Source organism: Phalacrocorax aristotelis, chromosome 11 (assembly GCF_949628215.1).
Source record: "Phalacrocorax aristotelis chromosome 11, bGulAri2.1, whole genome shotgun sequence".
NCBI classification, from domain to species: domain Eukaryota; kingdom Metazoa; phylum Chordata; class Aves; order Suliformes; family Phalacrocoracidae; genus Phalacrocorax; species Phalacrocorax aristotelis.
The window spans coordinates 14,150,467-14,222,555 of NC_134286.1; the positions used below are offsets into that span (position 1 = coordinate 14,150,467).

Here is a 72,089-nt window from a genome sequence, read left to right on the forward strand (position 1 = left end):
AAAAACTATGAAAGGTGCTTGAATGTAGTAGGTATGAGTACCTGATTTTGTTTTTATTTACAGTATAATGACTAACTTGTGGCTCTTGGAGCACAAATGGCTCACAGATAGATGAATTGTCTCTCTCCAACTTTGCTTATAAATTTTCCAGGAGTTCATTCATCCTTAAGGTATGTGATATGTATCCAGTGCTTTTTAGCTGTATCAAGCATGGAGTCCACAGTATCAAGATTATTGGATATCTTTGCATTAACTAAGTACTTTGGTCTTGTAATTCCTGTGATGCACTCTCCCATGTAGTAGCCACGTAGCCTGAGTCCAAAGAAACTGTAAAATATGTCAACCTTCCTAAGAATTATATGCAGTATACAAATCTCTGGCTGATAACAGTTTTTACACCTGTCTGTGTCCAATGGACTGGAATTTGTAGGTGATAGGACCAGCTTACACATAGATTCCACTTGAATGCCCCTGAAATGGGAGAATAGTTTTGTTCATGCACATAGAAGCTTTAAGACCAAAGACCTAAATTACTTGTAAATGATTTGTCCAATGAAAATATAATTTAGTTTTGAATGCTAATCTCTGTTGAAAATAAAGAGGCTAATATCTGGATTCAGAGCGGAAAACAGAGATGAGCTGGACCTTGAACCTGATTGCTATGTTCCTTGATTTTAATAATTTTTGTTTTCCAGTAAAACAAATCTGTTAGAAAAGGATTGGACAGGCACCCCACTGCTTGCCTAGAGTGGCTTATAATAACGTAAGGGTTTGCATGAAGATGATCTTTTCTTCAAGAGCTAATCTGCCAGTGGGTCTCAGTGTGATAGATGACATGTGCACTGGCAAGAATGGCTCAGTAGCAAGCCGTTGAGTGTATTACTACATTTATTTCACATGACGAATAAATTTTTATTAGGAACAGGAGCTATAGATTATGCCTAGTACTAGTAGTTCATCATGGAGATGTGTTTCGTGCTGCGTTTCAATGTGGGCATAGCTATGTCCCTGGTGATTTCAAAGGCACTGAATACTGCTCCTTATTTTTAGCAAATGTAACCTGGTTTTTTTTCTGGTTACTTTTTTCTGGGCTGAGGAAGCTGAATACTTCTGTCTTACAGAGCTATTCAAAATATGTGCATTTTACACATTGATACTTTAATTAGTTCCTCATCTACCTTTCTTATAAAAGGTGAATTTTTTAAATAACTGGTTTGGAGGTTTAGGGACCAGGGAATTTGATTAAAGTTTTCTTTTAATTTATGGTTGTCTCCTCTCTGATTACCCCAAAGGATAACCTCATGAAAGACCATCAATTTTATATATGATCCAATTACTTTTATGCAACTGACAGTGTGACGATGACAGTAGCATTTTACTGATTTGGGCAAGATATTAAAACATTGTTACAGGTGTAACAGCATTTGAGCAAGAAAAAGTGGAAGGCCTCTATTTATATTTACACACTTAACCATGGCCTCAGTTCAAGAAAGCACCTCTAGAAGACAGAATATAAGATGTGCTCAGCAATAACCATGTTCCTGAAATCATACAAACACCAGAGCCTTCCACCAGAACAGGCTAATTGCTGCATTTTCAGAAGTGGCAGAGAGTGGAAGTTTCTGCACTCTCTTTTTTATTTTTTTTATTCAAGCCAGCATTAGAACTGTGAATTCAAATATTTGGCTTTAGTCTTTTGACACCAAAGAATGACCATTATGCCTAAAAGAACCTGAAATTGCTCTTTAATATCTGTGCACCCTAGTATGGTGGCAGGGGTTTTACATTGCCTATAATACCAGAACAGGTAACCTCATCAGTGATCTAGGACAATTATATATTGTTTAATTTTCATCCAAAATAGTTAAAAGTAAAATTATATTTGATAATTACTATACCTGGAAGGTGGCTTAATTCGATCTATCATTATAGCAGCTAAGCTATAATGAAATGTGGGGGAAATTGAATTTGCCAATTTTGGTCGCGTGCAACTTACTTATAATTGATTTAGTGCTACTGCTGTATATCTCATGCAGAAAGCTGACTGGGTAAAGGATTTCTTAAAATTCACTAAAGCTCTTTTTCTCCAGTTTTATGTTGCATGTAGTACACTTTTAAATGCAGATACTGTGATTATTGTAGCTCTACCATGAATATTGCCCAAGTACCACATAAAATGTTGTCTTATGTCTACAGATTGCCCTTCCCCCCCCTTCACCAGATCTGACTGTCAAAACTAGCCAAGTAATTGGGACAATTAAGGTGCCCCTGAGATATAATTATCCTTTATAATTTCTCTATATGTTTAAGAAAAATGATGATTGGCTCACAAAAACAGGTTCCCTATGGTACAATGAGAAAGAGGATACTGGAAATGAACAAATCAGCTTTAACCTCTTGCACTTAAACAGTCTCTAAAATAATTTAAGCCCAAACTTTTCCTTCTGTGCCAGTAATCTATACCACAAAGCAACACTTTAAGGATGTGTAGACAAATAAATGAGGATCATCTCTGCTCAAAGTATCCTTTGGTGTACTAGGATCCTGGTAATGACTCCCAGTTGCTAGTGTGAAGAAGATAAATGTGACAGCTGTTTTCCCATGCCCCACTGACTCACTATTCATCTAACTAAGTACACAGACAGTCCTCCGAGTACCCCTCCAGCGTCACAGCTCCTCGATGGCTGAGCAGCCTTATTCCCACTTTCAGAGAGGAAGAACTGATCTAGGCAAACAGAATGTCTTATCCTCATTATTTGGGCAGTTTATGGGGGTGAGGCTGGGTGCCTACCCCCACCATATAACTGCTAGACCAGTACCATTCACAAGGCCACGGGGCAGGACCGTGCCTACCATGAAACCACCATTTGCAACAATTCACAGAACTGGCCATTGATGACAAATGTCCGGGGGCCCTCAGACACGTCATTGTCCAGCCCAGAAATGTTATTCTCCCCCCCCCCCCCGCATTTCCAGTTGGTTATAAATTATAAAATTGAAATAAAAATTTTTACTTCATTTTGTGAAGAAAATTCAGATTAATAATGTGCACCTTTATTATTGCTTTGACTGAATGAAAAGCTGGTTTTAAAATGTTTTTAAACACCAGTGTACTAACACAACACTCTCTTATCTCCAGACCTCAAAGTACAAATAGAATACTAAGGAGTTAATATTTCCCTCAGGAAATTGAAGTGCACCTTTTACTTCAGTTTCCAAAGAATGCATACATTTAAAAGGATAAATATGACACAATGGTACAGGAATAAGTGTATTCATGAGAAGAAATGTTTATGCCACTTCTGTTTCCCTAGGCAAGAACATACAGTTTCCCACCTCCACACCTCGACTGTATGTTTCTACAAAATCCACATTTATACAATTAGATTCCTGAGGAAAAAGGAGCAGTGATTGCTTTAAATTCATCTCCTTTCAGCCTAGAAATAGTTCTTACATTTTCTTTGCAATGGCTATCATATTATTGAAATCCCTGACATGAAATAAATTCTTTTTAAAAACACATAGCCCTACAGAAAAAGTGAGTCTTTAAAGTCAAAATATGGCATTATCCTCTCATAGGGGATAGGTTGGAAAGGATCAGTGAAACAGAAATAGGAATTTGGGGAGATTGTTAATTGCAGTCTCTACCTAGATCTAATTTGCCTTCTATATACCCTAAATACTATATCTGTGCAGATTAAAGATTTCAGGAGGAATTTGCTGTTGCTTAGCACCTTGCATATTCACGTACATTCAGTGAAGTGTATGAATATACAGTTTACACTCTGCCAGCTGAATGAGGTAGTATTTTACTTTTGCTTTGCATTGTCTTTGGCTGACTGACAACATCTATCAGAAGGCGGCTTAAAATCCAGCACCTCAGCACATACGTGCCCATCTTCTAATAAGCAAGCAGAGAAAATAGCAGGTACTCCTTTCATTCCTTTCTCATCTGGAAAATGTGCATGCCAGGGTCTGTTGAGTGAGGTAGAAGACCAATTTACTGTACCAGCAAAAAAGACAAAAGCAGTCTCTTGACAGCAAAAGAAAACAATGTGTTTTAGGTACTGAAGAAGAGTTATGTCCAGATTCAGCCAGTCTGAATTATACCTAAGACTTTGTTCCTCATGCCTCTTGGATACCTAGGTCTAGAATCATCTGATTGAAACCATGAGGCTCAAATTGGCTTACCTGAGCCTTTCCCATCTCTGCTAGGTATTAAGCACATGAAAGGCCAAGAGCTCACCCTCATTTTCTGTGGCAACTTTGACCTTGAAACTCCTTGCACCACCTACATATATCTACTCACTTCCAGAAAGCCTTAGGGGATTTTGAAGTTTGATTCTGGAAGACAAAAAAGAATATGTGTTTCTCCCTTGTATTTTCATTTTCTCTGTGCACTTTCCTGGTTGCTTCTCATTCACTTGCTGCCCCTGGATTGAACTGGCTGCAAATATAAACAGGAAAAGAAGTGCAGCTGCCTATGTTGGCAAGCATGGGTGAGAATGTTAAAGAGGATTGCGTGCGTAGTTAGCAAGGCTCAGATTCTTCAAACTTTGTCATTGTCCCTACATTAAATATATGTCATACAATTCATAGCTGATTTCACCATTTGCTTACCCAGATTAAACATTAAAATATTAAAGGAGGCTCTGAGATGTGTTTACTTCCTCCGGAGAAGCCATTCCCTTAGTTCCCATTTGTTCAACATATTTACCTTGCTCTGAGCCTGTTCCAGCCTTCCTATCACTTTGCCACCATCAGCTCCACTTGGGCAAATTTGACCCATTGTGCTGGTAATACAAAGACCTTTACGTTGTAAAAAATACATTAAGCTGCATCAGAGGGCTGTGCTCATCTTCATATAAAATATTAACTTTCCATTTGCCTGTGGGAAAGGAAATACCTCAGAGCAATTTCTTGGGTGTCATAGTGAAAGAGCAGGAAAAAAAAAAACCAGAATTATATTTCCCCTGAGAAATGCTCCAAATTGCTGAAAGATGTATCCCCCAGTGGCCACCTCCCCAGGATTCATATAGCCACATGAAAAAATTATACTGAGGTATGTGCCCTGTTCACCTGAACTCTGTTTTGGTTTATTTTGCATCATCTTACTGAAGTTTTGTGAGGAGTATTATTCAGAAGGGTTTCTAAAGCCTTTCCTACTAACTGGCTTTTTGTCCCAGGTAATGTCAGTCAGTAAAAGATGTGCGAATGTGTTGGCTGAGCAAACATTTTGAGATGTTTACAGTTTCATTTTTAAAACATATAGAAAGAATTTTACATTGGTATGGACAGGATTTGTTCTATTGCTGTTTTCATTCCCTTGGTGGAGGCTGAAGGTGATCGGAAATAGAAATTGCGGTCAGTTCTCCTAGTTTAAAAGAAATAAACAGCAGCTTGCAGAGTCCTCAGAGCTCATGGAGATGCGGATAGAGAAAAGGCAATGGCAAGAACTGGTGCTACACCCAGCATCAAAACTCATGGAAACCTACAGCATCCCTTCCTCCCTTTAGTGTTTCTCAGTTCTTTTGCTCCCCACTTACAATTACAAAAAAGATGTAGAATCTATTATTAAAAAGTTATTCCTTTCTTACATTTTCATGTAAACTCCTTTTTTTTTAGCCTTTATAAGTGGTTTGCAAAATATACAAGGAATTTTGGTGAAAAAAAATAGAAAATTTTGTTTTTCATTTATTTTCAGTTTTATCACCTTTCTGTTTGTAGGTCTGCTCCTCCTCTCTTCTGATTTCTCTCTCAAAAAGGAATGGGAGCAAGGCAAGGAATGATATGCTTTTCAAAGGCTTATTTTCAAACAGTTTTAATGAAAACTTCAGTCTTAGTAAGAGGTTCAGCTTTAAAGTAATCTTTTAGAATGTCTAGCTATAGAGTCTCAACCAACTGTTCAGACGTATGTGTCAGTAACATAGTTGTCATAGCATATAGGGTAGAGTGGTTGTACCTGGGCCTATTGTTTTTGTTAAATATCTACAATTCCCATCCATTCAGTACAACACAGTTGAAATATTACATTTCTGTTTAGATCTTGAGATATTTTGAATATTATGGTATTTTTGAGTGGTAGGAGTGAAAAGAAAAGACAAAATTACCTTATTGTTATCTATCTTGAACTGAAAGTATTTCCTTAGAACTAGCCTGGTAATTGTCTTCAGCAATTGCAAGGCTGCTCTGTACTTGCTGTATTATTTAAAATCCTGGGTCATCTTTCTGTAATCTTGATCAGCATGGTTTTCACTCTGACATGGTTTTCACATTCTAAGTATTCTAAGTATTACATAGTGCTGCAAAGCGCAAAAGGTAGCACATTGTATTATCTGAGAGCTATTAAAATGTATAATGAAAGAGTCGTGCATTAACAAATCGTATCTTACAAATAAATTTTTAAAGCAACACCCTGTGCTTCAACACTCCACAAATAACGTACAGCAGATTCCCATTCTGCCTTAATTTGGTCTGCACAGGGGAAGAGGAAATATGTGACTTTAATATAAGAATTTTTAGATTTTGTGAGAGCTAATACATGTAACACATGGGTTTCTAGGTATAGGTACAATCATTTTGTATCCTGCTTTACAGCAGGATTTAATTCTGAAATATCAATTATCTACTGAATCAAATGTACAGTACAGGAAACTAGTAAACATAAAATAGCAAATGCGTATCATTGGGGTTTTTTCCCCCTACAGATTTGGCTATTGTGGGAAATCTGGGCTAGTTTTCAAGACATCTATATGAATGTTGATTTTGGTTATTACTAGGAACTACAATTTATTCCATTGTTTACATTGAGTATTATATATGTCATGAATTTCTACACTGATGATGAATAAAAGCAGAGTCTCAAGTATGCATAAAAAACCCCTATATCTGTTGTATAATTCTACCCTAGAAAAAGCCTCTCCAGTTGAAAATAGACTAGTGCCTCACCTCTACTATACAAGCCTGAATGGTCTGTACAATTAGGGATAATCTAAGGTCGTAAAACTTTTAAGCAAGTCTTTGGTTGTACATAGTTTGAGTCTTATGAACTTCGGTAACTAGCACTGTGAAAAGCAAATACAGCCATCTTTGCAGAGCTGAGGAGCAAATACAATGGCCAACAGAGGCATAACAATAAAAGTAGTACTAGTTCAGCAGAAACTACTAGAAACCACCTTAAATATAGGGCTATTTTGTCTTAACTTACTTAGCCTGTTTCACTTGAGGATGACTCCAAGGAACTGGCTTAAGTCTAGACTTTTCATGCTTTTGTATTTGATAGTCCTTGTAACATGGGCTAGGACATTCCTGTCCATTTCTCTGGGATATGTAAATAGTAGCAGGCTGTATCTTCACTTGGCTGCATGAGCTGATTTGAAAACTAATAATGGAAGTGTCTGTGAGGCAGAAATATCCTTCAAGAGTCTGGGAGCTCTTCAACAGATGACTGGGAAGCATGGGATGCCTTCATACTCACTGAAAAGGCCTGCACAGCCTTTAAATGTCCTATATGAATCCTGACTTTCTTGGAAGGTTACTTTATGCATTAACGAAGTCTTTTATCTCTTCTCCCCCACTTGTTCAATAAGTGAACAAATCACTGAAAAGCCTGTAGGTGATAAAAGTATTCCTTGAAATAATCTCAAACAGAATGTAGCCACAAGGTAGAATTCTTCCAAGAGCAAAAATTGGTCATGCATGATTCCTTTCTGACACACAACATAGCTAGATCAGAGTTTATACCATCATTAAATAAATGAGAACTAACAAAAAGTCCTTTTTTCTTTCTCTGTCCTTATTACTGCAGAATATGTTTTGACAATGTTTTCTGAGTCAATTTGGACCCAACTCAACCTTGCTTTCATTCTTTATAATGATTTACAGTAATGCAAAGAGGCTATAAAATGCTGCATTTTGGATTTCGTAGCTTTTTATTCCCACTTTGGTAGACATGTACAGGACAAAGCGATGGGGATTAGAGATAAGTCTCAATGGTTACCAAGAGGTCTTTTGCAATAACATGGAAGGAATGCCACACGCTTACCCTCACTGCTAGATCTGTCACTGATGAACCAGATAAACTTGACACAAATGCCAGACGTGTCTTTATTCCTCATTATTAATAAGAGTAGACCGCCTTCTGATTTACTATGGGCGACATTCTGCTATCATTAACCATATTGAATAATACCTTCCTCTCACTTAAAGCCAGTGAAGCTCCTTTCAGAGTGTTATCTGATAAGCCTGAGGATTTCTGAATGGTCTCCCTTTTAAGAAGCCATTTCTGAGGGCAGGCGACTTGCTTTTTTGCTTACCAGAATGCACACAAAGTCTTTGGAAACAATGGCAGCTAATGACAGTCTGTAGTGCTACTGCTTTTCCTTTCAGTCCTGGCATTGTGATCCATTATATCACTGTGTGAATAAGAGTAAATGGGTGCATGTTAAAAAAAGAAAAATGTCGATAAAGGCACTGCTTTTTACTCATGTTACTCAGGTCATCAGCACAGATTTTCCAAGTGGTTTAGTGAGCATCAGTCCCTCCTTCCTGTTAGCAGCAGTCAGTTCAGCTTTCCTGCCAACATCACACCACAGCCCCATGGCCCTGCTGCTCTCCCTGTCTCCATACCAGCTACATCCCCCCTTCCCCAGACAGTCAATCACTGCTCTCCACAGTCAGTCCCTTTGAAGTTAATTACCCCACTCCTGAAAGAAGATTCTACTGAAAATAAAAAAAAAAGGTACAAAGTTCAAAAAATATAAGCTGTATGACTCAGTGGTCAAAGGGAATGGAGATAAATGCTGAGATCTGTAAACGTTTAACAACCAGAGCATTAATCAAATGATTAAATCATCTTTCTCCTCTAAGATTGACCAGAGACCAATGAATAACAAATACACATGTGAAAACAAAGAAGACTGAAATCCAGATTCTGATTTGACTCCTACCCTTTTGATCAGAGATTAGTAGTCCTACACTTCACTAAAGTCTCTGAAAATGCCAGATGAGCTCTAAAAGGGAAGCAGAGCACTTTAGAGATTAAACGGTTATAAATCCTGCTCTTCTGTGTATTCAGTATTTGAAAAGAGTATCTTCAGTCCCCCAAATAAGAGCAGGTAAACATTCAAATAATAATTATTACAGGCACTTGATATTCACTTTGGATTGTGTTGTTATAACCCGTTTGGCAGAACAGAGAGGTGTTTATGGGACAGAAATTGCCTTTCCTTAGGCTGCTGCTCAGTCATGCTGTCACTGAGCCCATCGGACATACACGGGCTCAGATAGGAGGCAGGTCAAAGAACCGAAGAGTTGGATAATTCCTTCTTTGTATCCTTGACAGGGAGTAAGCTGTTTAACAAGCAGGTGTGAAGTTACTTGCTCCTTGTGGAAGCAAGGAGCAGGGAAAAAACACTGACCAAGTCATGATTTGTACCCTGGTCTGACTGTATTGACTACTTCACCGTGCGCTCGGGATCAAAGCAGCTGGGTGTCAGCCAGCAGCTAGCTTAACTGCATAGGCAGGGGAAATGCTGAAATGTGTCGCATCCACTTTTCCTTCTGACTGTGAGATGAACTGTAATCTTGAGAGTAAGACTAGCGATGAGGCATTGGTTCAAAGTCAAGTTATAAAACGCACTAACATGTTCCATTCCCAGCATGACACTAATGGAATATCGCAGTGGTGAGTGGTTGTTTGAGAGCTAGTATATGAAAGAGCAAAGACATAAGTGATACTTATGTGCTGCAGACTTCAAGAAAAATGACAAATGCACTGCAGTTCCTGTTACAATGATTAGCTATGAGTGGAATGTGCAGGTCAGGTTGGATATTTTTTTGTTTGTTGAAAATATTCATGATATTATGGGATTAGACCCCATCTCTGGTGTGTTTATACAGAACACGGCAGGGATCCTGGGTCTGGGATCATGTCCTCCCAGCCACCACCGAACAAGTAAGTTCATTCCAGGGGCCTGTGGTGCCAGGCATGTGGTTGCCTTATTCTTGTTCAAAGGACTATATGAACTCTCTAAAGGCAACTAGCTCTATTCAAGACAACATCCATAGCAACTCACTAGTTCTTTAAAACTGAAGTCTCTGACTGTTGTGCAAAGCCTTTCTTCTGACCCTTGACTTGTTTTCAGTGTCCTGTCTCTAGATGTAAGACATGGGTAACAGCCCTCCCAGAGGCTGAGCTACCACTCCTGGACCTCCTTACCCTATCTAGGCAGATTCATCTGATATATTAAAACACAGCTGAATTAAAATCAAAGACTTGCATTAATATACTAGAAAGAAAATTGAGGTGAATATATTTTGCACTCTTGCTATGTAGCCACATGGTTTTCTGTACAGAATGCAGTGTTCCAATATACTTTTTTCATAAGGTGATTGACAGTGTCTGTATCCAACTGTGAAAGAAAAATACTGGTAAAGCTTACTAGACTTAAATGTGATCTAAGGTATTCCATGTTATAAAGTTAAAGTGCCTGTGCATTAATTTTGGTAAGTAAATTGGCTATGGGATAAAGGCAATATTTTTTTCTATAGTGAATTATTAAACACCTGATCTTTCACTTCTTTCTCAGAAGATCACCATAGCAGATCAAATAATATACAATCCAGTAAAAACCATTTCTTCTCTCTCTCTCCCCCTCCCCCACTTCCCTTCATCTCTATAACAAAAAGTTTTATGAGAATAATATATACATAATTGTATTCTGCTGTATTTTTCTTCATCTTTGGGTAAAGATGGATATTTTTTTCCCCCAAGGAGGAACCCAGTCACTTCATGACCATGACTTCTATTACCTTCTTGCCTGGAGAGCTTAGATCTATTCAACTGTGAAATAGCTTGTCCCTGTATTATGCAACCTTGATAATTCTCCGGCATTACTTACAGATGATCAGGGTGGAAGTATCACCTCTAGGAAAAGAAGGTAGGAAGCTGAATATACCACCACAACTTTAAAATGGGAAGGAAGAGGAGGAAATAAAAAGAGGTTCATATATCTTAGAAAGGTGCAAAGTAAGAAATCTGAAAAATTATCTTTGAAAACTGATAAAGTGTTTTTGAATACAGCATAGGATATTTTTGAAGAGCAAATCCCAGCTGTTCGTGGAATTTTCCATTATGCAACTGAGCATTTCATGCCAGCAGAGACTTTTTTTTCCACTGTCTAGACTCAGTAAGAAATCTAGTTTGTACATACACTTATACACAACCTCACACATTATGGCGATGACAGAAGTGATGCCACAGTTAAGATGGCTGCTTGAAACGTACATTTAAAGCAGTACTAAAATCTCTTTTCTTCACGCTTCAGTGACTGAATTTGGTGTCCAACTTTGGGATTCTAACTCTGTAGAAGAAAATTTAAATCTGGCTTTGTTTTTGGTAAATAACTTACTGGCTTGCAAAGGAAATCTTCTCTTGTTTTTTCTGTATTTACAGGTTGGTTTAAAACTTTCAAAATGTTTGGGGTTAATTTCATTTCATTAAGGTATTTGTAGGTGATACATGGTCCTTTCCACAGCCAAAGGCAACTACAGGATATCATAAAAATGTCAATATACTGTGTTTCAGAATTTCTTCTGTGTATTGTACTGTTTTGGGAGGGGGTATGTGTGAATATGTCTGTGTGGATGACAGGCTGCTCACATGGAAGAGTGAGGCAGCAGATGTTTTTGCACAGCCTGAGCAACACCTGGGTTTGACCTCGACAACAGATTAAAGAAGCAGGCTTTTGAGGTAATGTAGCAGCTGAACAGAGGTTTGGAGCTGTAAACACAAAAGCCAGCCTCACTTGTTTCTCTGTATGCTCAAGAAGGTGAGATTTTGTACATTTTTATAAAAAAACAGAAATACAACAGTTCCACCATTTTTTCCTGCTTAACCAGGATACTCTCAAAACCATGAAATATTAATTCTGCTGCTTGGGTCAAAAGAGATACTACAGCCCATACAGCCCATATCCTTCCAGGCATTCTCTAGCTAAAATAGTATCTTCTGGTCCTGCTCTCCTGTTGATATAATGCCCACAGTCCAATAATGTATTGAACATAGTCCAGTTCTGACATTTTCAATGTAAACAGATTTAGATTCTGTCTTCAGAACACTTTATAGAACCACACAGAGATTAATCAGTAAGGCTGCGCCAATCTCCAGGCACCTTTTTTTTTACCTTATTTCAAACCAACTTTTTAGGCCAGGACATAGGATAAACAGCAAAGACAGTGTATGTCAGTGCTTAGAGTGACTGGAAGATGAAAAGTAAACATGGTTTTGTATGGGTTGATGAAATTTTGCAGATGAAAAGTTAAATAGCAGAGATTTTAAGATGTGTGTGAAGCAAAGGCAGATTGGTATTTGTGTGCAGCCTGTGTAGATTCCACTTTTTTGAGGAAAAATGGCTATGTAATTCCTTCCCCATGTCCTCCCTGGATGTCATCTGGGCATACCTGAGTGCAAAAATACCAGTGGATGTATCCAGAGCTCCAAGTCCTTTCTGATTTTCATCCTGTTGTTTTTCAAGAGCAATAATATATTATTTAAAATTGTTTAAATGTCAAATGATGTTGACTCAGGTGGTTCTGTAGAAAATAATTTTATTATCTACAGTATTTTTTCATTCCCTCAATAATTCAGTTACAGGTTGTTTTGACTGTCTTTCTGCTAAAATACTGAAAGCATTATAGCAGGTAAAATATAAGTTTGACAGGCAAAAACATTTTAACAGAGTAGAGTTCACCTCTGCTGCATCAGACAACGTTGATGCGTAGAATTATAAACACTAACTCCAAACACACTGAAAGGTTTTCAAATAATTTGATGGTTTAGAAATGTTCATCCACATAGAAGTAACATAATTTTTTTAAATGACTGATTCAGACTGATATGAAAATGCTGGTCATGATTTTTTTTGTCAGTAAACTTTGGTACTCTGACGGATCCACCCGACTCCTTAACCAAACTAGTGATAGTTTGGTACAGGCTCCAAAGGAGATAAAGGCCTAAGCTGTAACTGGGACAAGAACTTCTCTAGTTCCAATCTGTTCTCTGAAAACCCACAAAGGAGCAGAGTGACACGGTGAACATTAATGCATATGAGCTTGGAACATAAATCATGTGATTAACACCTCAATAGCGGTGGCTTTTCCAACACTCATTTATCAAGGAACAAAGAAAGTTATGGGTACAAGGAGTCTCATGCAAAACTTTATCTTTGCATGGAATTTGCCAACAAGCCAGCCACTTTATTCCATAAATACGACAGCCTAAGTGAGCCTTCTTTGAGCTTTTCCTGCTAAGCAGCCTGGCTGCATGGTGGTGATCTCCCCTTGAGCTGGGACACCTCTCAAGGCTGCTCCTCGAGGCAGAGAGACCTTTCACCAATAACAGGTCTGTGGTAAGCGACCAATATCACACATAACCTTGTGTTATGGTAACTGTGATTTTTGTCTTGGTAATTTTGATTTTTGTTTTTGTAACTTTGTAACTTTGACTCTACCTTGGTAGTTTTGAGTCATTGTTCAAATGATTGCCCAGTACAGTAAGAGAGTGAACCCTGCCATTGAACTTTGTTAAGTCACACTTTTACATCATATTAAAACCACTTCTGCTAATAACTTTGACAGTAGTTCTTTAAGTGATCTAAATCACCCATTCGCAACAGGGACCATTGGAAACTTACTTCATCAATTTAGGGCTGTTGAGACCATAGTTCAACAAACTCTCTGCTGTGGGAATCCATCTCCTAAACCATTTGCCTTCCTTGAATCACCCAAGCTGTCTGCTGAGAGCATTTGCATGAATATCTTGCTGAATCATGGCCCATGGGCCACGGTGTAGAGTGGGGGCGGGGGGAGGCTAACTGCATTTACGGTGTTAACTTCGACTGCTTAATCACCAAGGTAACTAAGTGTTGTATGAGTAGATTAGGTTTGCTTTAGAAAAGAATAAACCACAAATGCATATGCTAAATAGCAGTAGTTATATCATACTTGATTATGTCTTAGTTTGGTTTATACCAGAGTGGGGGTGAAAAGAAGCAGTTGTCCTGGGAGAGGGCTTCCATTTCACATGACAAATATTTCTACACCAATCCTCCCCATCATCAGGAAGAAGCTTCTGACCCATCACTTCAACACAAACAACTTTCTCTTAATTTTATTTTACAGCTGAAGTCCTGAGGGAAAAAATAAATGGTGCGTGGAAGTGGTGCAAGGATTGTGACATCTCCCCTCATTACATATTAGGTAGTGAGGTACTTCAACATGGAAAATGAACTTAGTGTCTTCTGCAAAGTCATAATCTTACTCTTAATGCTTTGGTAGTCTAATTAATGTAAATACACAAGCCTGAATAATTGCTTTGGGGTCATCTTAATTAGAACTTCCATCTTTTAATTGGCAGAGAGATTAATTAAGATATACCCTCAACTATCCACTAAATCCCATCCCTTATATTTTATGAAGAATTATTCCATCTCTACTCAAGCGCAGGCTAAGAATACTAATCCTACCTGACCCTTCCATTCTGCCAGCAGTTATGCTACAAAGAAAAAACTTCCTTGCACATATATACTAAAACACATGGAAACCCTGGCATCTGGCTCCCTGCATTGCCCATGTATGGATGAGCTGTGGAAGAAACGGCTGTCACCACTATAACTCATTCCCTGGAAATCCAGAGGAAAAGAAAGGGCAGAGCAGAGGGAGCACTGCCCCGAGCTGGAAGGGCCAAAACAGACCAGTCCTCTCAGAGGACCACTGGACATGTCCAAGCCTTGTCAGCTGCTTGGCAGCCTGGGGAAGAGGATCTGCAGGCCTGTAGCTGTGGTAGGACACCTGGAAATTCCTGGGGCAGGAAGGGATAGGGAAAGACCTTAAAAAAATGGTTAGCGTGAGAGTTTTTAATGCACAACTTTCTTTTATCCAGAATGCATGAATTCTCATGAATTTCACAATCTCAGCACTGTAAACCAGGTCAAGTACATCCGCACTGAGTTTTCAGGAGAAATTAAGTGAGAACTGGAAAAAAATTGGAAGGTGCCGTTTCTATCTAAGCGCCTCTGCCAGGTGTAAATGTTTCTGTAGCTATTTAGGGTCAACCCTTGGTGCTGCTGTTCAGTTTCTGTTGACATCTCATCAGATGGGGGTCCAATAGACCTCTTAGGACAAACTAAAGTTAGGCTGATTTTGAGTATCCCCAGCACTTGTCCCATCTGGGAAGAGGTATGCCTCTGCAAAAATTGAGATTTCATGATGAAAAATGAAATCGTAACTACCAACCTATGGCAAATCAATTCCTTCTGTACTACCAATCATGCAAAGAGCACTCAGGATAGTCTGGGGGTCAGAGTGACTAAATTTAGTTGAAGTGCTAGTGGAGTAAAGAGACTAGTTAGCAGATTTATTGCCAAATCAGATACTTCTTGATTAAACACTTGAATGAAAAGTCAACATTTCCTCCTTCAGATAGGGATTCTGTCTTGTCCATTCAATGCTCAATGAAAAGTGTGCCTGGGGGTGCTGAGTTATACTTTAACAAATGGTGTCTGTTGAAATCCCATTTACACAGGAGGAGGACCTGGAGCTGTGATCACACTAGAACTCCACTGCCTTAGAGAAACTGTGAAAGCAGAAGATTTGAGATAACTGCTTGAAGTTATAGTTTCCTTCCATGTTTCCCTCAGAGGAGAACACATAAATAGCTGTCCCATGGACAGTACCCTCTGTTGAGGGGCAACAGTGATATAAATATGTTCCTTCTGTTTCAGCAAAAAAAAAACATTTCTAGCACAGCTGCATATAAAATTTTAGGTAAGTTAGAAAGTAGGAAGGAGGGGAGTTTTGTATAACAGATTCAGACTTTTGTATAACAGCTCAGAAACTGCAAGTGTAAATAGTGGTGGTTTTTTCTAACAAAACCACCCATGCCCTGTCATGAACAGAAATACCTCTTCCTAGTGTTTCTTTCAAACATAGATTTAGAAACAAAAGCCATACTACAACACCAGGTAAAACTATGGAAAATATACTGCTTCAACCTGTGAAGCCAGACACACTGTATTAATAACATATTATAGCACAGAAATACTGTACAAACAAAAGCCCTTATATTAATAAAAATATATTTGCCTTCAAAATTATTTCAGTGATCCAGTGAGGCCTCAGGTAGCAATGTGTCTTCATTACTGTACCAAAGTCAGATCAGAATGTGCATAACCTTTATTAGTTTTCATTAAAAACAAACCAAAACATACATTATCTTACACTCTGCTAATCAAAGGAGATAAGGGGTTTCAATGTGAGGGATGTGACCCAGCTGCCCTTTTCCAGCTTTTTCGTAATGAAATGCTGCTAAATGTTTGGATGTTAACAAATAAAAATAACTGTAGGAAGAAACTGAATGTCCTTGAAGAAAATCCTGCCAGCTGAAGGAAGTAGTCAGTCTGCAAAACATGCATGTATGTAATATTCAAAAAGGCTGGACCTCCTCAGTACCCCAGTTTGGGGGCTTACTTTCAACAGATTTGCAAACAGTGGCCAAGGGCAGTTCCTGTAACAACTATTACAACAGCTGAGTTAAAACTGGAGAGCGTAACCACCATCAGTGATGAAAGATGCTAGAATAACCTGTCAGCACATGTCCTGCCCAAAACAAAGCCATATGAAAGTCACTCTAGACCGTTATAACAGAGGCAGAGTATATTGTTACTGTGGTAGCAATGAGCTTGTGTACCTGTATGTGCATGAGACAGAGGCAGCCCACAGCTCTACTTGTCTGTAGAGCGACTTGAGAAAAGCTGGAGAGAGGGAAGCAGCACGTGAGAGGAATTTTCAACATGGCAGACCAGCATATAGAGGCACAAGCTGTGAGCAAAGATGCTGCTCCTTCTTGTTTAATTTCTCCAGCATTCAGGGAAACAGCTCTGTGTTCTCTGAAAAAAAAAAAAAATCATAGGTCTGCTTCAAAGAGTCACTGGCCTTCATCACATATTTCTTCTAGTGGAACACCCTGAAAAATCCTGAATGTGTGGCTGAACACTCAGGTCAAAGGAGCAATTGTTGCTTCCAAGTTATCTTGTAATCTAAGTGGCATTACTGAGACCAAGGCCTCTGAAGGATTCTGGCATCAGGGGACCTCTCACAGATCCTGTGAAGAAATCAAAGGAATCATCCAATGACAAGTATAATAGTATTTCCCTTTCTGAAATGAAGGCCTCCCTCCTGACCTCCTGGCTGCTCAGAATAATTCCAGCATTATTATAACACATTCATTTGCCCTCAGGTGAAAGAAGGTGCCCTCACCAGAACATTTCCACCCAGGGACACGAAATTCAAGTGGGTTGGGGTTGTGAGTAAAAGCCATGCATTAGAAACCTTCTCTACAACCATCCCTCTCCTCTGGGCATAAATATCACTTCTCTGACAGGGTCCCCGAAGCACTAAATCCTGTGGGGCTGTGTCAGAATGTCACAGCAATGAGCTACAGCCAAGCGTGTGACACACACTGGGCTTTCTAGCGCAGGGCTATGGAATTGCTCTGCCGCAATCCAGCTGTCCTGAAATGATATAATGCATAATAAAACCAAGACAGATACTGAAGAAAAGTTACTCTTAGGAAATATGTACAGGACTATTTGTTTGGAACTTCTTCACTTCCTGACCAAATGGAAAACATGTCAGAACTAGAAGAGAAATAAGCAGCAATTTCAAAATTACCATTTTTCTGATTAAAGACAGTTACCGATGTTCTCTACTTTTGTGTGGGTCTATAGTTTTATGTAGGCTTTTGTCTATCTTGAAGGACCTGGATAAATAAATGACAGATATGTGACAATGGCATATAAAATGAACATCTTCATATAGATTACTTTCCTTGCTGTCACATATATCATAGACTTTATGGTGGTTGAGTCATCTCCTGCCCAGTCTTCATTAAAAATAATCCTGGTTATTATTCTACTGTCTTGCCTAAGAGAAGCAGCGCAAGGCTGGAACTAGCCTGACACTCACAGTCTGAGGCTTGCCTTTAGTACCAGGCAGAAGGTACTGAAGTGCCAGCTGAACTGGCACTTTTGTGGTACATCCCTGCTCAGTGATGACTTCTGAGCTATTTGTCAAGGAGTTTGGGAAAACAGAGTCAAAATGTCTCTCAGTCGATGCCATCCAGGATAAAAGAGGAGGTTGAGATGGCTGCTTCCCTGCCCTCAGGGGCTCCACCAAAGAGGTCCACCTCTTCAGGACCTGTTAGCACCTTGTAATCATACACAGCTGAGCTGCAGACACCCTGTTCAGATCATCTGGTTAAGAAGTTGCAATGAATCAACAACAAAAGTCTGTTCATGCACAGTTTAAGGAGTTCTCTAGTTCTGAGCCCACCCACTTCTCTTTTTTTCAGTTTTTATGAAGCATATAATGGTGTTTTGAAGTAGAAATTCAGATTCTGCTTCTACCAGGACTGCTTTTCTTTATTTTGGTCAAAACTGAAGCAAACCGATAGCTAATTATTTCCTGCTTCAGGCACAATAGAGTGTTTATTGGTATGTTCCCTATAATCCTATCTGAAGTGTTATAGGATCTCAGTAATAAATGAGCTTCCAATTAATTAAATGCAGCTCTCCATATACAGAGATCACTCCAGAAACTAACTGTTACTTTTCTTCCTCCTTCTGCGTCAACATCAGTTGCTACAGAGCAGGAAGAAGGTTTTTACTGGAGTTTAATACAAAACATCATGATTGCAGAATGTTTTACTCATGGTGAAATTCATCCTTAGTGAATTAAAGTTAAAAATGAAATAGAAATATTCTTAGTTCCGCTGTTAAAATGTAATTTATTTGGGTGTGCTTACATATTTTGCACTTGCATGTTCTTTTTTATTTAAGCATTTTAAAATTGGCAATGTAAAATTGGACCTTGCATCATTTTTAGTAGCATTTTTAATAGCATTTCTCTCTAATTGGATTTAAATTACATTTTAGAGAATTAACGTTCATTCTTGATAATGACAAAGTGAAATACAACAACAGTTATTTGTGTGTCAGAAGGGAAAAGAGGTTGATTTTGTTCTTTTCAAATGTTAGTAGTGGGGTCAAAGGGCTAGTTTCAAACCATCTAGGTATTTCAAGCCAGTTTTCTACAAGTGTTTTGGTGTCAGGAGAGTTGCTCTGAAAAAAAATCAAACCAGACATTTTTCTGCTTTACTTGGCTAAATACTCCATGCATTTGCGAGGCACAAAAATTAGGCTACAGGACACTCCAAAAAAACCCTTGCCTAAGTGCATTCATTCTGCTACAGTGCTAAGGAGTAAGCTTAAAGTATATCAACTGCTCCGTGAAGATGCCCCTTTGGTGTGCTCTGTGGGACACACACTGTGGGGAATGTGGGAAAGACAAATGAACTCTTTGGGTTTACTCTGGGACACTGGCTGTAGAGTAGCAAGTGTGCTATGTGGCCATATCTCAGCTACCTGGTATGCCAGGAAAGGCGCTTTATTATAATGTTCATGTGTGGGTGTTAATAGGTAAAAAGAGTGGACTAGGGCAAACATTCTTGAATCATCTATGCTTCAGGTCTTCTGGTTTCTAGGAAACTGCTGGCTTATGTATCTATATGCAGTGTAGAAGCTTGATAGCATCTACTGAGTTCCTGATGAATAGAGGCTCGAGCACCTAAGGAATGGTGAAAGGAAAGAAAAAAATGTTCCTTTGCTACCAAAGAACATGTTTGGTACAGAACAATCAAAGAAAAAATAGATGTAAGGGTGGGTGGATGTGGGGGGCGGGTGAGGGTTGTGTTATACCTGAGCTATTCAGGATACTGCCAATGCTGATTGGTGCAACATCCCCTGCTTCAAACCATTCTAAGCCTTAACAGTAACTTGGGGCATGATTTTGGATTCATAAGGTAGGCAAAAGTCCAAGTGCTCACTGAAAGAGATCACGTTGGAAATAAGGAGTAAAATTTATGTGTGAGAAAAGTTTCCAGTGCCTTACAAACAAGGCAGAACAAAAATGGCATTCCTACCACTCAAATTAAAAACGTGTCTCCTCAACAGACTGACACTAGTGAAACAGTTGAAGTCCCACCAGCACAAAGCCAGATAGCAAAGGTGCCTTTCAGAATAACAACCATTCCAAGTGCATCAAGGAAACAACACTGAATGACCAGGGACACAAAAATCCATTCCTTTTTTCTTGGTGCTACAGGCTTTCCTGAGCCAGTGTAGTATGCACAGAATTGCAGCCTGTGATCTTCAAGCTAGGAAAAGGGATGAGGCTGGACCGAAAGGCTGATGGTGAGGCAGGAGAAGTAAACACTCTCTTAGGCCCCTCTGCTCTCCCCGATGGTCTGTGGAGCTGGAGGGCTGCAAGAGGTAGGTACTTCTCATCCTCACCCGAGGGAAGTATGATGCTGAACACAGCCAGCATTCTGGGTAAAGCAGCTAAACCCCATGGTCTGATGCAGCAGCATCTGTGTTTTATTCTCACAGTTATCTGTGTGTGAGTGTGACTTTGAAGCTGAAGTTCCTGCATGGATAGTCATTGTTAAAACATTTTCATCCTGGACTTGTGCCGGTGCCTGCTTTGACATGGAAAGTTACAAAGGCTGAGCAGGTCTGCTTAAAAACTTTGGTCTGTCTACCTTTATCTCCATTCATAGCAAACCCACCTTGAGCTCAAGTCTCAGCAGCTGGTAGATTTTTGTTCTTTCCAGAAGTGTCAGTTACTCCACCTGGAAGAGTGTGCATAGCCCTTGCTTTGAAGCTTATCTGAAGTAAGAAATCACTCCTATTGAAATCTCTTACTAGGGCACCAACTTGCCTCATCAAATGTTCTTTATGAGTACTCTTTATGATTTTCTTCCCCTATAATTTATACTGGAGAACATAATTCAGAACAGAAATTGATAACAGCAGTCCCTGAAGACAGTGTGGTCAAACTGATCAGGATTTTTGTTAATGGCCGTTGCATCTGACATACCATTGTGCCTGATTTCCTTCCCATCATTTATGTGCGTAGTCTCTGCTGCTTGTACAGCTGGGAAATCTCATATTTGTTTAGAGCAACAGAGTTGGGAGAACAAATCTCTTGGTCAAATTCACCGAGGACAAAACTTAGTAGCAAAACTAAGATCTGGGTTTAAAATTTAACCCAGGGTTTAAGTATATATTCTGTCTACAGTTTGGTACAAGTGACAGTTGTTGATTGCCTGAACTTTTATTAATGTTGGAGTCACATGGGAAAAATTACTAGATTGCTTTCTGAGATGAAGACTGAGTTATCTGTCAGCATGTTCATATTCTTACTACATTTGCTTTCCATGATTGTGCCAGGTAAAAATAGGAAGGCATAAATATTTATGCAGAATAGAGCTTAGGGAGGCACAGCCAGAGCATTACACAGGCATTTGTATCTACATGAGTTTGGGCCATATTCGTCCCATAAAAGGCTGATGTTCATGAGCCACAAGAGGAGATTTAGTCCTAGCAGTTCTTCAGGTCCCCGTTATCCAGGTGTTTGTTCAACTCAAAAACCACAGTTAGCAGGAATGATTATACTGTTGCCACAGAAGTTATTAGTCATACACATAAAAATACAGAGCCCTTTATTAAAAGCTGTTAGTGGGCATCTAAATTTTGGGGAATTCATTGGATTTTCTTTTAATAAAGGTGCAGTTGAAATGGATGGTGCTTTTAGAGGTTATGGCCCAGTTGCAGTGCAGTCATATCAGCCAGGCCATAATGTAGAATGACATTTGGGTTAGAGAAGAGCTGGTACTGCAGTAATTGTTCATCTATATAGATTTTCATTGAATAAGTTCCATTTTAGTGTCTATATATATTTGCCACAACTATTTTGATTTTAAATGTTCTGTCCAGAAGATTGCAAATGCTGATGATATTTAATATGGCATTTTAAAGACAAACAGCACCCATGGCAGGGAGAAGTGATGGGTTAAGAGAATGACACCAGGGTGACACCAATTAGTTAAAGGCTATGAAATAAGAGTTTCTTTGTAATGGACATGTGCAGAATAACAAGGATACTTGTTACCTTCTGAATAACCAGGTTCACAGATTATACAGCTAGATTATAAAGTCTGATCTAAGGCATAAATCAGAGTGGTTTGCTGAATTGATTTTTGTTTGAATTACAGCATGTATTCTGAGAAAGAAATCCCAACGTTATTCTTACATTGTCCTGAAGCCCTCAAGAAATTCAGGAAAGGCTGCTCCCCCCCTCCTTAGATATATGGAAGAGACACCATGTGAGAGAGAGTCTGCAGTTCTCTCTCAGTTATTGAAGCAGAGCTACCCCAGCTGCGAATTTGTATACTAGTGACTGCAGGGTCAGGGTTTTACTAGCCTTTGAATCTCCTGCTTTTAGTCCTTTCGAAGGAAAGACTTTATATATTTGTGAACCCACAGGCATGCCCTTTTGAACTGTAAAGACTGTAGAAGACTTTCACGCTGCATGAGTTTTGTGTGACTTAAATTCACTACCATGAATGTGTGGGGAGATCATGCTTGAGACTAGAGGTAAAACTGATAGAAAGGGACCAGCTAGATAACAACTGTGTAGGCCTCCAAACCTCCAGATTGGGCAGTAGTTAGAAGTATCTTACAATGGACCATAATTTTTTAAAATCACTTTCACTAAGTCCCCTGTATAGCCTTACAATTAAACAGTGGGTTATTATGCCTTTCAAAAAACTATCAGGGGTATCAGGCAGAGATACTATGACCTACTAGACTGAAGGGATACAGTAGGAAAAACAGACACACATCTCAAAGCTGCTCCTGAGGTCTTAATGAATGTGAATAGAGATTTTGGTGACTTGGCAGAGTTCTGAAGGTCAGTATACGAACTACTAGGTGATCTTTCTGGTTTAATTCATGTGGATATTTTGTAGATCTGATGTAGTACTGAGGCTAAAAGAAACTGAAATATTTTAAAACAAATGGCATACAATGTAAAGCCATGCAACAACAATTGGCTCTTTCCTAGGTCCACCCAGCCATGTTAGCTCTAGCGCTGCCTTCCCTGCTTCTAAACCATTTCAATGGCACTGTGAACACCAACAGGAAGGTCTGACTTGTTCTGCATAAAGCTCTACATTAATCAAAGTTGTGTTTCATTACTAGAAACTAACCCTGGGAATGACTAGAAATAACTATAACATTGCATTTAATTTTATGGTGTGAAATTCATTGTATGTATTTGAAAAACTAGTGTGTTGATTACATACATTAAAGCGTAGATTACTGAGAAAGCAGATGTAAATGTTACTTCATTACTTTCTTAAGCCTTCATAATGCAAAGCCAACAGTGGGTGCAAACAAGTGCAAGTAAAAGCATGGGTGTCCTTCTTACCAGAAGAGTGAACTGTCCAAAACTCCGGCATCAAAGCAGTCCCTGCTCGGTGCCTACCCGACATCAATGCTTCAGCTGTCTTAATATAAAATACAGAGTAAATGGGATTGAAAAAAACTGGGCACTGAAAGTACATGGCAGGTCCATGACCCAGATGAAGATGTATGTGCATGACAATGTGGCCCATAGCGTTTCTCTACAGGTCTTTGCAGTTGTCACTGTTCTATATGTTTCATTGATTCAAATAAAAGGACAAAAAACCTAAGGTTTCTGCTTATGAGTTTTAAAATGTTTCAGACCTGAAACACTTTTATTTGAAGGGGCACACTGCTGCAACATTTTTTTCTTTTCTGTGATACCTCACCCTGTTTTATTTGGACTTCATCAAATCATTTTATATTCTCAAAATGTTTTTCAGAGATCCAGCTTGAAACTGCAAGATGATGTTCGGATATTTTTTTCCTCTAGCATGTGGCAATTACGATGAATCAGAGTTTATTCTGTGTTCTTTCGATCACCATAGTAACCTGTACTCTCTGTATTTAATAGGAAACAAAAAGTTATTTATTTGACAGGGATGGAGTTCTAGGAAGCATTGGTTTATGAACATTGGCAAAATATTTTAATGGGACTACTTGCTTCTCAGGTTGTTATGTGTACCAGTAATTTGATCTTCATCTGTCATGCAAACTTCACAAGAAGAAATTTATTGTAGTCAAAAATTATTCATTAGGATTACAGCTATTTTTTACTCTTATTGGTTGTTATATAAAGCTAGACATTGCCCTATTCAGTCCAGATTGTTTATGTATATGTAGAGCATAGTAAAGGTACCAGGCTAGTTATTGAGCTTGTTTTGTATTCTCAGGAACCAAAGGAATTCCTAAACTGCAAACAAAAGATAGCAACTGCTTATTGTTATTTAATAAAATCATTGCCATTTAGTCTCAGACCTCTTAAGGTCAATTTTTTCAAGCCCAAACTGTGAGATTGCCCATCAGCTTTTAATAGTTCCTTTGGTGGTGCAAATTGATTTATTTTATTTTATGAAATTACTTACTTTCAGAGTGTTAATTGATCTTTCTGACCGGTTACTCTCAACAAGGATCAATCCATTGATCTGCCTCATAAAAGTGGCCCCACAAGAGGCAGAAATGGCACAGGAGCAATGACTGGTATCCAGTGTGGGGCAGATGAAGCTGTGGGAGGCTGAAGAGCTCTTTCTGCCCAGTCCCTGCTCTGTGGGACTTAGACACCAAATCTGCCGTCTTATTGAACTTTTCCTTCAGCAAATTTCAGTCTTAGAGGGCAAGCTGTAGGGAAACCAGGGTGATTGCCCATGCAGTTTTTCTTTATGAAGACAGTTTCTGCATTTTGAGTACCTTGGTGGAGACATCCCATGATATGATATACTCTCAGAAATATTTATAAAGCAATCCATCCAGAAAAGATGTGGTCGTTACATTTCTGACCTCGTCTACCTGCAATGAATGGTTCATTATTGAACTTCATTATTATATACCTATAAACCACTTAATTTTTTCTACCTTTATAACTTACCTAAACCATAATTACAACTTACCTAAACTGTAATTAGAAGCATACATTACTGAGGTAGTCTCCAGTCCCTCAAGCATTTATGTATTCTACCTATCTTTTGTTACACATTTTATCATGCTGCAGTGAACCTTATTTTACAATGCATACAGATCTAAAGCTTGAATTTCACCAGTTCTGTAGGGAATGTTTTACCCAAAAGGGTGAATTTATTTCTTCTAAGTTAGGAAGAATTTTGATGCTAACTCTCAAAAAAAAAAAAAAAAAAAAAAAGGAAAACACATCTATTAATCCAGAAATTTTGTTTTATTGGAAACACAGAGCTAATATTTAATATACTTATTTTATACACTTAAATATACATTATCTCCTGCAGAAGTAGATGCAATGAATATCAAGCATCAAACAGTATGTGTATATTGATTATACAAAACCCTCTTCAAATTCATATTATCAAATAGGTTTTCTAACCTTTTTTCTCAGGAATGCAATTTAGAGGATGTGCATTTGTACGTGTAAAACCAACTGTTATTATCACTTCAGCTGTGTGTGTTGGCACTGCAGGCTACCAGTTTTGCTGAAGTAATAATTTGGTTATATCAAGGGATGGAAGATCAGATCATCAAAGCACGACTCAGAAGGAATTGCTGAGTAAGTGCATTGTGTTATTTCTTTCCTGCTAAGTGATTAAACATCATACCTGGATATTACCTCATAAATGCCACACACAGAGTAGTTATGAGATAGATAAGGGAAGGCTGGTAGCACAGGCAAAAATCAGAAGCGTTAGGAGTTGGGAAATGCTACCTGTGATAGATGCATTTTCCTAGCATAATGAGATACCGGGAATGCACTGGTTTTGCTCTACAAAACAGTTAATCAAAATATTAGCAATGCTTTTTCATTCTAAAACCTGCAGAAGACAGGAGCCTGGGGACGGTACACCTGATGGTTTAACTTTGAGCCCAGGTTCATATTTTTGAGCAGCTTTATAGCAAGCTAATACTGCATCATCTCCAGTCTAAACGTTCAAAGATACAGAATCATCATTTTCAAATTTATTTAGGGCAAGTCTATACGGGCAGGTGCACAAAAAGAGAAGCTTTTGCTAGGCACACTCTGAAATGGCCAACACAAACTGGTTCTGACCAGGAACCATATAACTATGCCTAAGTTATTAGCCCCCACTGAGCTCTCTGAACAGTCAGGATCAGCCCAAGTGCTCTAGCCAAGTGCAGGATCACAAGATTCATGCCTAACTCAGAGCACAGACAGGTAAAGTTTGCACTTGCCCTTGCAGCTTTGTCTGCAAAATGGGTATACAAATATTTACCTTTCACAAAGGTGTGGTATGTTTAAATAATGTAATATTGGATATATTGGATACAACAAGATCTTGGATGGAAATCTGCACAAATACAATCATTAATGCCCACAGTTTATCTTTCACATTCTGATGTTCAGTGTACACTTGTGTCCTTTTTCCAGAAAATAAAAGAATTATTTCTGAGCTAATGGTGAACAGCTTGTAGAGAACTTCTATATATATATGAGTTGTACATAATTTATGCAATGAAGAATTTGCATAGATATTTCATTTCCTTTGTAAATATCATTAGCAGAGAACACTGGTGAGAGATACCACATACAATCCACCTTTTGATAATTTACATAGAGGCGCAGTACACAGGTCACACATACCAAATAGAAGACTTTAGCTCAAGAAAAGAAATATAATTGTAAAATGGATTTGCTTGCACAAACGCATGGAAGATTTCAAATAAAGCAAAAAGGTAATATTGATTTTGATATAGCCACCCCTAAAAATACAGGCTTTACAGAGTCAATACTGTCTTGATTTAGGTTCTAACCCAACCCAAAAGTCTCAGATTCAGCTCCATCCACTTATTATTGATTTGTCTGGCATGCTGGGTTGGTTTTTTTGTCCAGAAATGCTTTTCTGCTCTCAAATTTTAGCTAGCTCTCCCAAAAGAATGTCTAATACAGTCACAAAGAGCAATTATATTCTTTACAACTGAGCTATTGACTATCGTAATAGAAAGGAAAGACAGAAGCCATGTCAGCTTAGCTTCTGACAGGACCTCACAGTGCTCCTTCATTCAAAAACACTTATGTAATCAACAAGCAATGAGAAATGAGTTGCAAAATATCAGCAGCCTTTAATTTTCTATCAGGTATGATAAAAACTTTATAAAGCTCTGCTATTTTTAAGGAATGAAAGACCTTATAACCATCACCAAGACATCAGTTCGTTGCTGTTTTACTATAATACCTTTTCTTTTTCTTTTTTTCTCTCTCCTGCTACCTGACATCTAAATACCTATAATTTTAGACATCAGGACCACATACCAGCAAAAAAATCCACAGGCAGAGTGCTGAAAGATATTATTTTTGCCATGTGTAGGCAATAGTTTCACCTGATGTGCATCTTCAGCACCTCCTTCATCTTTTCATGGGGTGGGGGGTAAGATGAAGGAGCACAGAGACAGCGCAGCTTCTTTAATAAGCCTTAACAATTTTGCTTTGATTAAATTTGTACAGTGAAATTGAAATCCTTTGGGTAGGGGTAAAAAAGCCCTGTCGATGAATCATAGAGGAAATCAAGAGGGGAAATAAAGCCATGCTTAGAAAGAGATTAAACAAGCCACAAAGTTTTCAATAAAAGCAGCATGTAGAAAATAGAGACGTAAGTGATTGGTTGGGGTGCAAATGTATGTGTGGTCAGGAGGAAAGGGGAAGGTAAATTTTTCTGGGAGTAAATCCACTTAGGTCATTAAAGTTCAATATGGCCATGATCCAGAAAAACACTTGAGCTTATGTTTGGTTTTAACACGTGAGTCACTCTCTCAAAATCTGAGCGCTGCTCACTTGCTCAGGCTCAAGTTTAAGCGATTTCATCATAGCTGGGATCCTTTCTTGAATTATATTGCCCCACGCCAAAGCTCTGGTTTCCAGTATGACATGTGCTTAGAAATGGAAAGGTATTTTTGCACGCACAGAGGCTGACAGAAGCGGAACGACAATGGCAGCCAGAGGGGATGTGACATTGTGGTTCTGCAAGCTTTTAATTTCCGGAAAACTGTTAATGTTTTGTGAGAGGTGGTACATGATAATCAGATTTAACTTGGCCAATGTTACTGAGCACTTAATACTTATTTGTGTGGTTCAGTTAGCTGTGCCTGTGCTTGCAGGCCGCAGAGACACAGTGGAGAAGGACCGGCTGGGGGCAGACAGCTCTGTCACAAGCATGCCCAAGGAAGAGGCAGAGCAGCACCTCCTCTCACTCCAGCAGCACAAGCCGGGCTCTCCAAAGTGTCATGGTGAAGACAGTTTATGTTGCAGTCATTAACTGCTGATAACAAGAAATGGGTTCTTGGATTGTTCTTCCTACCCCAGGTTTGGGTGGGATTTCTGGCCAGGGCGGAGGAATGACTTTGGGAGAAGTCTGACTGAGTCCATGGTTCTGAACCACTACTTTGGGCTGATTTGTTTGTGAAAAGACCACAAGTTTAAATCTTACATATTTTTCCCCATCTTCTCATCCCTAGGAGTCCATTCTGCTTCCTCTCTAAGTTCCAATCTTCTGTTTTCTAGGACAGAAAGAAAATATTATTTTGGCTTTTCAGAAATGAACAAGGTAGAAAAGATAGATAGATATCCAATACATGTCAGTGTCACCAGGTACCATAATATTTAGTTTTCTTAACTCTGTTTCCTGACAAATAGGAATAGAAGAATTACAGTTTTCATTGAACAGCAAAGTTAATTCCTAGTTCTCGAGGTTTCACAGAAAAGCATTAGAACGTGATTCTTGCAATGTCACCACAAATATCACTTGGACTTTTTGAATTTTCCTTGCTTCTGAGCTTGCTTTCTGAGGATGCAAAGATTCACTTATACAAGCAATTTGCAGAATAGAGGGACCTGTTTATCTAATATGCCAGACTTCTTTTTCTCCTAGGAACCCATGATGATGCACAAGAGCAAACATCTATATTTTTATATGACCAAAATGTTCACAGTATTTTTTTAATTGCTACATTTTATTAATAAGCTACTAGTTAAAAGGTTTCTTTGAAACATTTCAGAAGTTGAAATGAAAAACTGTGTGTATTTTTCAGTATCTTTATATTTCTTTTATTGTCAAACTCTCAGTCAGAAAAATGAGGTGGCTGATAATTATTCAGGGTTGCCAATTAACCTACTTAGCAGGTCACATAGGTAACTGGCATAGATTGTGTCAAATCTCATTATTGGGATAATAATTTAATCAGCCAGTGCATTGACTGAAGGCCAGAGAATCTGGAGAATAAATTAAAGAGGGAAATAAAATCAGTACGTAGATAGACATTATATTTAAATACATGAAAACAGTTTGTCACACAAAAGTATAAACCGTACTACCCACTAGCAGAAACCTGTTAAAATCTGGGGTGGGGGTTGGTAGTATTGGGGGTGGGAGAGGTTCAATCATACTATCCAGTATGAGTATGAAAAAATGTTTTATGTTGCCTTGCATTTATGAATCAAAGATAGTTTTGTACATGAAGAAGTCATAAGCATGTGTGTTACTCTTTGGCACTTAGACAGACACGCAATGCAGTTGTCTTTAATGCAGTGTTATGGACCAGAACTTCCCAGACCCATTTGCTTTGTGACCTACATGGAACAATCCTGGCCTCTCCTTTCGTATATATCCCAGCCTTGTTCAGTTCTTCATGCCTGGCTTTAGAGCAAGAACAAAGGAATGTCAAGGAAAAAGGTCACTTAATGGATAGAATAATATTGCTGGATCTTTCAAAATGGACAGGAGAGAAGAAAAATTACAATAAGTGCAATTGTCAAAGTCATAGAGTCAGTGAAAAAGCTGTGCTTTCTCTGTACAGTAATGCTCTACATTTACAAGGTGACAGAGTAAATAGGTGATAGAAGGAGTAGAGACTGGAAGAAGAAAAACATTTTCTGGGCAGATTGAGGAAGGAATATTAGGAGGAACAACATCATCTTTAAAAAATGGGTTTGAGTATGAAATATATATTGATATTTTCTTTAAAGAGAGGCACAAACATTACCAGAAATTATCAGAGTTTTCATATTCAAGATATAGACTGGAGAAAAAATACCACTACTAATGACAGGACCTAGCTGGTCCTGAATGTGTGAGGGGTGAGGAGTCCCACAGCACAAAGTACGTGCAAGACTCAGGAAAAGACCAGAGTATGGTGAACATGCCCTTGCCTTCATCATCTATATCAATGGTTAAATGTCTACAAGAACAAGAGGGCTATAAAAGAAGCCATCACTCCTCTGAGTAGTGGATCATTCAGTTTAAACATATCTCATAGGTCTTATGGACAAGAATTACAGCATACCGAGCACTCTCCAGGGCTTGTAATTTATGCATTCAGTAGGAAAAAAGTGACTACCTTATCAACTCATGATAGGCCTGTAAAATAAAAACAGCCAGCATGCCAAAATAGCCAGCATGCCAGGAATGAATGCTGATCTCTTAACTAGCTTTAGGTTTTTTTATAAAAATGAGCAAGAATACATGCTTAAGTTATAGATGTGACCTAGACCACTCACTTATGTTGTCAAATGTATTATTTTGAGTAATACATTGTCTTGCTACTGAAACACCGTAAGTTATAGCAGAAAGGCTGAGCATATTTCAGTTTTGAAATTACAGAAACAACATGCAGCTCTTAAGCGTCTATTTTAACTGTGTCCACAGAATATAAATGCTATAGTAGTCAATAACTTCTTAGACTTTTTTTAAAAAAAGACTAAACAGGATAGCACTATTCATGGATGCTACCTACTAGTTCAGGAGTGCCAGATAAAAAAGTGACAAGCTTGAAGATAATAGCTTCTGGTTTTTTAACATAAACCAAGAGTTCAAAAGTACTGGATAAATTCAGTGTAAGGGCCTCTCAGGAGGTGTCAGCTGATGTAAATGAACTTATCCTTTGCTAGAAGGTTGGAGGCTAGACTCCAGCTGCCAGCAATTACTAATTTTTCTGGACAGAAGGACCACAGCTCCCAGTCTGTTTTTCTGATTCTTGTGAACATTTCCAGTGTTTTCAGCTCACTGGTAATTTTTATATATTATGTACTAAAGTTATAAATGGCTAATCAAATTACATAGGCTACAATCACAGTAAAGAGTGACAGTAGATTAAGAAACTCCATTAGGATACTGAATATTTCACTATCTAGATAAATCTGGTTATATAAATGCTTTGGTAAGGCAAAAGCCTTATCAGCTCACTTCCATGATGGTCTAGAGAGCCATCATTTCAGAGGTTAGCTTAAGGCAATAACATAGCCTAGGCAGCATGATTCCCATACTGTGAAGTCAGGACATATTCTAAGTGGGGTTTCAAGTCTGGATGGAGATAAGCCCAAGAGCGAGCAACAATATGAATCTACAGATGTGTACTCTGCTGTAGCTGTGAAGGGCTGTTGCAGAGACTGAACATAAAGTAACTGCATCTTCATCAAAGGAAGGTTGTTCTGCATGACAGCTGCTCTCAGTGATCTCTGGAAAAAAGGATCAATTAGAAACTTTTTGATCCCCTTTCATTTATTACTTGTCCATTTTTTAAAAAACATATTTTCCGTTGTCCTCCCATTTATAATTCACAGTCTGCAATTGTCATGAACAGAAACCCCATTATATTGTTGTCATAGTACCGTTTTACAACTCTTCATTTTAAAAAATGCTTTCCAATGATGCTGTTTCTTCAGTTGATGGCAGTTACCTGTGTATTTGTTAACTACAAGCTTAATGAGAAGTATTAGCTGATAATAAAGTACTGTAATACAATATGATAGTGTTTTGGACAGATCTGGACCAGTTAAAATTTTATTCACCACCCCGCTCCCTGTAGTGTCCAGGCTTGAACATTCCTGTTCAGTGCTAATCTTTTTTATTCCTTTCCTTTCTCAGACTAACACTGACTTAGCACCTGTTCCCCTGTATAGGTGATGCTAATTGCTAGCAAGTTTGCAGCAAGTTGAACCATATACCCCCCTGGGACAGTCTGGGGGGGAGGGAGAGGAATGGCTTCTTTTCCCTCCGGTGAAAATTATGACTGCTCACGGCTGCTAATTTCCACTGAAATTAAAAAGCAGGTAGGTTTTAATCAGAAGAGGGGGTGATGGGGGAAGAAGACAGGCTCTGAGCCTCCACAGGGTTATAGCAACTCCTCCACAAGGAAGGCACTGCAAGGCTTTCCAGGGTCTTCTCCCTCCCGCCATCAAACCTCAAAACAGAGCTAAAGATGCTGCAGCTTGGCCCCTTTGCCTTGCTCCCCCTCCCGGCGCTCACCCTCACTCCCTCCTCGCAGAGTGCTAGCTCATGGGGGAGGTTAGTTACAACCTCCTGGGACCTTTATCTGAGCATCCAGCTAAATGCTGGGGCTCGGAAAGCAAAGGGTAGACTGTAGTTTTTTCCCCATCACGATTGCCTGTTTTTCTGGACAGCAGAAGTGGTTTTAAATCATTGCAAAGAGCCTGGACCGCTCTACCCTATTCCCTAGGCAAGCATTTTATCACTAGGTTGTATTTTTTACAAATAGATACTATATATTATACTCAACACAAAGCACAGTAATCCCACTTCAAGCCTGCATGTGAAGAGCAGTGGTGGAAACTTGGTATAGGACACAAATTAGTCCCCTATAACTTCCCACGCAGAAGGTTTCACTGGCTGGCTGCGTCTGTGCCGGGCAATTCTGGCTCAGGAAGCGACAAGTCTTTTGGTTCAGGACTGCAGAATATGGGTGATTTTTGTTTGCCTCTGTGGCTTTCCCACTGCTCACAGAAGAAAGCCTTTATCTTTCAGTAAACGCACAGCTGAACTGATAGATTGTCAGGGATTCACTGCAAAAGGACAGCTTACTGTTCAAGATAACTAAAGATTCACAAGTGTAAGAGTGTAGCAAAATGTAAAACATTTTAAACGTAATGCAGTGATTAACCACGGGCTTTCCATAATAATCATCATTTAGCAAATGTATAAATAGAATAAAAGCAATATTGAAGCAAATAAATGACCTCTGACACAAAAAATGGCTTGCATTTCGTATTACTTTACTTAACTGCCTCCTCCTTCCCCCACCAAACAGAAGCTTTATTGACAAAATGTGCTCTGGTAATTTAGTCCGTAGACTTAAAGAATGTGCAGCTCTGGGAAAAACTGAATTATGGGTTCTATTTGTAAGATGAGGAATGGCATGTAATAACTTAATGAACTGGAAGTTTATTAGTTGTAAAAGACAGAACTAATGGAACGCGCTGTCTATCAATCTTTTTTTTTAACTCGAAAACATTCAGGTGGGTAGGTGTAGCATCCATTATGCATTTATTATCTTATTAATACAAGTATGTGCTAGAATCTCAACAAGCTACAAAAATATATCTCAGCTTCTGGTTTAATGTGTATTTTGTTAGTCAGTTTTGGAGGCTCTATTCTAAACCCGAGTCATTAGGATTTCTACTCAGATATTTGGCAAAAAATTCACTTGAACACAAGAGCTACCAACTTACATCATCTAAGGTTACAGCCCCCTGCTCCCTGTACAGACTGTATTCATCAAAATGGTGGAGTGAAATAAATGCACACACAATCATGATGACAGCCTCATTTCAATAGCTATTTATTGCTCTGTAGACACATAAATACAAAAGGACAGTAATATAATGATTTTAACAAGAAACAGGTAGAGAAACCATTCTAACATAAAATGTAAGAATCAAATCCTTGGCTGTGGAAGAAGTTTTTTCCACTGTGTAAATTATAGGGATTTACCTCAGCTACAGTTTCACATGCATGTATCTATTTTACACAATGGAATGGTTTGCCCCAAAATGTTTTGGATCATCTCATCCATGTGTGAATATGCAGAACAACAGCAATAATAAAGTAGTCTAAAATCTATTAGGATGTTCTCCCAGTCTTAACTGGTATTATGTATTAAAAACACAATGTAACAAATATGATTTAAGCCTAAATAAGTAAAACATATGTGCAAGTAACAAAAAATGAGACAGTAGGAAATTCAAAGTTCAGGTCAATGCATATAAAGGTCTAAGTAGGACAAACCAGTCAGGTTCTACTCCATCAGCCCAAATATTTCATGTGCTGCATAGATCCTTGGGTAATTTTAATCTTAACCCTGCAATGGATTGATCTGTTTCCTTTGATTTTCAATTCCAGAAATAAAAATAAGCAAGGAAGGAAAACATGCATTAATTTATGCCTCCAGCAGACTCCTGGGCTGGGCCTTTTTGCTTTTTTGGTTTTGTTTTGTTTTGTTTTGTTTTTTACGTGGCCAGTCTAGCAGCAGATGTCTTACATATATTTAACTGTCTTACATATATTTAGACCAGTCATAGCCATTCCACTTAATCAGGTAGCAGCACGCTATTGACATATTAGACCAATTCAATACACTCGTTTTCTTTATCAATTTACTTTTCATCTCAGAGGTCCAATACAATGGGATTTTGAGCCATTTGTGCTGAGCACAATCGAAGGGCCAGTAATCCAATTATTTGATTTTCTTGCTGAAGAGAACAGGAGAGAGGGAAAGCCATCTTCCCCTCTCTCCAGCAAGTGAGCTGCAGGCCTGAATTAGGCTTTAAGCTTCCTGTGTAAAACATACCCCAAGGGCAGCAGAAGGCCACTTAAATACAGCTTGGAGGGCATAAGTGGAACATGGCTGTGGCACATTGGCTTTCTGCCCAGGAATAAATTCCAACCATTAGCATCAAACACTCATCCTGAAGCTCTCATACTGAAATTAAATGCAATCTATCAAATGAATAAACAATAATAAATTAAAGCAGCACAAGTAAATTAAAAAAATAAATCGCAGTAATTTATACTGTGGATCATCTGTTCTGGATTGCTTTCCCAGACTGCGCACCTCAGATTATCTTTCAGCGTGTTTTTTTCATGATTGTGTTTTTGCACACGCAAAATGGCCCTCAATGCACAAATTGAATTTATTCATAGTCTACCCTACATGTTAATAAAAATATAGGTTAAATAGTGCTTGTTTTCCCCATGCAAATAATGTTGTTTACTCTTGCTAATCAGCAGAATCTGACCTATTTGGTAAACAGGTTGAGTCTACGTAAATTGTATCTAAGCAAGTACTCATACAACAACAATTAAGCATGCAAATATGTAGCTTTATATACCTCAGGTAGAACCGCACATTCTGATTTAGGCAGCCAAGGATAATTTCAGCATGCTTCGTAATTCGTATAGCTGTGAAGTTAAAATGAATCAGTTCTTTTAAAGCGCTCACAGGAAAAGCAGATTGTATTCTGGGACAGATTTTAAAAGGGGAATTTTCTGTAAGCAGAATCTAATTATCAAACTGGAATTTTGCCATGATGCCTGGCTAAACCTTCATTTTTTGTAATGAAGCAAAAAAACTCAGGGAAACTATTATGCTCTATCTGAACCATACCTATTAGAGCAATAAATTCAGCCTCTTGCTGGGATGGGACAGTATTAAGAAGGAGACCAAAGGGAAATATCTCACCTACTGGATACTAGTCTCATTTCCTGAAACAAGTTGACTCTTCCCAGGAACTTCTTTCCCAAAACTTCCTCAGGGTATGAAATAATTAGCTATTAACCAGAGTGTTCTTGACCCAAAGAATGGAGCAGAAAACATGGAAGACTTGTCTGGATTATGAGGAGAGATAAAAGAGAAATTAGAGCCGATACATACTGACTGAGCCTGCGGCTGTCTTGATTTTGTTAGTTGAGACTCAGAGGGTTTTACCTGCAGTTGTACGACGGCAAAAGACCTGAGGAAAAGAGCAGGCAGAAAATGGAGGAAGGGAGAACATAATGGCATATCTTTCTTCCTTTTCAGATTTTTTTCCCTGCCTGTTTGCCCTGTATTTATTGTGGGGCTGTGAAAAAGAAAGGCTGCCAGCTCCATAGCATCATATTGCCAGCATAGTGGACAGCCTGTCTCACCTCAAGGCAAAAAAGAAGTTATGAAAAAGGTGTCTGAACAAAAAGAAAAATAAATGCAGTCTTACTTATCACCGATCCTGTACACAGTCTTCTGAACAAGTGATAGTTTCCTTTTTTTCCCCTTGTAAATGCAGTTGCCTATAACCTACCAAAACCTCTGCAGGACCCTTGAGGGCTGCCCCGTGCTCCGAGTGCTGGCAGCCAGCATGCCGGGCGAAGCTGCTCCGGTGAAGGCTCCGAACACCATGTGAGGAAGAGCTGAGGACATCAGTGCGCGAGGAGGCAGTTCCCATGCCCTGTAATGATGAAAACAAGTCATTAGTATGCACCACACAGCACCGAAGGCTGAGCCTGCTGCTAATGAGTGCTATGCAGAGGGCTCAGGTCAGGGTTTTGCTAAATTCTGCACACCTGGTACACCTGTGAAACACAACAAAATGCGGTTCAACTCACATAGCCGTCCGAGTGCAGCACGTTGTAACCAAGGTGCCAGGGCAGGTGTCTCTGAGCCATCGGTGTGATATCTGCACCTCAGTGCCAAGGGGTTTATTAGGACTGCAAAGCGCTGTGCAAGTAAAGAAGCCTTTATAGGGCTGGTAGGCCTCCGTTGTGCCTGCTCTGCCACTGGGGCAGGGGTTTCTGGGCAGGATGTCATGCCTTACTGCTGGTTCATAGTGGTTCATAACGGCTCCAAGTAAGTGCCTGTACACTGCGGCACACAGCATGGGGACACAAAGGAGGCACTGGGCTCTGGGCTGGGCTGGGACCTCGCTGGGATCACAGCAATGCAGTGCACTAGCTCTAGGGGGGTACATGGCCAGCTGCCATGGAGGGTACCATGGACGGATCCAGCTCTTCAGGAGGACAGGCCAGGACAGCAAGGAGGGAGAGCTGCCCTCGACGTGAAAGAGCAGCTAGGAGCTGTGCCTTGGGACAGGTGACAAGCCAGCTGACGGGTCAGGATTAGAGGACAGCCCATGGTGGTGGGTGTCTGCTACCTGATAAGGAAGAAGTAGATAAGGCAAAAAACTGGAATAAGCCTCGTGCTAACAGGCCATCAAGGGTCACAGCACTGAAGCTATACCGAGTACCACTAGTGAAGTAGCAGAACACATATACACACCACAAAATGCTCCTGGGAGATCCTAGCTTAGCCCTATCTACCTTAAAAGGTCGCTCTCATCCTCTGCATAACCATTCTGCTGCCTTTCAGAGAATGGTGTGCACTACCTGTATAGCATAGACCACCTCAGCAGTCTCGAAGAGGGTTTCTTTGTTGTCTTACAAAGCAACAGTTTCTGGCCTCTTTGGCCTTTTCCTGCCGATCACAGTTTGATGCCCTGAATGTGTAACACATGCAAACACGATGCACTGGCTGCAAATTCTGGGAAAGTGTCTCTTTCATATGGGCAAAAAGGAGGTTGTACTTGTAGGAGGTGTGTGCATACACCTACTTTAAATAAAGCTCCCCCATGTTTCCAGGTTAGATCGCACTCTATTTCAAATGCCTTCACCTGCCATGTGTCCCGAAATGTCTGAATAGAAAAGAGATTGGAAAAACTTTGCTGACTTCTGTAAAAGGAAAAATTACTGTAACATATGTGTTTCAGCAGCTTATATGATTCATAAGTTCTCACCCTTATTCAGTGAAGGAGTCCTTCAGGAAAGAGATAAGTGGTACTCAGCTGTAAGATAATAAATTTTCACCGGTGATAAAAGACAAGGCTGAAGCTTAATGGGGAAGAGTAGTAATCCCAACACTGTGCTTCCCCATTCCTACCTCTGTGGCAGGAATTTATCTGATTTTGTTACAGCCAGAGTCCTCTATACCACAGAAGACGGTGGGCAGAGCCAGTTTTGCCGCAGTATAGGAACAGTCTCTACATGCTCTTATGGTAATGTGCCAGTTCCCTCAGGATCTCTGAAAAGATCACACAGCAATCAGAATGTCCTGCGGTATGTTCTAGGGACATAGGACCATTTCTAGAGAACTTGAGGGAGGAATTTTAATATATTGGGAATAGCTACCAAGGATGCAATTTAGCTGCAGCAGTTTTCCTTCCTTTGCTCTTTATAGCCTATAACTTCAAACAAAAATTAGGACCCTTAATTTTCTTTAAACTGTATGGCAAACTGTTCAGATTCAGTGAGTGCCTCAGGATCTCTCCTCACTACACTCGTATGCACACCTACATAATATCAATGCCTTGCTTATTCCATATTTCAGTAACTTAATTACACAATTAATTCTCTCATGCTGCAAATTTATCTTCATTGAGCTAACTTTTGATCTCAGGCACTAACTCTGATCAGCGCTGAGGCACAGACAGTCCATCCAATTAGCAGGTGGCCGCCTCAGAAGCTCAGGACACAGCACCTCTGTTACTCTGCCTTCCAGGAGCTTTGACCTCAACAAACACACTTGATGAACCTGGCCATGGTATTTTGGCTGCCTACCTCAGCTCATCTGCTTGGATGGCATTTTGCCTGTTAGCAAGGTAATATACTACTTTCAGGAGATACCAGAAAAGGATGGGTTTAGATCCATAACTTGCTAAGCTCTGTTAAAATAGCTTTCTTCTGACAGTAAGCAATTACATAAAACATCTTGACTTTCTCTGTATAAAAGTGACTCATTATCAGACAGTCCCTTGTATGGAATCCAAACAACTTGCTTTCCAACATCAGCAAAAACAAGTATATATTTCAAAAAAGGTTGTTGTTGTGCTCTTTGGAGGCTATTCTGATATTGATGACATCAAGGAATCTCTGCTTTACTCAATGGTTACACTTGAGGCAGTGACCATCTTATTCTGTGTTTTCCCATGTCTAGAGCAAGGGGCATCTGAGCCATAGTCAAGGCTCCTGGGCATTCACTGATACCAACTGTACTACTGCATTAAATGTCAAATAAGCCCAGCACTTTGTTTTGTTGGCAGTTTCAAAGCCACAGGAGCAATCTATGACTCAGTTTCTAATAAAAGCCACTAGTTAATTGTGAACACCCCTACCTCACTGCTTTGTACCTCCAGTTAATTTGTTTGTGTCATCTGATGCCTGTTTGCTCTGACACGGCAGAAGCCTAAAGCTATGGAAAGAAGAATGCCAAGATTTCAGAGTCCACTCTTAAGATGGCTGAAATCAGTAACTTTCCAGATGTTCCTGGATGCCTGAGGATGTGCCAAATGAGGCTGTGTTGAAGAACTCTTAGGTGACATCAGGTGTGAAATACCTAAGTGTGAAGGAAACACGGCAGCAGTATCACACGGTGACCCTGTTTACAAGTTCTTTGTAGCTACTTGGCATTTTAATCCAAAGCAAAGCTGATCACAACACAGTATAGGGTACTGAAGTCTTACATGCTCAGAAGAGCCTTTCAGTCCGCCTCTTTGGCACACCAAATCTGTGCTTGAAAAACATAGGCTAGAACGGAGAAGTGAAATTCCCAGCTCTACCTAAGCCTGATTGACTGTGTGACTATATTCATTCAGCATCTAAAGTAGGTCATTAGCTCTGAAACCTATGGGTGATCATGTAAATAGAGCACTAGAACATCAAGAAAAATCTAGAGACCTGTGTTCTTACATTAGCTGCTGCTGCCTTGCCTTTGCCCAGTTGGGAATCACCACACTGTGATTAAGGACCCTTTGAGGGTCCTTAATAGGAGAGTACATGGGGCTTAGTCTTGGCATTCTGGGTCACACTGCCACTAGGGCCAGAGGAGTAGACAAAAGAGGCATTGTTATCTCCTGGTTTGCAACAGCCCAATATATACAAAAGAGTGAACAATCCTATGACTGCCCTTCTGCCATATGCTTGCAGACATTCTCCACCTATTCCAAGAAACAAAGCAAACTGCAGCATGCACTAGATCATTTACATGATAAAGATATCAGCTCACCTCAGCATCACACCAGGACAATTATTTTCGGCAGTTTTAGACTGAAATGACTTCCAGTTCCAGTGTTTGATTATTTTTGATAATCCTAGGATCTCCAAACTGGGCTTTTAAAATGGACTCCACCCCATTTTTTCTTTTGCATTCCCACAGCAGTCTCTCCTCTATGCCTCTCCCAGTTTGACTACTTTTTTTTTGTAACATGTTTGACTGGAAGTCTATCTTGTCAGTCTCTGTTCAGTCCTGCTCTTGCCAGGCATTTTACATTCAGTACAGCAGATCTAAAACCTAGACCTGAGACGAGAAGAAAGAGATCATAGGAACAGAAAAAAATAATCAGGAAGAAAATCCTGCAATCCATCAAGAACTTTGCTCTTTCATGACTGAAGTGTGTTGTATAGCAACAGTAGAGAAGCCACAGAAAACTCTAATCTAACATGGAGCAAGGAACTTCATTAGAATGAGAAGAGCCATAGGACTGCTGAAATTATAGTGCCTTTCTTGAACTTACTCAAGTCACCTCATGCTTGGATTACTGCTAAGGGTTTAGAGAACTGAATAGACAGTAGTCTTTAAAGGGATGTGGGGGAAAGGGCTGGAAGTGAATGTAACACAAGGAAAACTGGAATCGGGAGGACTACAAATGCAACTTTCCTCGTTTGCAAGATCAATTCAACTAAAATTGAGTAAAAGAACAAAATGATATCTCCCTCCTACATTGCATTCCATTCTTCATGTGTACTGACATAAGAAGGGTAAGCATGAAAAATAGCTCTATTTTCAGCCACACAAAGATGAAAGAAGTTTGGGGATATATGCAAATGAAGTTATAAGACTGACTCCAGCCAACAGTTTTATACTGCCTCAAACCTTGCAAGGTCTCCTGCAAGGGGAATGGCGGTGCTGGCAATGAGAAGGCTTTGAGAGCTCTCTTTGGGGGCACAGAAGTATTTTTTTCTACTGGCACATGGGCAGGTTGCTTAACTATTGTTCCTATAGTGATACAAGAAGCATGTTTTCATGCAGCCAAAGGCATCCTTCCAGAGTTGAAAAGAAGATTATTTACCTTTCTGAATCAACAGTAGGGTCCACAGCAGGTACGTAATGGGAGCCTGAAAAAAATCTTGGTTGCTGAAACCACCATCCCCACCAAAGAATTTTTTGAATGGTCGTGCCCTGAACTATTCCTTCCTTTATTTTCCAAACACAGTATGGCCAACTGAACACCAAATTCTGATTTAGTGCCTAAGCAGAGGATAATATTAGTGCTCAGTTAAACATCAATAAAGATTAACTGCATGGCTCATAATAATATATAGGAAGATCTGATGCATAAATTTAAACACGATGTACCAGTACTGTGTTCACTTTTGTTTAAAATAAGAATTAGTAGAATCTATCAAAATGTTTTTTAATAAACTCAAATATACATGGTATTTTTCCTGTAGAAGGAACAGTGCATATGAATATACCAACAGAGATGAAAGTAATTAAAAAGGCCCTTAAAAATAGGAAGAAAGATAGGGAAAACAACTTCAGTTAATTCTCCTTTTCAGGATCTAATTAACCTTAAAACTCTGAGTCTCCAGCCTTTCCCATGCATTTCAGTGCAATGGAGAATGTCCCTTGCTAAAAACTACAGGTCTGATTTAATGGAGTTTTGATTGAAGATAAAGACAGAAGAGTCAGTCTGTGGTACCCTCTCTTCATGCTGAAAAGGGTCCAATTCCAAAGGCAAATGCACTCAGCTCAGTCATCCCAATTAAAGTGTCGGCTGCTATTCAGCACAAGCAAAGATAGCACAAAGAGTGCAAAAGAATCAGCCCTTACGGCATATGTAAAAGGCAACACAGAAACCAATGTTGGCTAGGGACGGCAAAGGAAAACACGTTATTTAAACTAACAGATGTGCATACATATACGTATACATTTGCACATACAGAGCTACCCCCCCCCCCATATCATAAAATTATTAAAAAGCAGAAAAAAACCCGTTGCTTTCTTTAGGTTATGCTCTTGACTCTTTCATTTGTATGAAAATAAGTGGAACTACAGCTGAAGCTACAGTATCTGGCTGTTGAAACAGTATCTTCTTGCTGCAAGTAAAAAGTGTTAAAAATAAATAAATTTTCGAAGACCTTTTTTATTCATGGGTGTCTATAACAACTCATCTAGTATGCACAGCACACTGAAACCCTGATCTTACACTGGTGTCAGCCTGCCGTAACCCCTCGTGCCTCTAGAGGAATTTCTGAGCTGAGACCAGGATCCAGCCCAGTGCCGACCAGGTCATACCCTGCAGTAGTGCCAGGCACAGATCTCCTTCTGATATCTCTGGAGGTTTTGCATCAGTGCTAGTGGCAGTCCGTTAAATTCAGGTCAAGTCACCTGAAATGCTCCAGCTTCCTTGTTTCCCAAATGCCTACCAGTTACTATATTTTTATCAGAAAGAATGAGAGAGACAGAGTTCCCTGCCAAAGGTTATCTCCAAGTTCATACTGTGTGTCCTTACGCTGCCATATTCAATAAATCGTTAACACCGTCTGTCCCAAGCAGGCTTCCCTGGGACCAGTTTTGTGGGGCCAGCACAAATTTGTGCAGGCTGCTGCAATATGGAAGACAAGCTGGGCTGGCACCTCAGCTCTGTGTGGACATGGTCAGCCTTCAAATGATTGTGAAATGATCTTTCGAACTTCAGCTTTCAACTGCTACTGCTGTTTTCAAGAACAAAAGAGATCCAGGCAATTGAAGTCTGCCCAGCAAGAACAAAGCTCACCCAGAGCAGTGGGGACCTCCCCAAAGTCCTCTGTGCTGGCCTGAAATGCCCCAGAGAAGGGTGAGGGATGCTCTGCTCCTCTCAGCCTCTCTGAAGAGCACCAGTACTGGTGCTGGGGCCCACTGAAGGAACTATCCTGGGGGTTTTGGACGAGGTGGATGTTCATGCTCACACAGAAGGAGCTTCAACCACTTCTGCCTACCCATGTGGATCAATATTACCAGGGGGGTGGGGGTGGGGCTGCACTGTAATGCGGTGGCTTCCCAGTAGTGGGGGTGAAGGTCATTTCTGACTCCTCTGAGAGGAAATTCACTCCCAAAAGCTAACACAAGACATTGATAAAGTCCTTTTTAAGCCCTTGAAGACCCACCTCAACCTCCTATGCAACAGCTGGCATGGGTTTACAATACATAGAAATAAACTGGTAGAGCCTTGCTCTTGTACTCCGCACAGTGATGGACTTTCCACTCTTTCAACCCTTTGCAAAGCTGGATGACAGTAGGATGGTGGCAGCAGGATGCCACCCTGAAGTGTAATTATTTTATAGCTTCTATTTGTTTTTTGGAATATCAGAAACTATGTCAATCACTAAAGCAGATTGATTAAACGCTAAGCATAAACACCCCACGATAGAGAAGTTGTTTTTCTGTCATCCCAAGGAAGCATCTATTTGCAAAGTACATGGTAATATCAAAGAGCTCTCTATTGATTAAACTTTGAAAATAAAATTGCACCACTTATCATATGCTGTTTGCAAAAATGCCAATCATTATAATACATAAGCATAATGTGTCTTCCCCCTGAACTCGTTAAATTTATTACTGAGACTCTATCCTGAGCTGCCTACATGTGGAAAAAATATCTTACAGATAACACATTAACATTCAAAACCAGTATTTAAAGCTATGCATGGTGCCATCTCAAAAGATAAGGGTCTTGTCAGCATTTCCAGTATAAGCCTCATTTTAGGGGATGGAGGGAGGGAGCGGCAACACTGTATTTCAGCTATTTTAAATGACACCAGCCAGGAGCTCGACATACAAGTTGTCAATCTAATTGTACCTATCTTTCAGAGACAGGTGCATCTTTCACCTCCACATTCAGTTTAAAAAACCGCTGAATTCTCAGTACGTCATTATAAACTACCTTGCAAGTGCTATCATTCTGCTTGTGCACACAGCATCCTGCACAATTATAATTCCAGATCTAACCTTCATATTACAAAAGCTTTTAAGGTACGGAAAAAATGATATGACCACTTTCTCACAGGTATTCTTGCACTCTACAGAAGAAAGAGATAAGCAAAACAATAGCTAACAATAGAAAAATGAGGGCTTGGTCCATGACTCATGTTATCAGATGTTCCTGTGGTATCAAAATACTAATAATACTAAGTACAAAACATAATGACAAAAAGGGTAAAAAATAACAACTAAAAATGTTTTTTTGGGGAAAAATTGGTAGGTACAATGCATATGCCTTTGAGCCCAATTCCACTACAGATACAGCTTAGTTGTGATTTGCAAGATGAGACCCTTTAGCTGTTGATGTTATTCTGTCAAAAGAAATTATATTTGTATTAGTAAAAAATAATATCATCAAAAGTAAACAAGCAGTTGTCATAAGGAAAGAGAGGCTTCAGAAAGCCACAACAACCCTAAAAAGAAATGATTGCAATGCTTATACTTGAGATCATCAGGACCACCGACCAGTTCCAATAGCTATAACCAAATAGCTGTAAAGGAATGATCTCATCTCTGTATCATTCCAAGTGCATCAGTATCACCAGATAGAAATAATAAAGCCAAACACTTGTACCTGCGAAAGCAAACAGAATATTTCTGGTCAGAAAGCTCAAAGGCTAACCAGTGTAGTGGTTGCAAAGCAAAAATACTCTGGAGCAAATGAGTGCACAAATAACTGGTTTTGCCCACAGTTTTCAAGATTCCAAGGCAGAGTTGCCTACCAAAGTTGACTGAGCTGTCCTCTTCTTTTACCAGCTTCACTTGCTGCTTAGTCATGAAGTGGACATTAAAATCTCCTGCTCTTCAAAGGATTTTATTGTTTTACAGGAAAAAGACTGATAGATGGTAAAAAAAGATGCCATATAAAGAACAGGCAGTTATTAATAAATTTTATGCTTTGTAACGGAAAGAAATGCTACAAGTGTTATGGAATACATACACACACTTCAGACTGAAGACAAATGCTCACTCCCTCTTGCCAAAGCTGTTCCACTCTACATGGAATCTAATGGACTAGAGACACCACACAAGGAACAAGATCCCCCGTGTGTGGCAGTTAGGATACATACTTCTCCACCGACTATTCAACAGATTCTGGTGTCCCCTGGCATCCCCTGGCATTCAGGATGGAAGGGAGATGGCTAAATATTTTCAGCATCCTGGACCACAATGACTACAATATGAAGCAGAAGTATTATCGTAACTTCTTCCCTTCCTGTTGTCCCTCCAGTTAATGCACCACATTCGGTGCATATCTGCTATGCTTTGAAATGTGTCTATCAAGACACAGATGGCTCTGAGGATGCCCAGGAAAATGACTTCAAGCCCAAGCAAACTGTAATGTTAAACATTGAGATGTCAAGTGATTTTAAGCACCATCAGAATTTGGTCACTGTCAATATGGAAGGGGATTCTGAGTATGCCTATCTTCTACTTGAGCACCTAAATTTCTCCATAAAATGTTATATTCCTCGAGATTTCTTTGTGCTTGCGCGTAAAGTCCCCAGAGTAGAAGTCAGCTGAAGTCCTGTCCCCTTGAAGTCAAAGGGAGATTTGTCAGCAGGTGAAGTCTAGGTCAGGATTTTATGTATGTTTGTATTGTGCTTTGTGCAATAACAACTCAGGGAGCTACTTCAGATGCCAAATAAACTTTAAGGATTCCCTGGAGTTTGGAATTCTTTATTCTAAGTGATTCTCCCCAACATATTAATGCAACCACCATTCTTATAAGTCCTAATTGTCTCATCAATTTCTTTTCATGCCACTTTGAGTTATACGTCACGCTTCAAAGTCATTAGTTGTAACCAACTGGCCTCCACAAAGAGAAATATTATAGGGTATTTTTCAGATAAATGATTACTGCTCAGAGACAGCAAAGCTTCTGGCTAAAGTGATGTGGGAAAGACTGCAGAAAAGCAGGGAATATTTTTCTTTAGTTGAAAAAAGAAGTCCTTATTTCTCTGAGACATTTCTGCCCTTGGAAAACCAGAACAGAAACTATTTCTTCCCAAAAGCTACATCACTGGGGTTTTTTTGTGGGTTTTTTTTTTGTTGTTGTTCTGACTTATTATACCCTCTTTTCAGGGATAAACTGCTTGCCTTTTCAGTGTAATTTCTTTGTTCCTATTGACTCAAGGTGGCTTCTTGGCCTGCACTCTGTTCAGAGACTATCCATAAACTGACTTCACCTCTGACACCAGAAACCACCATCTCAGCCCCGCAACCTCTTCTGCACTTAGGTAACTTTACACAGTGAAATACTCACATCGAGCCTATGCAGAAACAAGACCTTGAAACAGCCCCGCAAATAACGGGGAGCAGCTGATCTAAAATGAAAACATTTTCAAACCATAGGGCTATTCCAAACCACTGTTACCTGATCTTGCAGGAGCCTGCAAACAGGGCAAATGCTTAAGCATACGTCCCCCTCCCTGCCCCTGACAGGCGGTTGAGTGAGCAGCTAAAATACAAACTCTGTTGTGGATTTTTCTGATAGATAACAGTGGATGAGGCCAGGCTGCAACCTTTCTTCTGGCTGGGCCAATTCTCAGTCACTTATTTCTGCTGAAGAAGTGGGAAACTAAAATCTCTAATGGCTACCGCCTCTCATCAAATCTGGTTCAAAATATTTGTGACAGCCAGACATACATGCATACTATGCACGCACATAAAGCACAATTACATTTCTGTTAGAAATGAGGTGAAAAGCACAAAAGCCAATGATTGCCCAAATTTTTCTTCAGTCAGCTTAATGGAAGGAATTTTTGGGAACACATAAAGTTCAAAAAATATTGGGTTTTGTTCTACCCATCATGGAGCAAAACCAGAAATATGTGACCTCTGCGCATAATGACAACTCAATGACATGGCTCTCATTCTGAATGTGGAGTATGAAATGCTCACCGTGAACTGCTCAAAAATAATCCTCAGGCCATGATTATTCATAGAAATTATTTGGTGAGTAATTTCAATTAAATAAATTCAAGGAATCAATAAAAAGAGGCTAAACTAATAGAATGCATTATTTATGATGAATAATTCATTTGGAGGAACTTTTCCCCCACACACTGTTGCAGAGAGCCAGCTCAAGGCACAGGGCACTGGAGTCCCACTTAGGCCATGTTCTGAGGTCTTAATTCGGGGCTTTCATGATGAATCACTCTGAGCTGGCCCTCTGCCCAGGACTGAATTTCACCCATTGCTCCCTCTCCTCACATATTGCTAGGTACGTCATTAGCACAGTGGGATTTGGATTCTTTCAACTTCACTGCCATAAAAATAATGAGGGGCAGATTTCATGATGTTTCTTTCACTACTAATAAATAAAGGGAAGAAACCTCTCACATCAACCCACCAAACTTTCAACATTCATCATACCCATACATCAACTGCATTATGCAAATATGAGCCCCATTACTGAGGCACGTCCATTCAGTAAAGCAAGATGACTTGGTAATTTCAGCAAGACTCTCTGAATGACTAAAAGCACTTGTGTGCACTTGTGCTTGCATGATGGGCATCTCCAGTTAAAAACATTCACAGTATGTAACATGCAGATGATGACGCCGAGGAAATCTGAAAAGTTGCACTTAACAAATGTAGTGGTAAATCTTACCGTAGATAAGCACCCATTCAAAATGAAAGGACCAAGAAATCCATTGTTGTTTTAAGGATGGAAAAAACCCATTTTTTATGTTCTTGATGCTCAGCAATGTCATCACAGAATATCCATCATCAGGAAGATTCATCTCGCTGTTCGTATCAGAGAAAATGAACCCAATGATGATGAAACAAAGCACTTCCAAAAATATTTAACCCACTCTATGAGACCTAAGTGATTGCTTTTAACATTTGTTCAAAGATCCGATCCAAATCCCAGTGAAGTGGAGTAGAAGTAGGAGTCCTTCCACTGACACCAAAGGGCGTTGGATCAGACATACTACTTTGCTGAATAGGTTGAACACATCCATAAACATCAACTGTCTTACAGTACTTTGCTGCGTCCGAGGTGTGTGTGTACAAGGGGAGGGGAGATTTGTTTTCCTATGCAAGAAAGAAAAAAATTGGGCTAAAGCTAAAATAAAATGCAGTCTTAATTGCATAGTGGTGAGTCTGTCAGTATCCCCACTTGCTAGCTGGGATGCTTTCTGACGGACAGCTTCTATATCACATTTCCTGCTGAAACCAATATTAACAGTACTTTAACTCACAAAATTTGCTTCCTATTTTTAAGAAAGTTAGGATTCTACATTAATGATACAAAAAAATCAGAAATTTCTAGTTTTAATGCTGCATTTTGCACCACCAGTGTAAAATCATGCTGTCTGTTACAAAGCAGATTAGCCCAGATATACGGAAACAAATGATGGCGATGTCTATTTGCAAAAAAATTCTCTTGAAATTAGATAACGGATCTCAACAATGCGCATCCTTGGCCAGCATCTGAGTCCTTGCAGGAATCAGCAACTGAGGGAAGAATTACAAAGCATGTTGATTTAAAGTCATGGTTCATTATTTTATTTACAGAGTAGGTAATCATGAAGTGTCAGTAAACAATATTCTGCAATAGCCTATGGCTCTCCAGATGCTTGAATGGTTGGGGGAAATGGAGCTAAAAAATGCTTCTGGAAACCAAGGAAATTCATTACAGGTAATAGCAAAGGCCATTACTGACTGCCAGCAAACAGCAACTCAGCAGACACCACACATTTAGAAGCCACTGTTGCTCAGGAGTGCCCCTCTGCCCGCAGAGTGGCGCATCCACCGACTCGCCTTCCATGGAGACTTTGTCACAAACACCTCTCTCCTCTGCCTCTTCTGGGCATGCATCGCACCAGTTTGCTGTTGCTGGGCAGCACGGGTGAGTGGGGATGGACGCCAGGGTCATGGAGGGCAGAGCCTGCCAGCTCCTTCCTCCCTGTCTTTCATGCTCACCCTCCTTCACTCATCCCTTGCCCATTCCTTGCCCAAACAAAGCAAGCGGAAGCCAGAGCCTCCTCTTTCCTCCTCTACAGCATACTTTCCAGTGCTGCTGGACGAGATAAAATCCTGGATTACAAGTAACAATTATTTTGCATACTGCTCACTGCTAAATCTGGAAACTGTTTATTTCCTTAATAATTACTCTTAAGCAAGGCGCAAAAATATCCCACTTACAGTACGGGAAATATTCCAAAAATGTGCAAACTCACGGAGGGAGAAAGTCTCCAGCTACAAATAGGCACACATAGACACACACAGGCATACAGAGAAATATCCCTTTGGAAAGCAAGAATATAGGGTACTTGTTGAATAGTAATGATGATTATCTCAGAACCCTAAAAGCTGACATAGAGTAGGCATGTCATACCTAAATACTTAAACTTACAAATTCCCATTGTTTCACCATGTAAGTCATCATGTTTCATTCACAAAAATGAATATTGGCATCTATACTACGTGAATAAATCCCTCCTTACCCGCCACCAGCACCTGCCTTGGTAGTTTATAATGACCAGTAAAACTTAAGTCCTGCCCTCCATCCAATTCGTAGAGATTTTTGCTTAGTTTCTTGCTGCATTCTTTTCTTTATTCCATGAGACTTGGTGGATATGTTTGTTCCTTCTTCATTTATATACAGAGAAACAGAAGCAGATAAACTGATAGGTAAAGATGCGTAAGTAGTGTTCAGCATCCATCTGCAGATACAATACGGGGAAAGAAAACGATCTCCACATTTCTAGACTTATTCTGCTCCTTGATATTTACTCTCACAGAAGGACAACAGCATGATGTGCACTAGGCAGGAAGGGTAATGATCTGTGCCAAATTTTAGGTGCTTATGCTTCATGCCGTAGCCTGGCTTTTTTTCCTGCCAGCAGATAGATAAAGTGGTGGCTTTAGGACCATGCAGGAGCTCTGGTGTATGAACCAGCGCAGAATATCTGAAGTTAGTTAAGGCTTGTATCAGGCCAGTATTTAGTTCATACTTGCTCTGCAGCAGTCTGGGAGTGCCCCCGTGGGAAAGAGGTATGGGATAATTAAGGGCTCTTAAGCCAGCGGACAAGGATATTACAAGGATAAAAATTTCAAACTGATGGTAGCAAGAGGCAGAGTTGTAGAGAAAGCACAGTTTTTTACCTGTGGTAGATGAAAGATACGGGAACAACTGACCAAACATGGTGCAGATCTTCATCATAGGTTCAGGCTAAAATATGCCTGAATATGTTATTGTTTTTTCAGGTTTTTATTTTCCTTTTTCTTTTTCCTAGGAAGTATGATTTAGTTTAAACAGGAATTTAGCTGATGGCCTGGGTTATGCAAGATCCAAAAGCCACAATGGTTCCATTAAGTCATATAATCTATGAATCTGTACTCAGTTTTCATAACTTTGCTCCAAAAAGGAGGATGAGGGAATGCAGCAAAGTACCGGGTTAAAAAATAAACCCTTACAACCTCACAATGCTTACAAATAGGCACAACACTGAGTTTCCCAAACCCTCACAGGCTGCTGTATCAACCTGCCTCCTGGCCTTCCATTCCTGGAGGCTCCCAGATTTTCTCAGCCTGAAAATACCCCTGCATTCGACACGCAAAATAAAAAGCAGTAAAAGAGGTGCGGAAAAAAAGCTGTTCTTTTGTACTCTGTGTTTTCAACTGAAGGGATTATAAAACAATTTGGGCATGCTGAGAAATCATTACTTTGTTCCTAAAAAAAAGCTGTAGCTATATATTTTTTTAAATCCGTGTTCCTCCTCCTACAACAGTGGTTATTATATGCATGCATTTGCAGTGTAATAGAATCAGTATCATCTCTGTGTCTTATTACTGTTGCAATCCCCTAACATGCTGTTCCTTCCATCCCACATGAATCTGGTAATTACTGCTGAGCCATGCCATGCGTACGCTTTCCCTTCCCAGGCAGCATCAGCAGTTACCACAAACACATTTCCTACGTACTAGTAAACACAGGCAAGTGGGACAGTATATGTTGCCCTGTGAGGCAATTCCTTGCTCACCAGAAAGCTGTGCGTCAGTGAAACTCATGGACATGAAAAAAATGTATGCTGTGAGATGAGAAAAAAATTAATTGGACTTACTTCTGGCTTCAGCTACTGCTGCGTGTTGCAGTGAGCCCTGTGAGTGCTGGCAACGCTGTGCAGGGCTGCTCAGGTGAGACACCTTGAAGGTAGGTTACAGGAACATGTGTGTGCCTCTATGTGTGTGTCAGTGTGGGCAGGTGTGGGTATGAATATGCTCCCTTCAGAAAAACAAAACAGAAAAATCAACCTGGGACTACTTTTACTTTCTCTTTTTAGGCTCATGCCCATAGACTGTGTTAGAAAGATCTGAAAATAAGATTTGCTATGTTCTGTAACTAGTCCAGTTTTGCTCCCCAAACACCATATTGTAATGTTTAAAGCAGGAAAGAAGCAAAAAATCTCGCAGAAAAATAATCTGGCTGCTGGTGTATTCGTGCTGTAAAACGCCAGGTTGCTACACACATCTTTCCTGATCTTAGGAATTTTTGCTCCTGAATTCAGCTGGATAGACGGAGTTAGAAATGGAGCAGCTCTGAGTGCATTTCCAAATCCCAGTCCTGTTGAACTTTAGGCAGTACCACAGCAAAAGCATGCTCCAGTGCGCGATGCTTCTGCTTTTTCCACCACTTCTCCAAATTTTAGGTAGAGAAGTTGCAGCTGCTCCAATCCCAAATGTAAACCCCAGCACCATTCCTGCCCAGCAGCACTGCGAAGGCACCTGTGCTGGCTGCTGCAGGATGCTACCTTTTCAGACCTGAAGCCCCCATAAGAATAGACAGCACATTCCTGCTGCTTCTAAAATGTGGGCTCTGATACTTAACGGCTAAAAAATAACAACACAAGATGACAGAACCGCTTTTGCTAAGCCCAGCACTCTTTTGGCAGCAAACCTCTACGTTCTAAACACTAAGTAAAGTGCACATAGTTCCCCATAAAAATCTAGTAATAACGCACCCTGCCGTACTAGCACTTTAAAGATTCTTGTGGAGTGTCTATTTTTTTTTCCCCAGTGTGATCCCAAAGTTTTACCTCCCAGAGAGAGATCAAGAGCAGCCGTCCTTTCCCATCAAACAGATCTGCGCCCAGCGCATGGTGCTTAAGCGAAGTCCCAATAACCCACATCCACCACCTCCTTTTTAAAAAAGGCAGCAAAACGCTACAGCGAAACCTCGCAATGGGGCGGTGGGGCAAGTCTAGCCCGTGTGAATGCTCACGTTAGATGTGGCCTTAGCTGCTCGGCGCTTAGCGAGCTCCCCGGAGCGCGCCGGGCTGCGGGCACGGCACCGCCGCCACCGCCAGCCCCGTTGGGTGGAAGGTGCTGAACTTCCCCGAACGCGCGGGGCGCGCCCACGCGCTGACACAGCTCCGCACGTCGCGGAAGGGACTTGCTGCGGCCGGAGTGGGGGGTAACACATGCTGATGCCAGATCCGGGTTTTGCAGCACCCCTGCTCCGAGAGCCAGATTGTGCGTGTGCGGTGCGTGTGCGTGTGCGGAGCGTGCGGTGCGTGCGTGTGTGTGTGCGCGCGTGTGTGGTGTGTGTGGCGCGTGCGGGTGTGCGGGGCGTGCGCGGGTGTGCGGGGCGTGCGCGCTTGCCGGGTGGCTTGTGCTGAAGAAGCTGCTTGACTTGCTCTCGGTTTTGAGGGCACGGATTTAGGGACTCGGGGCCAAAAATCCTCCGGACCCAGGTAAATCCGCTCGTTACCTTATTCCACTCCCCGGCTGCGAGTCCCCGCGCTGTCCTGGGCGCGGCGCGGCTGCAGGTGCTGTCAGCGCTCCCGCGATGCGCAGCCGAGCCGGAGCGGAGCCGGCTGCCGGAGCCACGCGGGGAGGGGGGGGGGAACGGGGGGTGAGGGGGAGGACGGGGGGTGGGGGGCTGGGAGAAACGTGTCCCCCCCCCCGCCCCCGGCGTGACGTCAGCGCGGCCCCGCGCGGGGCAGCCGGCAAAAACCCCGCGCCGCGCCGCGCCCCGCGCAGAGCCGCCCGCGCTCCCGCAGCGGCGCCGCCGCCGCTCCTCGTCCCCCGCCCGGCCCAACTTCCCGCCGAGCCGCGGCCGGGACGGGACGGGACGGGACGGCGGCGCCTCGCCGGGCTCCTCCTGAGGCGTGAGGCGGGCGATGCCTCTCGCCGCCGGGCGCTTGGCTCCCGGGGCGCGGCGGCGGCGGCGCTCGGCGGCGGCCCCTGCGGCCCCCTCGGGCGCCCCGAGTGCAGGTAACGAGCCGAGGAGCGCGGCGGGAGGCGCGGGGAGCGCGGTCCGGAGGCGCCCTGCTGCCGGGAGCGGGGCTGGGGGGTTTGCGGTGTCCCCCCCCCCACACACACACCCAGTTCTAAATGCTGTCGGTGAGGGGGCGCCGGGCAGCCGGGAGCGGGGGCTGCCCCGGGCCGACGGGGCCGCTCTGCCGGCGGCCGCCGAGGCGGAGGCGGGGGGGAGGCGGCTGCCGCGGCGGGCGGCGGGGCCGGGCGGCGGGCAGCGCTGGGGAGCCCGGTGGTCGGAGGGCTCCCCGACGGGGCTTCCCCCGCAGCAGCTCTGCGGGCGCTTTCCGAGAGGAAAAGGAGGGGTGGAGGAGGGGGGATTTCCGAGGAGTTTTGCAAGTCGCCGCCTCGCCGCCCCGCTCCCCCGCCCCAACCTGGCACCCTCCTTTGCCCTCCCCTTGCAGCCTCTGCTCCTGGCCGTTTTCACTGGGGATTTCTTCTTTCTCTCTTTACCTGTCTTAAAAGGTTTGACTGTAGGTACTGAAGCGGGGATCGACGGCGCATAAAGATGCTGAAGGGTGTTTGGTTACTCAGTTTGTTAACAGTGGCTGGGATCTCGCAGACAGAGAGTCGCAAACCTGCCAAAGACATTTGCAGCAAGAGCCGCTGCCCTTGCGAGGAGAAGGAGAACGTGCTGAACATTAATTGTGAAAACAAAGGATTTACAACGGTCAGCCTCCTCCTGCCGCCACCGTCCAAGATCTACCAGCTGTTTCTCAATGGGAATGCGCTGACCCGCCTGTTCCCCAATGAGTTTGTCAACTACTCCAATGCCGTGACCCTCCACTTGGGCAACAACGACATGCAGGAGATCCGCACGGGGGCCTTCAGTGGCCTCCGCACCCTCAAGAGGCTGCACCTGAATAACAACAAGCTGGAAGTGCTGAAGGAGGACACGTTCCTGGGCTTGGAGAGTCTGGAGTACCTGCAGGCTGATTACAATTACATCAGTGCCATTGAGGCAGGGGCCTTCAGCAAGCTAAACAAGCTCAAGGTGCTGATTCTCAACGACAATCTCCTGCTGTCCCTGCCCAGCAATGTCTTCCGCTTCGTGCTCCTCACTCACCTGGACCTGCGGGGGAACCGGCTGAAGATGATGCCTTTTGCTGGTGTGCTGGAGCACATTGGAGGCATCATGGAAATCCAGCTGGAGGAAAACCCTTGGAATTGCACCTGTGACTTGCTGCCGCTCAAGGCCTGGCTAGACACCATCACTGTGTTCGTGGGTGAGATAGTCTGCGAAACCCCCTTCAGGCTTCATGGGAAAGATGTGACCCAGCTCACCAGGCAAGATCTCTGCCCTAGGAAAAGTTCCAGTGATTCAAACCAGAGAGAAAAACACCCTGTCCTCTCAGACCCACACATCTCGAGGCTATCGCCCACAGCCAACTCTGCCATCAATCCCACCAGAGCTCCAAAAGCCAGCCGGCCACCCAAAACCAGGAACCGCCCCACACCCCGTGTCACTGTGTCAAAAGACAGACAAATATTTGGACCTATCATGGTTTACCAGACAAAGTCTCCTGTGCCCATCACCTGCCCAGCTGGCTGCATCTGTACGTCGCAGAGCTCAGACAACGGCTTAAATGTGAACTGCCAAGAGAAAAAGATAAGTAACATCTCCGATCTCCACCCTAGGCCTACCAGTCCAAAGAAACTTTACCTTACCAGTAACTATTTGCAAGTCATTTATAGAACCGATCTGGTAGAGTACAGCTCTCTGGATTTGTTACATCTAGGAAATAACAGAATTGCAGTGATACAAGAAGGTGCCTTTACAAACCTCACAAGTTTACGTAGACTTTATCTTAATGGCAACTACCTTGAGATTCTCTACCCATCCATGTTCAATGGGCTGCACAGCCTGCAATATCTCTACCTAGAGTACAATGTCATTAAGGAGATCCTGCCACGCACCTTTGATGCTCTGAGTAATCTTCATCTGTTATTTCTCAATAACAACCTGCTCAGATCTTTGCCTGACAATGTCTTCGGCGGCACTTCCCTCACCAGACTCAACCTTAGAAACAACCATTTCTCACACCTGCCTGTGAGAGGAGTCTTGGACCAGCTCTCGGCTCTAATTCAGATAGACCTCCAGGAGAACCCTTGGGACTGCACATGTGACATCCTGGGGCTGAGGAACTGGATAGAGCAAGTCACGGACCAGAACAACCAGCAGCCAAATCCCCCCGTAGTTATCAACGAAGTCATATGCGAGTCTCCCACCAAGCACTCTGGAGAGCATCTGAAATTCCTGAGCAAAGAAGCCATCTGCCCAGAGAACCCCAACTTGTCAGATTCTTCTCTCCTCTCCATGAATCAGAACACAGATACACCCCATCTCCTTGGTGTCTCACCCAGCTCCTACCCAGAAATACACACTGAAGTTCCGCTGTCTGTCTTAATATTAGGCTTGCTGGTTGTGTTTATTTTGTCGGTCTGTTTTGGGGCAGGCCTGTTTGTCTTTGTCCTGAAGCGCCGGAAGGGGGTGCAAAGCATGCCCAGCAGCACAAACAACTTAGACATAAGTTCATTTCAGCTCCAGTATGGGTCTTACAACACTGAGACCCACGATAAAACTGAAGGACATGTTTATAACTACATTCCCCCTCCTGTTGGACAGATGTGCCAAAACCCGATCTACATGCAAAAGGAAGGGGATCCAGTTGCCTATTACAGGAATCTCCATGAGTTTAGCTATAGCAATCTTGACCACAAAACGGAAGACCCCACCAGTCTTGCATTTACAATCAGTGCAGCTGAATTACTGGAAAAGCAATCCTCGCCGAGGGAACCAGAGCTTCTTTATCAAAATATTGCAGAAAGGGTCAAGGAACTGCCCACCGGAGGATTAGTTCATTATAACTTTTGCACCTTACCCAAAAGGCAGTTTGCCCCTTCATATGAATCAAGACGCCAAAACCAGGACAGGATAAATAAAACTGTTTTATATGGAACTCCCAGGAAATATTTTGCAGAACACTCTAAACCCGAGCATCCTTTACTCCAAGGAAAGCTACAAACAGAACCAGACTACCTCGAAGTTCTGGAAAAACAAACTGCAATCAGTCAGCTGTGAGGGGGGAGGTGGGAGACAGGAAAATTTTTAAATGAGCTCAGCATCATATTTGATTGAGTCTGAACTCAGTGCTCATGTCATCTGTCGCATTCCCAGCATCTCCACTTTTTAAATTAGAGAGGGAGAGAGAAATGGAACCCTTGCAGCATAGCAGGGATATGGTGTTGCTTTTGCAACGTTCCCTTTAAGTTATTTCTCTGTCTCTCTCCTTTTGACCCTTCTATAGGAACTGTCACTGCAAATGTATGTTTCTGTAATAGATCTTGCATCATTCTTTTTGATTTGGAAGGAAATTAGGAAGGTGGTCTTTGGGTTTTCTCTTGATTTTTTTTCTTTTCATTTCAAAGTGGAAACTTAAATGTATTCTGTAGAAGATCTCCAAAGATCTTTTTTTCCTGGACTATGACTTTCTTTTGTAAATAATAATATACAGTACTGCTGTTTCAATTACCAAGTATAGCCACTGGGCGTCACTTTTTTGTGTTAAAGTGCCTTTGCACTTTAAGTACATTATTACTTAATTGTTGCTCTTAGCTTTGATAAATTGAACCTATTTTAATGTGTTGTATTTTTGAAATTAAAAAAAATTGTAAAATAGATCTACATGTCAGCTGCATTAAATCAGAAGGTTTGATTTATAGGAAAGCTGCCCTTCTTTAAATGAATCTAGTTCTAGGACTTTACAGACTCAAATGTAAATTATTGGGCTATTTTTCCCTCTGGGTTTGTTTAGAATGATTCACTGAAATCAACTGAGAGGGTTTAGTAATGGACTAGAGGTTATCAAATGCCTCAGCTGGGAGTAACAGCTCATTAATAAAAGACGTTTAACACAGTATCATAGTGAACTGAACCATTAATGTCCTTCTTAATACATTGCATTGCAGCTCTGACACAGTAATGTTCAGTGGTTTAAGATTATTTTCATACTTAAGAGAACATTACTCATATTTTATGCATTAAATTAGGTATTTTTATACATTTTATGACAGAGTTTATATTTGTAACTTTTTTGGACTGAAATTAACATGTCCTTTTCCTGCCAGATGCTTTTTGTTTTTTTTTTTAATAAGCAGGGACACCAGCAGGGGTCATCCCACACCTCATTAAATTTATTAACATACAGGCAAATGAACCAATGCCAAAGGTAAAATTTGAACCTGGGTCTCTGGAGACCTCCAAATCAAGGTAGCAGAGATCAGTGTGTGCATCACACTAACTGTCAGTAGTCTGAAATATGTCAAGTTTTCAGTCTCTAAAGCAAGAGTAATATTGCAATAATTCTAATCTACTAGAAAAAAGATTAAGTTCATTACCTTAAATTTTATAAAATGTTTTAAGTTAACTGAATTCCATTCTCGGCATTGGTTTTCTTAAGCTCGTCAGTGAACACACGCCATGTCTTCTCCTTTCCCATTAACTCAGGCCTGTTTTACTTCAAGCTTTACGTTATCACCTTCAATTTACATTTCCTTCCTGGAGAATATTGAAACCATTTTTATTAACAAATACACAGTCAAACTTTATTAAGCCTTATTAGCTTCTAAATAATTTTTAGATGCAAACATTATTGTGCGATTTAAACAAACAGCCCTTATTTACAACAAAAACAGTTTTGTTTTGTCTATTGTAAATCCTTATGCAACTGGGATGGTGATCTGCATATAAAGTAGGCCAGGCTTTTCAATTCCTTATTAAAGCAATTGATGGAGTCTGAAAGAAGCACACTGTTTCCTTTTCATAAATAGGTTACTGCACATAATAATCCTTTATTATCATGCGGAGATTGAAGTGGCCTCTGCTGACTGATTTTTAGAGCTTTACTATAGTTAATAACACAGTATCTACAACTTTGAGAAATTTTCAGCAATAGCATTTGAGCTATAAATAACCACAATCAATGTTGTTCTAATCAGGACTTTGCCAAAAGGAAGTTGCTTTATATTTAAGAGCTAAAGGGGCTTTGCGAGTGTATTGCCAGATATCTGAGTCATTCGGTAAACTGTCTTCTAATGATTCATGTGACATCTGAGTACATTAATATGCTAACACATCAATTCTTTATGTTTAGAGTCCATAGCACCTATGGCTGTTCATTAGGTCAGGTTTAAAACTGGAGTGCTGTAATGAACTACTGAAGAATCAGTCTTCAAAACGGTCTCCCTTCAAGAAGGAGGTGAAATGGTATCACATTAGTTGAGCTTGGAACGTTTGACTGGAATAGCATCCGTCTTTAAGTGAGGTACTTGTTTGAAAGCTGCCAGTAGTGATTGTCTTATTATGGCTCTTTTCCCTGGGTAATTACAAGCATTTATTGCGGAAACCCTAAGAAAAGTATAAGTATTATTTTAAAATAAAGTTATTAACTCTTCCCAGGTATGATTTTAGTATTGCCCGCAAAACAAGTACCATGTAGCAGGTAGGTCTGTAGCAGCTAGGGTATTATTATTTATTATTCTCCAGTGAACCAGAACCAATTGCAGGTTTTTTTCGTACAAAAATGCTAATTTTTCTTACAAAAATGTTTTCTGTTTTCTAGTGTTGGCAAACAACAGATATAGGGAATTGATTCTTTTAGGAACTTTATCTTGCTTGTTTTTACTGTGACACTCTCAGACTGTCTTAACTGTTTGCTTTGGTAGCACAGCCGTATTTTACAAAGGTTGCTGTTGCTTTACATTTCCTTAGCTTTCCTAGTGGAATTTATTTAGTGACTAGATTTTCTTTTGCATCATCAGTACCAACTTAAAAATCATTATTGCTGTAGATCTTTTAGGTTTGTTTTTATACCCTTCAGTTGACATCTATTAAGCAATTCTTTTCATAGTGTGTCTAGGTGAGAGAGAAGGAGATTTTTTCAGTTATGCTTAAAGAGATTTGTTTAACAGGGAAAGTGTGTCGACAGCTGCTGTGTAGAAGGTCTCTACATTTCTTTAGCTGTGCAGCCCTGGAAGCTGCTGCTTATTAGCAGAGAGCTGCTTGCCTGAGTACTGACTTGATAATGAGTCTGAAAAAATTTTCCTGCGTAGTTTGAAAAGTTGAACTGTGAAAATTATGTAACCAGGTTAGCAAAGTACTTTTTTCCTCCGGAAAATGGGATACAAATAGTTTTCTTTCTTCATAAGTTTTCTTTTGTGAAAGTGGACGTAATGTTACCTTTGCAGAAACAGTAACAACGCAGACTGAAGCATTATTAAAACTATGCAGTTATCTCCAGTGAAAATGAGGGGCTGTACACATCCAATGCATGAATACATTTTTGAAGAGATCTTGCTATGTAAGCATGAAGTAAAGTTTGTCAGTGATCTTAGAAACTGGATTTCAATAAGTAACTTTAATGTCAAAATGGAGAGAGATGCTGCTATCCTGGCACTACTGTGCCCAGATCGCCCTACAGTTCCTAGGCAGACATCTATCTCCTGGGACGATGTTGTGGCTTTGCTAGCAACAGAACGCACCCGGAGGATGACAAGTTAATTGTCTTCCCTTTTTCTCCCCACAAATCAAATGCCGCTTTTTGCATAAGGGTCGGTACTTTCTGTCTGGGTTCTCAAGTCTGCTGCAGAGCCACTCCAAATGCCCGTTGGTAGTCCTCCTTTCTGCAGTCTCTCTCTTCCATCAGATTTCATCCTTTTGTATTCCAGCATTTGCTCAGTTCCTACCTCACCGCCATTATCTGCTTCCCAAGCCCTCACCAGGTAATGCCCCAACCTTTCCCCTCGTATCTGTCCCCCCGGGCTCTCCCTTTCTTCACTAGGTAGCTCTGGAGGACCTATTTCAGCCTTGAAGGGAATTGCTGTCCTTGCTCCACTGAGAGCTCAGCCCTTACCTCCTCCGGTGACATTGCCGAGAAGCCCCGCGTGAAATGAGACACCTGACCCCAGTGGTACCCCTGGGGGCCACACTGGAGGAAGGTCTGCATAGCCGCTCCCGCTTCCACTCATTGAGCAGAGGGGAGCAGTGCAAGATCAAATAGTGTTTTGGCTTCCATGCAGGATTTCCTGTGTGCCAGGCCTGGCTATGCAAGCAGCATCTCTGAGTAAGAACAAATGGATGAGCTGCATCACATCACACTTTGCTGTAATTTCAGCATGTTGTCTTCAGCATGGGTTAATCTTGCCAAAATTAGCTACTAAAATTTAAGACTCAAAACTGGTTGTTCCTAGAGTAAATAGCAAAAAACAGGCCATCCAAAGGTGACGTATTACCTCCCAAAATAAATGGCATGTTTTGGGCTACAGATATGCCTGCTTTTTTGGGGTAACTGTGGAGAGGATAGATGATAAGCACTGATAATGATGAGCTGATTACCACATAGCTGCAGTCAGCCCAGCCTGATCATTTTCTGGTACACCCCCGTGAAACATATATGCTCCGCTGAGTATCTGCCACTCTCTACCCCAAGATATTTCCATTCTGTCCATGAGAGAAATGTTTCCCATGGAGTTTATAGCCTGCTTCGGCCAAAGGCACTGGCTTTTTATGACATCATCTTGTGCTGATAGAGAACTATACAGTAGGGTTTAGTTTGCTTTTTTTCTTCCCATCAACACTTGAGTTTGTGAAATAAAAATCAAACATTTTAAAGTTAGAAGCTGTAATTAGTAGTGTCAAAATAAGGACACCAACAAGTTAAATTGCCTAAATAAAAGTCTTAAAGAATACTGATCTTGTACAGGAATACAAATGCCATAATTTTAAACTGCTCATGAGTGAAATGAGATACTGGAAATGTTAATGAAACTTCTTAGGCTCTTACAAGCTAATCGCTGATACAGTTTGTGATTTTTCATATTACTGTTTTTGCAGACAGTAAATGTCATTTAACAGAGAGAGAAGAAAAAACTGTTTCCCAAAGTCCTTCCCCAACTGTACAACTCCAAACCAACAGATAAATTAACTTCTGCGATGATGTGACATTTCTTGTGTTTTTCCCTTCACTTTGTAGAAGTGTTCTGTAGGAGAAGTACAAAAGTTATTCTTTTGTAAGAGGATCATTAAGTCTGCTTGGATTATTGATCTCATAGCTTTTCTGGGCACAAGGCCAATCATTTTGACTAAGGTTTTTAATCCTAGCTAATGAGGGAGGTGGATTAATGAGAAGTTTTTTGTTCGTTTTTTTTTGTTATTGGAGGGTTGGTTGGATTTTTTTGAACCAGTAGATTGACATGTTTATGAATATAGATGAATAGATCATTTTGAATGAAAGAAATGTTGGAGCCACAGTCAGAGATGCAGTCATTCTAAAGACCAAATAGACTCAAAAGTATGAGTGAAGTTTGAAAACCAAGACAAGATAAAACTGGTTTTCTTCCTGAGACCATGAACACAGAGGGCCCTGATCTGAGTACAGGAGCAGCTTTTGTTACATGCTGTTAAACATTTGAAAAGGTTAAATTAGAGGCCAGATGCACTTCCATTCTCTTTAAGGATGTTCTGCTAACTGAAGCGTTCAGAATTTGGGTCTCATCTCTGATTGTTACCCTATTTCTGCATGTATCTATATTACCACTGCGCTTGAAAAAGTAATCAAGGTGAAGTTTGGAAGATTAGAGCTAGTTTCAGTATTTCTGAAACTCTTTTGTCTCTTTTTTTTTAGAAATACAGGGCATTAACAGTTTTTGTAATTAACACCACAGTCTTTTAACGTCTAAGGTCCGTTGTAAAAACTAACTTTTCAGCAAATTGTTCGGATCAGTATATGTGGCTAGTTACACAACAAGAACAACACAAAACATTGTGGATCTTAAAAAGGAAGGTGGCACTACCATTTAGAAATCAAGATAATGTAAATCCGTATTTGCAGTATAACAGAAATTACACCAACATTGTGAAGTGTCTGCAATACAATGTCAGGATTCTTTATGGTGACAGAACAAGTATAGATTTGCGTCTTAGCAACACAAACTCCTTGTATCTGCTTTTCTCCCCCTGCGCACGCATTGCTCCCCAGAGCCAGAAGTGTTAGGCACCAATTATCTTCTGAGTGGGAAGAAGTACAGCCATTTTAAGAATGCTGTCTGCATTGGAAAAGGCACAGCTAATGTATATAGACCTGTTGCAGTTATCTCCTCTTGAGATAAGACCTATTTCCATACAAAAGCCTGGAAAAAAATCCCCTTGAGATCACTGATAATGTGACAGAATCTATTTTAAGACATCTTGATTTTTGTTCTGAGAGCCTCTCGTCTGAGAGGCAGAGGAATTGGATTGGGGCAGTTTGTTCCCATGCTATAAACTTTTTTCCTTCTCTCCAGGGATTAGTTACTGATTTGATCCATCTTAGCCGGACAGCTAAAATGAACAGAAAGTTTTGAGAGAACTGCGAAAATGTAATGACTACATAAATTCTCTTCTAATCACAAAAACCCCAAACAACACAATACCAAAGCAAAGCTGGCACAGAGGCTTTTAAAGGTTTCAGGATACAGTCAAATCTGAGTGATTCAGGAGTAGATGCAGAGAGCTAACAAATTAGCTCTACACCTGAGTGGCCCCAGGGGAGTCCCCTGGAATTGGCACCGGTGACAAGACCCTCACCAAATACGGGCAGCCACTGAACTCACCGAAATGTGAGTGGCAGAGGAGAGAGAAAAATGGTTACGTCCTCATACCAGCACTTAAAATGCCATTTGGGAGCTTCCCAGACTGAATGCTCAGTCACATAAATCTGAAGTCAGCATACTCCAAGTTTATGCCTGAGTCACTAAGTATCAGATTTTCAGTAATGTTTGAGTACTCCATGATGTGACCTTTTGGCTTAAAGTGTGGCCAGAATCTTAGCTGCTATCACCTCTCCTGCTCCTGGGAGGGTGAGGTTTTGCTTGGAATCTTGTTATTATATCTCTGCTAAATTTTAATTCCTGATTATTCCTGACTGTGTTCTTGCTATGGAGGAAAAATGGAGTATGTTCAGCTAAGTCTTTGTTTTTCCTTTATCTTCTTTCACAAGTACCAGGGCAGCTGTCACTTGAACCACTCAGACGACTTTCAGAAACTCAGTGATCCACTCAAGCGAGCAAAGCTTTACCAAAACTTTATGGTTCCCATCGCATCTGCTGTGTTCTGCTCTGCTGTTGCTTCTATTCAGACATGTTCCGACTTGGAACGCATACACACTAATAAGTATCTGTAGAAAACCTTACAATATTCAGTTTACATGCTTACTTACAATCGAAGAAAGAGAAGGGGTTAGAGGTTGGGGAAAGGGCTTTTTTTCTGAAGGTTTCAGGGGGGTTTATTATGATTATTAGTGAATCAAATGGAAAACTGACAACACGGTTATGGGGTTTTTTTGCCTTTTTATGTACGACAGAGAAAAAAAGGGGGAGGGGGTAAGGTAGATTATAATTGTCTTAACTGTCAAGATGTTAAAAGGAGACTACCAGAAAACTAAGGATTTCAGCACTCATAATTCAAAGAGCTTACACAAATGCCTATCTTTTGTGGAACATCTAAAGGGAAATGGTACACAGACTGCTTTCCTAATGGCTAAGGGAACTGGACAGGCAATTCTCTTGGACAGCTGAGAAATCACAGCCTTAAAGTTAAACCAAATTTACTGCAATTCAGACATAAGCATGTCTCATGTGAAAAGACAATGATAGGGGGGAAAATGCTTAATGCTACAGTTCAGACTTTAATTAGAGATGCAGTTTTTAGCTTGTGTTTTCTGAGACCATATTTACCCCCCCATCTAACTCATAAGCTACTTACCAGAACTGAGTGGATAATTCTTATTTATTAATGTGGCCTTCTTTTCCATAATGCAATGTTTACAAATTTGTTTGCTGGTGGCTTATGTTTTCCATGGCTTCTCGTTGTTCTCCAGAAAATGCGTGGGAATAATTCCTAGCTGTAGAGCCCTAATGGATAATTCATAGTGAATGCCTAAAATTGAACTACCAAGGACTTTGTTTATACTATCGTATTTACTTATTTGCTCTAGATGGGGAGGCAGTGGGCCTAGTTAAGAGTTTATTTGCTGGGAATTGAGAAATTAGTGTTCTCTTTTTAGTTCTGCCAGTGACCTTGCACAAGGCATACCTGTGTGCCTTTAATTTCTGCATCATTAAATGAGGAGGATGATACTTTCTGCTGTAGTCTAGTGAGATTTACTGATGAGAAATGATAAGTAGAATTGTTTTCCAAAGTCAGTACTTACGGCTTTATAGCTCCATCTAAATACAGCAATAGTCTACTGCTTCTTTCCCTGGCATATATTCTTCTGTTCTAAGAATGTGGTGTGTACATTTCAGATTTAATTTGGTTTTCTGTTTTTACAGTTAAAACAGACCATGAAGATTACCCTGTACAGGGAAAAAATACTATCTCCTTGTAAAAGGAAATTACATACATGGAATGAATGGGGGGGGAAGCTACACTTTATTTTTAAACTGTTGAAAACGCAGTGTCCCATCTCCTAAATTTTCCCTCTCTGGCTGAGCTGAATCACCTTGTCGGTTTCTGCCCTATAGAATCCTTTCAACAATAGTTCTTAGCATACTAGTTATTTCTTATTCACCTTTTTCTGCATTAAGTCAGTTTGGCTACTGCAGACAACTTTTATGCTAGTAAGGCTCTGAGTGGCAGACAGCTGCTGAAATAAGAACCTGGCACTCTGGGGAGAGAAAGAAATTCATTCAACATTCCTTTTCTAACTATTCCCTGTACTCTCTAACCTCTTCTTTTTTTCTACTCCATGGCTACTGTAATTCTTGCCCATTGAATGCAGAGTGTGGGCATATTGTTCCATAGTACAGCACTGCTACATACTGTAAAATCCAACTATTTGTTTTGGAAAGCCCACCATTTTCCACAGACAGTCTTCCAGAATGCATGTGGACAAGCCATGCCTAGCAATCTGAGGATGCTTCCATGCAACAGAGAGCTGATTGGTAAATGTAGGACTAGATGCTACAAGAATCTATGGCAGCATATCCAGTCAATGCAACGAAGCCACAGTTTTACCTCCACTTTTAAATTGGGTTTTGATTAACCAACTGAAATTCATTCACCAGCTAGGCATGTTATTCTGGTTTAGGTTTATATGTAGCGCCCTTCTAAACTTTGAGACTCCTAAGACTGATGCTCTCACTTTCCCTGCCGATTCATAGAATGGGACACGTGAACAATTGTTCCTGGTTTCTAGACTGTAGATGGCATGGGGGTTTTTTGGGTGGGTGTGGTAAGTGCTCTGATCCCATGCACAATTTTATACTTCTAGATAATTGGCAGTTGTTTAGAGGATGTTTATATAGAACAGAAGATACATGGTACACCACAGAATATTTCTACCAGTGCAGTGTAAACCATTTGTCCTGGACCAGCAGAAGTACATCAAAAGCAGTACTTCAAACAGTCCTTTAAAAGACTTTTTCTCTTTAAGTTCTGGGAAAAATCTAGATCAGGGAATGTAAAAATTCAATGATCCCTTTAATGTGTTCATCTTAAGAGATTTTAAGAGTTAACTTTTCTATCCTAAGAATAACAGAGGTTATTATTTAAGTAAGGGTATCCAGATCCTCAGCTCCATAAACTTCCCTGTAATGGCTTATAGTAGCTGAGGGTGCAGCCACCTTGTTTTGTAGACCTCTTAACCTAAGCAATCAACATATACCAATAATGGATCAGCACTATAAGCAACGCAGTAGGTTGTTCACTTTAATTTCATTGCTTTATTAAAAATACAATTTGCTATTTTGGAATATTTAGTCACATTTGAAAAAAGAGATCTTTGGAAGTTCACCACCTATTTAATTTTGGGATGCAAATGAATAATTTGTGCAATAAAACTCTTGATATATTTATACATTTGGTGCTTTACAAGCCCTTTTAATTTTTAAGTCTTACAGTTAGTAATACAAAGTAGTGAGACAGAAAGGCATATTTTTGTATTCTCCATTTGGGACTCTGAAACTCTGAATTTATTCCGAAAGATCAAAGCTACTTAACAACTCTAGCATACCTATTCTGCCACCCTCACAGTTTGGATGTGAGTCTGTAATCAATGGCAACTGCACCGTAACAGTAAATGTACTTTCAAAGAGGGCGAGCTGTAGAGTCTTGGGACATGCACAAAGTCACATTTAGAAAGTCATGTTTTCCCAAGGATGGCCACAGCTCTTTCTTCTTCTTTGTGAGCAATACATTGTCTTTATCTAAAATATATAACCTTATTATCATGCAAATATTTATGCCACATTAGAACCAAGCTTGCTCTTTTCACAATAGATAAGCTTCCTGTATTATTACAGATAACGACAATCCAATTTCTGAAAATGTTCTGTTATTTTTTCTTTTTTCCTCTGCTTTTTATTAGTGAGGAACTTGTAATTATTTGGTCTTATTCAGACTTTCCAGAGGAAGAACTGAAGTCATATTTCCCACACACTGGGATTCTGATCATTCACTTCTTTCTCTTCTTTCTATTGCCTTTAAATAAAGGAATGTACTAGGGAAAAAGACTCAGCTCAGTCTGGAATGATACAAGTGCAAGTCAGGAATAATTGAAAATAGTTTTGATCACCCTTTCAAATCCTAGATTAAGCAGTTTTGCTAACACTCAATGAAATTCACTGGAACCTTTTGATTTATTGCACAATAGGTAGAAAGCTTCTTTTCTTCTTCTTCAGGCTCTTACCCTGCCAATGGATATTTGTTCTGTAAGTAGCACTGACATGAAAAGTCTGAAGTTGTCCACTTTTCTCCCTTTGACCAACATTCCCTTGGTAAACAGAATACCATGAGAAGGGCGGTGTTAATCCTCTAAGTTTAGCTTTTTGAAAAAGCCACACAGAAAGCTGTGAAAGCTTTGAGCAAAATTAACAAAACTTTGCAAGCCTTGCCGTCATCTTTCCAGAACACTTGCTATTATATGAGACTCCTATTTAATAATACCCATAACAGTTTCTTCCAAATTAATAAAATACAAATGTGGAAACAATAGGGGCTATACCTTTAGCTGAAGTAACTCCATTTAGCAACATGGATTGCAATGTTGTTTGCAATGCTAGTTGTCTGATCTGTTGAATTTAACTTATTAATTGAATTGATAAATTGAATTTTGCTGCCCCTGGGCTGAGCCATCAGGCTGAGTAAGGGCCAGGCTGCTTCTGCAAAGGGGAATTAAGGGACAGAAGTTGAACTGCAATAGAGACACAAAGGCGTAGCCCTGAAGAGAAGGTTGAGGCCACCAAGGAGAGCATTTCCCTCCTAGGAGGGACTGCCTCACTCACACATAGAGACAGGCTCCTCCAGCACACATGCCGTCCCACATTCCACAGTTGGGCTTCAGCATAACCAAACTAGACAGCAGGCACCTGGCCTTCTTGCTTTCCCAAGAAATGCTTGCAGAGCATACACATACAGCCAGTTGCACTGGATTGATGTCTACCCATCCAAAGCTGTCTGCGTTCTCTTAAACTTGGCTAGTTTGGTAAGAAATCCAATGGGCTGGTAGAAATCCCAGGACTAAGGAATTCAGTCTGGAGTGCTCGGTGCTTCAGCTGACTGGAAAAGTGTGAACAGTACACACAACTCTTCTTGAGAATGTCCCAGGAGTCTGCCTCGACCCTCCTAATCTCATTGCGCTGAATAAACTGGCACACTGGTATTAAAGAAAAGTTAAAATAAGTAATATGACTCAACAAAGGCACAGAGGAAGATAAGTAGTAAAATGGTTATATAAGAGGAAGTACTTGGTGTTGGAGGTTGAACAGGAATGCAATGGTGAAGCCTCTAAGAGACAAACTGGCATCCCAGAGTACAGTCCCTTGAATGGTATGTGCTGGTGCTCTGTCTGTCCCAACAGATACTGCTGCCACCAGAAAAGCACAGATCAAAGGTCTCTCACAGTTTCCAAAGGGGCTTATTTTTTTCATCATTACTCATGCTGAGCTGGAGTTCTCACAAATTTATCCACTGAAATCAGTCACACTGTGCACAGGGTACATGTAAACATAGGAGGCAAAATCTAGCACTGCCTTCTTTTTAAGGGACCTGACTGGCCAAAACAATAAGACTCCCACTTTGCCGCATTGCCACTGAATTTGAAGGTACTGGGAGGAGGCATGGGGTGATGTTCTACTGGATGAACAAATGTTATTCTGAATGCAGTCCCCAACCCTTGTGGAGGAAAACATGTTGCCAATACCATGCATGCTATTAGCTAAGTATTGTTTCCCATGGGATGGCAAACACTGGGGACCACTACTTTAAATAATTTAGCTTTCCTCCTCTGTCAATACTCCAATACATGGTACTGTATTCCAGTGGGTTTTGTCTCCTCTATGATGAGCAGTATCATGTACAGGAATCAACCTGATTTTAAATTGGGGTGGGGGGGGGTTTGAGGGGGGGTGTAGAAAAGATGGGGAATGACACAGAACCAGCCTTGGCTTTCTAGGCTGAGATAAATTTTTGTCTGTCCCAAATATATGAACACGACCACCCTGAACAGAAGACTTAGGGAGATGGAAATCCCTGAAGACCTCAACAGTGAAAGAACAGATGAGCCCTGTCTTCTTTATTAACTGACCCTGGCTCCAAGTGCTTTCTGATAGCATGGATGACAGAAAGAACACTGGACTCTCTCTGCCCTTGGAATAAAGTGGGTCACCATAAATTTTTAAGCAAAGCTGCTCCCTTGGAATCAGCGCTTGACTTGTTCTTAAAAACTCTGCACTGATCTACCCTTTTAATGTACAGAAATTATGATTTCTGTACCAGACAGGGCAGTATGGTACTCTGTAGTCCAGTGCAACAAGAGATTTAGACTCCAGTGATAATAGGAGAGGGTTCTTTGACAGATGAACTGTAAGCATTATTGCCTCTACAGATAGTTCCCTATAATAAATGTTGCTTTTTTTGCTGTTTGATTTTATCATTCATGTGGGATTCATGTCATTTAACAGTAACTACCTAAGCATGAGATGTCTTGTCTAGTTTAATCATCAGTGTTCTTTTTATAGTTAACAGAAGAAATCAGCCTCACTGCAAGTTGATTCATCTCACCCACCTCAGCAAATTGTCATTGTCTGCACACTATTTATGTCTTTGTGAGTTAGTTAGACTAGTCTTCTCCCCAAGTTGAATTAAGAACTGAAAGTCCTATTGAACAGGAAATGGATAAAACCTCCAAAGCAGTTTTTATTTTCAAGTCACATCTGTACGGATCTTCAAGCTTCTTGTAGAAACCAATGAATGGTCCATGATTTAAAGGCAAGGTGGAACACTTATCAAGAGAAAAAAAGAATCAAGGGAAAGAAGAAGGAAACATTCTTTTATATAAATATCATTTTTATGAGGGGGACACAGTTAGTGGTATGCAGCCCCCCATTACTCTTTCCTTCATGCCCACAAATTCTCAGTGCTCCCTGAGAATCTCCTCCACCCACCTCCCTTCTTGAAGATACTTGGCTCAAATAATGCTGCACCAAATTTTCTGTGCCTATGCCCAGATTCCTCCTGTGAAAAACTGCCTTTTTAGCAACACTTAGCTAATCCAGGAATCCCACATATATACCTAAGATATGGGTCCTCATTTGCTGCTTTACCTACTTACAGGCAATAGGGCTTTTTCAGTCGTGTGATGTGAGATTTGTAGTCCTTTTAAAACACAGGTGACTTAATCACAAATGAGGTTTTGTAGCAGATAAATCCTTCAGTGGCACCACATTTCACAACAGCAGGAAAATTGCATCCTCTCCAGCTACTAAAGGCCACATTTGGATATATTTACACAAAGAAAAAGATCCAGCAGTCTTAAGAGTAGCAGATACTCCTGCATCTCATATATTAAACTAGATTTAAGAGAAGTACAGGAGAGAGAGAAAGTCATTTGGAAGAAGCCTAGGAGTTAGTACCATGAGGGACTGGGAGTGGTTTTGTACTGAGTAGTGAGCAAGCAAGAGATTCCACCAAACCTGCGAAACTTCATGTTGATCGCTCTGAGGCAGCGCCAGCCATGTACAGTTGCTGTGAGTATCTAGCGAAGTATTTAAAATTATTCTGCTTAGACAGCCATGGCTTTATGATCTACTGTCTACCATAACAGTTGCTGCTTATAGAGAGTGACCTCACTTTGCTATTACTCACAGAGACAAATCACTCCATCTTTTTTACATGTCCTTTCATAAATGAAAATATTTGGGAGGAAAGGGTAGCATTTTCAAAGGCTTACTGGTGTCTGAGTGTTGAGCCCATAAATGAGCTCTTGGACCGCTGGTCATAAAAAAAAAACACACACAGTATTTTTAAGCAGCTAATGCTCATTCGTTTCTCAGGTTCTGAGCAGTTCTGGAAGATGCCTAAATGCTCACTTTACTCTAGCCATGCAAACATGAACAACTATTGTTTCCCAGACAAGCCATGGGAGTTTATAAAATTTGGTGATTTCTCTCTTTTTTCAGTTGGTGCTATTTTGTCACCAGTCACATTGGTCCAGACAAACAGGCAAGAAAGGAACACTCGGTTCAGGAAGGACACACAATCCTCATGATACCCTGAGGCCTCTGTTCCAGCTCCCAAGGTGAAACCCAAGTCTGAGGAGCTGCTTCAGCCTTTCCAAGACACTCACATAAGGAAAAAGGTACCCCTGCAGCCATCCCAGTTTGTACTGTATGACTTCTAGTCATCCCTTTTGCAGAAATCGGGGAAAGATAAATGATCAAGTACCTGGAGATGTCTAGACCCCTGCCTCAAACAGGCTTACCTCCCTCCACCTCTTGTGAGCCGTAGTGACAAGATGTGTAATACAATACCTAAATCAAAAACTTTCCTGACTAGGCTTTTTAGTACCTTACTCACAGATTCAACACCATTAATCTTCATTTGGAAAGCCACGGATGTTACTTTCTATAGCAAGTAAATAATAATGCTTTTTTATTACTTGCTCTCTGCAATAATAAAGATACATATTTTACTCTTCTGCTTTGTACTAAGGACACAGAAAGACAATGCAGGCTGTACTTTTGCTTTAGGTAAGCCCTTTTTGTCTCCCACTTTATACATATCCATGCTTCTCTCCTTATAAAATAATAAAATCAGCAATAACTACCTCTCTTATTGATTTACTTTGGCTTCACTAAAAGAACATATTCAGATATCTACTGATCAAATAGGGCAATTCATCCATGCAATAACTGCACAATTGTAGACTTATCCCAAAGAAATGTAAGGAAGATAAGGATTTCCCCATGGGAAATTCAAACACAAGTAGAATGTTCATTTGGTAAATGCACAAAAACACGTGTCATTCATTTCCTTCTACAGCAAGAATCTCAAACTGAGAAATCAAGTAACTTAAAACAGTTCTTTAGAAGTCATACAGATGAGTCACATTAATTACAGATTTACTCCCTTCTCTGCAAAAAGAGGGTGTATATTTTTTTCACAAGTCATTAGATTCCATCAGCTAGTATTTAGAGTTCTGAGAGTCCTAGGTAGAAAGAGCTATTGAAGTGTAAAATATGTATTGTTATTGTTGCCCATTTCTATTTGATACCCTTCACTTTCCACTCTAATGGCAAGCTAAGTATAAAAGAAAATTCAGGCTGTAAGGACAACTCTTCTAAAAATATCAGCCCATTATCTACTTTTTTTTTTTTTATTTCTTGAGAAAGGATGAAGTACACCCATCAAAGATATTATAAGCTAGTTGCACCCTTTTGATGCAATCCTGTATCACTGAAGTCCATGTAAATTCAGTAGGAGCGGGATTAAAGACTTGAGTGGAACAGCAGTGGTGTATTATAGGAAGCTTTCATGTAATTGAAAATCTTCCCAGCAACAAAGTGATTTTTAAGAAGACACTGAGTTTGTGGCTGAAAAGAGAATTTTAA

At 40.6% G+C, this 72,089-nt stretch overlaps 1 protein-coding gene and 1 long non-coding RNA gene across 2 annotated transcripts; one reads left to right on the top strand and one right to left on the bottom strand.

Annotated features, from left to right (window-relative positions):
- Positions 1-25,214: 25,214 nt before the first annotated feature.
- Positions 25,215-52,748, bottom strand: LOC142063361 (uncharacterized). The gene is made up of 5 exons (XR_012662741.1): positions 52,618-52,748; positions 36,124-36,270; positions 35,529-35,674; positions 35,179-35,248; positions 25,215-28,556 (listed from the first exon to the last, which is right to left on the bottom strand). It is a non-coding gene; the product is annotated as an uncharacterized LOC142063361 (long non-coding RNA).
- Positions 52,749-52,861: 113 nt separating this feature from the next.
- SLITRK2 (SLIT and NTRK like family member 2) lies at positions 52,862-58,634 on the top strand. Its single transcript, XM_075107026.1, has 2 exons — positions 52,862-53,123; positions 53,631-58,634. Exon 2 carries the CDS (start codon positions 53,674-53,676, stop codon positions 56,245-56,247), a length of 2,574 nt encoding a protein of 857 aa, XP_074963127.1. The 5' UTR covers positions 52,862-53,123; positions 53,631-53,673; the 3' UTR covers positions 56,248-58,634.
- The last annotated feature ends 13,455 nt before the right edge of the window (positions 58,635-72,089 follow it).

What these genes read in the sequence shown, in the direction of transcription:
- SLITRK2 (XM_075107026.1), top strand. Translation starts at nt 53,674, where the DNA reads ATGCTGAAGGGTGTTTGGTTACTCAGTTTGTTAACAGTGGCTGGGATC.